The 72,089-nt window shown below is 44.3% G+C and overlaps 1 protein-coding gene across 2 annotated transcripts; it reads left to right on the top strand.

The window, feature by feature from the left end:
- The first annotated feature begins 51,482 nt into the window (after window positions 1-51,482).
- Window positions 51,483-57,895, top strand: LOC123095856 (serine/threonine-protein kinase prp4). Of its 2 annotated transcripts, XM_044517427.1 has the most exons (13): window positions 51,483-52,001; window positions 52,821-52,912; window positions 52,997-53,163; window positions 53,273-53,454; window positions 53,539-53,607; window positions 53,798-53,870; window positions 53,958-54,111; window positions 54,208-54,499; window positions 54,667-54,781; window positions 54,888-55,051; window positions 55,198-55,269; window positions 55,357-55,537; window positions 55,668-57,895. In XM_044517427.1, the coding sequence occupies exons 1-13, from the start codon at window positions 51,687-51,689 to the stop codon at window positions 55,769-55,771; spliced, it is 1,980 nt and encodes a 659-aa protein (XP_044373362.1). In that variant the 5' UTR covers window positions 51,483-51,686; the 3' UTR covers window positions 55,772-57,895. The 2 variants fall into 2 exon arrangements, with proteins under 2 accessions (XP_044373362.1, XP_044373363.1); XM_044517428.1 differs by having other exon boundaries at window positions 51,484-52,001; window positions 55,357-57,895.
- The last annotated feature ends 14,194 nt before the right edge of the window (window positions 57,896-72,089 follow it).

Raw genomic sequence — 72,089 nt, 5'->3', positions numbered from 1 at the left:
GTTTGGGTGTAGCCGTGGTAGATGTAAATCAAATCTGTCTCGGGCTGCCAACCAAAATTTCTTTGCATGAGTGCAATGTACTAATGCATGTAGCATGTCCTCGTTCATAGCCTTGCATACTTCGCACATAGCAAGTGGTTTGATATGGCGGTATTGCAAGTTAACCAAGTCTGGGAGTATCCCACGGAGTACTCGCCACCAGAAAACTCAAACCTTGGGTATGACGTTAACTTTCCATAGGGCTGTCCATAACTGTTTATTTGCTGATGAAGCTTCGGTAATCGTCCCTTCCTCTGAAGAGCTGAGCTCATTGCGAGTCACAAGAGAACGTTACGCTGATTTTACAGAATAGATGCCAGATTTCTCCAAGGCCCAAGCCAGAGTATCTTCGCCGCCGTTCGGGTTAAGTGGTATATTCAGGATAGCCTCCACGTCCGGTAGCATGAAATTTTGACGAATCAGTTGCTCATTCCAGTTACCAGTGTAATCATCAATGAGCTCTGAGACAGTTGGAAGTGGCGCCGTTCCAATGCGCCCCCTGGGCTTTAGTGTCGGGGTGTTGGGTATCCAACTGTCAATCCAGGTAGCTATGGATTGTCCGTCGCCCACTCGGCGAATAAGACCAACACTGAGGGCATCCCGCCCTGCAATGATAGCCTTCCAGGTCGCTGAAGATCGAGCCGGAGATGTGGCGTTGAGGAAATCTGTGTGAGGGAAATATTTCCCCTTTAACACCCGAGCACATAAAGAGTCCGGCTTGGTAAAAAGGCGCCAGCCATGTTTTCCAAGCATCGCAAGATTGAAGAGGTGTAGATCTCGGAAGCCCATGCCGCCCTTTACTTTTGGTTTTGCAAGTTTTTTCCATGAGAGCCAATGAAGAGAACGCTTGTAAATGGAACTTCCCCACCAATACTTCGCCATGGGTGATGTAATACTCTTGCAAACCTTCTTTGTCAGGAGAAAACAGCTCATGCTAAATGTAGGGATGGCCTGGATTATCGTTTTAAGCAAAACTTCCCTCGCTGCGCACGCCATATTTCTCTCTGACCATCCTTGCATTTTACCACGGCACATGTCCACTAAGTGTTCAAAAGTCCCGCTGGTAATTCTGCCAATCGCTGTCGGAAGACCCAAATAGCGTTCTGAAAACGCTTCCACATTGATCCCGAGTGACAGTTTAAGCAGCTGTCGTAGGGGTTGTGCTGTGTTGCCACTAAAATAGATGGAACTCTTGGCCCCAGCTAGACTGACGGTTCCTATTCTCCACACAGATTGGTATCCTTGCCGGCTCTTCAAATCGTCGTTCTGCCCGTTGCAATGGTTATCGTGTCGGCGTCCGCGAAGTGGAGGCGCATGGGTGCACTTTGTGCTCGGCTTCGAGTCGGAGGAGGACGCCAATCAGCTCGTGTGATGCCCTTGACCGAGCCAGCTTAAGAGGATCTTTTTTTTCTCAAGAACATGTAAATTTACAACGGTGTCGAGCACTGACCAGTCCACAGGTAAAATGCTATTTTTACCCTTTGGCCATTTTCCACCTTAATCGTAGATATATCACTGGAGTAGGAAGCAACACCAAAAATCCCAGCATTACTCTCTAGCCAAATGGAGCGCACAACGAGGAGCACCAGAGAATTGATATCGCGCCGTCCACCGGTAGCAATGACCGAATTCACATTGTGCCACCAATTAGCCAAGGACGCATCCCGAGAAGGCATCAACCGATGCAGCCGGTAGGGTAGCAGAACCTGGAAGCATACCTCCCTAGCGAAGGGGCACTGCATGAACATGTGACCGTGAGTTTCCATCTCCTAGCAACAAAGCATGCAAAGTGTCAGGGTGTTGCATTTGCCACTGATCCAATCTGTTATCTATCCAAAGGCGGTTTATCACGCAAGTTTTTTTTTTGAGACAATCTCGCGAAGCTTTATTTAACCGGACCCAAGGTTTATAGGTACAAAGGAGAGATCGCCGGGGTGTCCTAACCAAACATGGGGGCCCACCCCTAATCTCAAAACATGCTTCACTAAATTGTGAGCCTCGAAATTCGAGCTCCTAAACTCATGACTAAAATTACACGCAGAAAAAGAAGAGCTATGCTCTATGATTTCATGTAAAACAGCACCATATCTTGCTTTGTTTCCTTGCTTGAGATCATCCAAAACCACCATACTGTCTGACGCAACATGTACTCGTCGAAGATTGAGATCGTCAGCAAGAGCTAAAGCTTCCCGTACAGCCAGAGCTTCTAAAGTTTGAGGATCACATATTCCCTTGAAAACTATAGCCGATGCCCCCTGGAAAGTGCCATCATGATCTCGGCAGATAGCAGCAGCAACTCCTCTTCCCCGGTTGTTTGCAACTGTAGCATCAACGTTTATATTTTGAAAATTCTCAGGAGGAGGAATCCATTGCGCTCAGCTGGCCAAATGAGTTCTTGCTCTCTCTGTAACTGGTTCCTCCATAGTTTTCAAGTCTGCTAATAAGTAGGACTGAATGAGCTGGTATGTTGCTTGTGGACTCTGAAAAACTCCTTCATATATTGCCTTTCGTCTTGCTTTCCATACAGCCCATAACGTTACCACCAGCAGCACAAAATCCTTCTGGGATAGTACCTCATTCATTGCAAAGATCCAGTTTTTTGCATTAGGATCCTCGTTCTGGCTCATTGCTTCCGTCAGGGAATTTTCAACTAAGGTCCATATGCATCTTGACATAGTGCAATTCAGCAGGGCATGCCTCCATGAATCCTCACACCCACACAGGGCGCATAAATGAGTTGTGGACATATTGCGGTGTTGGAGAAGATCCGCTGTCGGCATCGAATGCCTTGCTAGCCGCCATAAAAAGACTTTTACTTTTGATGGAACCCTAGTATGCCACAGCGACGTCCACGCCTTAGAACTTTCTGACAAGTCTGACGCTCCTGCATGCTCATATAGCCAATTCTCTCGGTGCTCCTTCTTGTTTAGGATCATTCTATAAGCCGATCTGACCGAGAAAATACCATTCCGCTCACCCGACCAAGCCCAGAAATCCTCCACTGCCCTTGTACAGAGTGGGAGGCCCATGATCACTCTGCGTCGATGGGTAAGAATGTGGCCCGAATCAGCTCCTCCCGCCAAGTTGCTGATGTGTGATCTATTAGTTCAGCTACTAGCGTTGGTGGGTTCGCTGATAGTGAAACGATCGGTCGCAGAGGGCCTATTCTGGGGAGCCAGTTTGTCTCCCAGATATTCGTACCTTGGCCATTCCCGATCCTCCTGATAATGCCCTGTTTCAGTATATCCCTACCATCCAGTGTAGCTCGCCATATCTGCGAAGGTTGGGTACCCAATTCTGCCTCCAGAAAGTCAGCATTTGGAAAATAAACCGCTTTCAGTATCCTAGCACTCAGCGATTGTGGGGACTCGAGGAGCCTCCATGCTTGACGAGCGAGCAGAGCTAGGTTAAAAATCTCAATGTCTCTGAACCCCATCCCACCAAGGTACTTTGGCTTCGTCATTACATCCCAAGAGACCCAAGCTGGTTTCCTGCGTCCTTGTTTACTGCCCCACCAAAACTGCCTGATTATTGAGGTAATATTTTCACACAGCCCCCGAGGTAATCGGAAACAAGCCATTGGATATACTGGTATAGCTTGAGCAACTGACTTGATGAGAACCTCTTTTCCTGCTGCTGACAGAAGCTTCTCCATCCATCCTCTGACTTTCTCCCAAACCCTGTCTCTCTAAGTACTTAAAAGTACCCATCTTGGACTGTCCAACATATGTGGGCATACCCGAATATCTATCAGACAAGGATTCATTGTGCACATTAAGGCATTGTTTGATGCTATCTCTGACCCCTTGAGGGCACCCTCTACTGAAGAAAATAGAAGATTTAGCATTATTGATCTTCTGACCCGAAGCACTGCAATATTTGTCCAATAGGTTTGTAACCATCATAGCCCCCTCAACACTTGACTTAAAAAGCAACAGGCTATCGTCAGCAAAAAGGAGGTGGTTAACAGACGGAGCCGTTGAAGCCACCTTGATTCCTTCCAAAGCAGACGACTGAGAACTAGTTTTCAAGAGGCACGAAAGGCCCTCTACTGCAATTAAGAAAAGATAAGGAGAGATCGGATCTCCCTATCGGATACCTCTAGTCGGTGTAAATTGCTCCAGCTTCTCACCATTGAATAATACCGAGAACGATACAGATTGCACCATACCCATAACTGTTTGGACCCAAGAATGTGCAAAACCCAGTTTTTCCATTATAGCTCGAAGATAAGGCCACTCCAGCCTATCATAGGCTTTCATCATATCCAACTTCAAAGCACAAAAATTATTCCTCTTTGCTCTGTTCCTCTTCATAAAATGCAGGCACTCATATGCACATATTATGTTATCTGTGATTAGTCTACCTGGGACGAAAGCTGACAGCTCTTCAGATATAATGTCTGGTAGAATCATCTTCAGCCTGCTTGCAACAACCTTGGAAGCAATTTTATAGATAACATTACATAAGCTTATAGGGCGGAACTGAGAGAGTTGAGTTGGATTAAGGACCTTTGGAATAAGCACCAGAAATATATCATTCACACACTGAGCATCCTCCTCACCTCTGACAATCCTCAGGACCGCTTTTGTTACTTCATCTCCACAGATGTCCCAGTGTCGCTGATAGAAATGAGCAGGAAAACCATCCGGGCCCGGTGCCTTAGTCGGGCCCATTTGGAAAAACGCCTTTTTAACTTCCTCTTTGGTGTAGGGCTCCAGAAGCATAGAGTTCATTTGCTCAGTAACTTTGACAGGCACGTTTGCTAGTACCTCCTCTACACCTGCAACACCTTCTGATATGTATAAATTCTGATAAAAATCAGTGACTAGTGCATTCAACTCACCTTGATCCTCCGTTAGAATGCCCAAAGAATTAGCAAGTGCTTTAATTCATGTTCCTCTTGCGGCGCTGGCTAGCCCGAAGGTGAAAGAAACGTGTGTTTCTATCCCCAGCCGAAAGCCACTCCAGCCGGGAGCGTTGCCTCCACATCAACTCCTCCCTGTGATACATCTCCACCAGTTTCTCATTGATTTTCAGCTCAATATGAGACGGAGCCGTCCTCGCGGGATCGCTGCGAAGGCATTCTAGTTCGGCCTTTAAGTTTTTTATCTCCTTCCTCACATAACCAGAAGTGTTCTTATTCCACGAGCCTAGCTCAACCGAGGTTCGTCTTAGATTTGCTCGCAGCTCCTTCATATGCTCTGTCGGATCTCCCATTGTCCAGCGCGACGTAATCGTATCTTCCCACGTCTCATGTGTCTCCCACATTAATTAAAACTCTCTCTTCCTCCTTTGTCACTAGTAGAAAACTGGGCTTTGGTCACAGGGCAATATTCACATTAGTCCCGGTTTAGTCACGAACCGGAACTAATGTGAGCATTGGTCCCGGTTCGTGCGGCCAGGGGCCTGCCGGGCCTCGTGGGGGCATTGGTCCCGGTTCGTCCGGACCCTTTGGTCCCGGTTGGTGGGACAAATCGGGACCAATGGGCCACGCTCCTGGCCCACCATCCTTTAGTCCCGGTTCATAACACAAACCGGGACTAAAGGGCTGGTCCTAGTTGCGGCCAGTGTTTAGTCCCACCTCGCCAACCGAAGGGCGCTCACACCAGTTTATAAGCCCGTCCCTCTCTGCCTTGTTGAGCTCCTCTCAAAGTGAAAATAGATGCCCTTATACAGGGAATTCGACCTAAATTCACAGTAAATTTCTTTGAATTTCATAGAAATTTATTATGAATTTAGGTTGAATTTTCTCTATAGGCGCATCTATGTTCATTTTTTATAGTAAATAAAAATAAATAAACCTTAATAAAATAAACTATAGTAACTAAAATAAATAAACCTTAATAAATTAAATAAAAATAGCAGCAGTAAAATAAATAAAAATAGCAGCAGTAAAATAAATAAAAATAAAATAATTAAAGTAAAATACATAAGTAATTAGAAATAAAATAAATAAATTTTTTGTTGTAAGTAGAAACAAAACAAAACAAATAAAGCAAAAGAGAAAACAAAAAACAGAGAAAAAAAATTATGCCACCTACTGGGCCACCACGGCCTGAATACGACTTGAAACCCATCCGTGGGCCAGGATTCAGGCCCGCAGAAGGCCCAGTAGGCCCCACAGGCAAAGAGAACGGTTAGGCCCGAAAGCCTACAGTTGAGAGGAGCCCGAGAGGGTGGGCGCAGCAGCGCTTATAAACCACTCTCGAGCCCTCTCAACTAGCGAGGTGGGACTAAACTTTTGACGCGGGGCAGCACAAGGCCTTTGGTCCCGGTTGGTGCCACCAACCGGGACTAAAGGGGGCATTGGTCCCGGTTCGTGGCACCAACCGGGACCAAAGGCCTTTAGTCCCGGTTGGTGCCACGAACCGGGACCAAAGAGTTCCCTATATATACCCCATCGCCACAGCAGAGCACTCCACAGTGCTCTGTTTTTTCTGGCCGGCGAGGGGAGGGCATTTGGGTGCTCTAGCTCACCTCCTATGCACATGAGGTGTTCGATGAAATGTCTGAGCCACACTAGTTAATCTTTCTCCTCTCGAAACTCGACCTCCGAGCTCCATTTTCCCCGAGATTTGTCTAGGTTTAGCGGTCCGTCACGTCCCGTCCCCGTCTTCACCACCGTCGATCGCCCGCGCCGATCTCGTCGCCAGCACCACCGTGGTGAGCCTCTTGTTCTTATCTTCTTTCTGAAAGGAAAAAATTCTTACTTTAGATAGTTACTTGTCTAATTTTGTTACTTTTATTATTCCTTCTTATTACATAGTGCGATGGTTTTGGTATCCGCCCCCGTCGGCCCTCGTCCTGTCTATGATTCGGATGTGGTATATATTATCTTTTTATAACTATTTGGTTCATTTATTGTTTATGACAAATATACCGACTAACGTGACATAGATTTTATTTATCTAGGAGGTGGTTGAACCGGAAATTCTAACCGACCCTATTGTCGAGAGGTTAAATTTAATTGAAGAAGAAAACAATTACTTGAAGGAAAAAATAAAAAAAATTGAGGAGGAGAAGATGATATTGGAGTTGCATGTTGCGGATGTCGTCGATGATCACAAGATCAAGATGGATGCAATGCGCTTGAAGATTAGAAAGATTAGAAAATATGCCATTCATACCGAGGCTTGGTATCATTATGCCGTTGGATCAATTGTTACCTTGGTTGCGATTATGATCGCATTTGTTTTCGCATTGAAATGTTTTACATAGTTTCAATGTATGGTTTAATTAATTAGATGCTCTGGAGAGCTATATATATGTTGTTAGATGAGAACTATGTATGTACTTTGGTTTTAATGTGATGATGAACTTCTATTAATTTGGTCACTTAATTATCTATTCATGATGTTCTGTAATGGTTTTTGACACACTTAATTATATATAATACACGCAGATGAACCGGCAATGGATGTACGGTGACAGACACACCTCCGAGTACATTAAGGGCGTGCATGATTTTCTCGAAGTGGCTGAGGCAAACAAGCAGAATTGTTTTATGTGTTGTCCATGCCCTATATGTGGGAATACGAAGTCTTACTCTGACCGGAAAATCCTTCACACCCACCTGCTTTACAAGGGTTTCATGCCACACTATAATGTTTGGACGAGGCACGGAGAAATAGGGGTTATGATGGAAGACGATGAAGAAGAAGAGGACGATGACAACTATGTGCCCCCTGAATACGGTGATGCTGCAACGGGGGAAGCTGCTGAAGATCAAGAGGAACCAGACGATGTGCCCAATGATGCTGCAAGGGGGGAAGCTGCTGAAGATCAAGAGGAACCAGTGCCCGATGATGATGATCTCCGCCGGGTCATTGTCGATGCAAGGACGCAATGCGAAAGTCAAAAGGAGAAGCTGAAGTTCGATCGCATGTTAGAGGATTACAAAAAAGGGTTGTACCCCAATTGCGAAGATGGCAACACAAAGCTCGGTACCGTACTGGAATTGCTGCAGTGGAAGGCAGAGAATGCTGTGCCTGACAAAGGATTTGAGAAGCTATTGAAAATATTGAAGAAGAAGCTTCCAAAGGATAACTAATTGCCCGACAGTACATACGCAGCAAAGAAGGTCGTATGCCCTCTAGGATTGGAGGTGCAGAAGATACATGCATGCCCTAATGACTGCATCCTCTACCGCGGTGCGTACAAGGATCTGAACGCATGCCCGGTATGCGGTGCATTGCGGTATAAGATCAGACGAGATGACCCTGGTGATGTTGACGGCGAGCCCCCCAGGAAGAGGGTTCCTGCGAAGGTGATGTGGTATGCTCCTATAATACAACAGTTGAAACATCTGTTCAGAAATGAAGAGCATGCCAAGTTGATGTGATGGCACAGTGAGGACCGTAAGAAAGACGAGAAGTTGAGAGCACCCGCTGACGGGTCGCAGTGGAGAAAAATCGAGAGAAAGTACTGGGCTGAGTTTGCAGCTGACCCAAGGAAGGTATGGTTTGGTTTAAGCACGGATGGCATTAATCCTTTCGGGAAGCAGAGCAGCAATCACAGCACCTGGCCTGTGACTCTATGTATGTATAACCTTCCTCCTTGGATGTGCATGAAGCGGAAGTTCATTATGATGCCAGTTCTCATCCAAGGCCCTAAGCAACCCGGCAACGACATTGATGTGTACCTAAGGCCATTAGTTGAAGAACTTTTACAGCTGTGGAATGGAAACGGTGTACGTACGTGGGATGAGCACAAACAGGAGGAATTTAACCTGCACGCGTTGCTGTTTGTAACCATCAACGATTGGCCCGCTCTCAGTAACCTTTCAGGACAGACAAACAAGGGATACCACACATGCACGCACTGTTTAGATGACACTGAAAGTATATACCTGGACAAATGCAGGAAGAATGTGTACTTGGGCCATCGTCGATTTCTTCCGACCAACCATCAATGTCGAAAGAAAGGCAAGCATTTCAAAGGCGAGGCAGATCACCGGAAGAAGCCCGCCATGCGTACCGGTGATCATGTACTTGCTATGGTCAATGATTTACACGTAATCTTTGGAAAGGGTCCCGGCGGACTAGCTGTTCCGAATGACGCTAAGGGACACGCACCCATGTGGAAGAAGAAATCTATATTTTGGGACCTACCCTACTGGAAAGAGCTAGAGGTCCGCTCTTCAATCGAAGTGATGCACGTGATGAAGAACCTTTGCGTGAACCTGCTAGGCTTCTTGGGCGTGTATGGGAAGACAAAAGATACACCTGAGGCACGGGAGGACCTGCAACGTTTGCACCAAAAAGACGGCATGCCTCCAAAGCAGTATGAAGGTCCTGCCAGCTACGCTCTTACGAAAGAAGAGAAAGAAATCTTCTTTGAATGCCTGCTCAGTATGAAGGTCCCGACTGGCTTCTCGTCGAATATAAAGGGAATAATAAATATGCCAGAGAAAAAGTTTCAGAACCTAAAGTCTCATGACTGCCACGTGATTATGACGCAACTGCTTCCGGTTGCATTGAGGGGCTTCTACCGGAAAACGTCCGATTAGCCATTGTGAAGCTATGTGCATTCCTCAATGCAATCTCTCAGAAGGTGACCGATCCAGAAATCATACCAAGGCTAAGGAGTGATGTGGCGCAATGTCTTGTCAATTTCGAGCTGGTGTTCCCACCATCCTTCTTCAATATCATGACGCACGTCCTAATTCATCTAGTCGACGAGATTGTCATTCTGGGGCCCGTATTTCTACACAATATGTTCCCCTTTGAGAGGTTCATGGGAGTCCTAAAGAAATATGTCCGTAACCGCGCTAGGCCAGAAGGAAGCATCTCCATGGGCCATCAAACAGAGGATGTCATTGGGTTTTGTGTTGACTTCATTCCTGGCCTTAAGAAGATAGGTCTCCCTAAATCGCGGTATGAGGGGATACTGACTGGAAAAGGCACGCTTGGAGGGGACTCAATAATATGCAGGGACGGATATTCTTGGTCTCAAGCACACTACACAGTTCTACAGAACTCTACCTTGGTGACCCCGTATGTCGATGAACACAAGAACAGTCTGCGCTCCAAACACCCGGAGCAGTGTGACGACTGGATTACATATGAACACACCAGGACTTTCAGCAGTTGGTTGGATACACGTCTCAGAGGTGACACCACTGTTTGTGATGAGTTGTACTCGTTGTCCAGGGGACCATCTTCGACTGTATTGACTTACAAAGGATACGAGATAAATGGGAATACATTTTACACGACTGCCCAAGATCAAAAGAGCACCAACCAAAACAGCGGTGTCCGCTTTGATGCAGCAACCGAGAGGGGAAAGGACACATATTATGGTTACATAATGGACATATGAAAACTTGACTACGGACATGATTTTAAGGTCCCTTTGTTTAAGTGCAAATGGGTCAATCTGTCAGGAGGCGGGGTACAGGTAGACCCACAGTACGGAATGACAACAGTGGATCTGAACAATCTTGGGTACACTGACAAACCGTTCGTCCTAGCCAATGATGTGGCACAGGTTATCTATGTGAAGGACATGTCTACCAGACCGAGAAAAAAAAGATAAGGAAGTGAATACATCATACGATGAGCCAAAGCGCCACATAGTTCTTTCAGGAAAAAGGGACATTGTGGGAGTGGAGGGCAAGACAGACATGTCTGAAGATTATGAAAAGTTTCATGAAATTCCTCCCTTCAAAGTCAAGGCTGACCCAAGCATCCTGATAAACGATGAAGATTATCCATGGTTACAGCGCAATAAGCAAATGACACAAGCGAAGAAAAAGTGAAGACTTTCTCCCGCAACTATTATGATTATACCATGCCAACTTTGTAACAAACGAGTATGATACCATTGTCCGTTTTGTACACGAAGTGCATCTAGTTTTTGCCGTAACCCTCTCAACTTTCTTGCACATGCTATGTGGATGAAATGATGATACCATGCCAACTTTCAACCTTTTCAGAGTTCATTTGAAATGCTTTTCAATTTTAGGGTCTTATAGCTCAAAATAATTAGTAAATGCATGAAAAATAACAGGCCAAAAATTAAAAATTATGCCACCTACTGGGCCACCACGGCCTGAATATGATTAGAAACCCATCCATGGGCCAGGATTCAGGCCCGCAGAAGGCCCAGTAGGCCCACAGGCATGTACAGAGAGGTTAGGCCCGTAAGCCTACTTTAGAGAGGAGCTCGACAGCTCAGGCGCACCGCACCTTATAAACAGGTGCGGCTCTCTCTCAGCTAGCAAGGTGGGACTAAACTCACCACCACGCCGTTGTGCAAGGCCATTGGTCCCGGTTGGTGGCACGAACCGGGACCAATTCCACCCTTTGGTCCCGGTTGGTGCCAAAAAAGAAAACAAAAAAACTAAATACAGCAAAAAGAATTTTCATAAAGAACTTTTTTTGATAGAAACTTTAATAGCAAAAAGAATTATCATAAAGTAAAATAAATAAGTAATTAGAAACAAAATAAAATAAAATAAATAAGTTTTTTGTTGTAAGTAGAAACAAAACAAAATAAATAAAGCAAAAAAGAAAACAAAAAAACTAAATACAGCAAAAAAATTGGGGCGCTGTCCGCTGGGCCCTCCAACCCTCGGGTTTGCAAATACAGGCCCAGAAGGGCTAGAGGGCTCAACGGGCAGTGCGCCAAAGTTAGGCCCAGAAGCCTGCTATAGAGAGGAGTTCGAGACAGCAGCCGCAGCGGGGCTTATAAACCACTCCGAGCCCTTCTCAACTAGCGAGGTGGGACTAAACTTTTGGCCGCGACGCGGGCAGCAAGAGGCCTTTGGTCCCGGTTGGTGCCACCAACCGGGACTAAAGGGGTGCATTGGTACCGGTTCGTGGCACCAACCGGGACCAATGCCCCCCCTTTAGTCCCGGTTGGTGCCACCAACCGGGACCAAAGGCCGCCGCTTCCCGCCTTTTGCGCTGCTGAAAAGAGGGCTTTGGTCCCGGTTGGTGGCACCAACCGGGACTAATGCCTACCTTTAGTCCCGGTTGGTGCCACGAACCGGGATTAAAGGCTTTGCTATATAAGTTCACACTTAGGAAATTTTCAGAGTTACCTAGCAGTTGCCGCCCGCCGCCCCGACGCCGCCAGGCTGCCCCGACGCCGCCCGCCGCCCCCGCCGTCGCCGCCGCCGCCGCCCGTGCCCGTCGTCGCCGCCGTCGCCCGTGCCCGTCGTCGCCGTCACCGTTGCCCGCGCCCTCGCCGTCAGCCGCGCCCCGGCCCGTCCCCGTCGTCGCCGTCGCCCTGCCCCGCCCTTCGCCGCCGACGCCTCTGCCCCTGCCCCGACCACGCCGCCGTCGCCTCTGCCCCTGCCCCGACGCGCCGCCGTCGCCTTGGTCAGGGCCGGCACTGCCCCCTAATTCCTCCTTGTTTTTTCTGCACATTTATATGCTTATATGTATATGTATGAGTATATGTATGTGTGTATATCTGTTTATATGTCCTTTTTTTAGATCTTTTTTTGCATTTCCTCTGTGTATATGTATGTATATATGTTCTCTGTGTATATATATGTTCATGTATATATGCAAAAGATAGATTTTTAGAAAAGTTAGGATTTTTTTATGTTCATAGATTTTTTTGGTGATATTAATTATTGTAGAATATGCAAATGTTTGTATATTCATATGAACAATGCATTAGGCAAAACCTTTACTTTTTTTCGAAATTTTCTATTTGAACATTTTTTTATGAATGAGAGGAAAAAGGAAAATAAGAAGAGGAAGAAAGGAGAAGAAGAGGAGAGGAAGAAGAGGAGAAATAAATAAGAAGAGGAAAAAGAAGAAAAAGAAGAGGAGAAGAAGAAAGGAATAGAAGAGAAGAAGAAAAAATAGAAAAAATTCTATTTTTTCTTCTTCTCTCCTCTATTCCTTTCTTCTTCTCCTCTTTTGTTTTCTTCTTTTTTTTCTTCGATCTTCTCCTCTATTCCTTTTCTTCTTCTCCTCTTTTTGTTTCTTCTTCATTTTCTTATGTTTTATCGGGTCTGTCGTCGTCGATATACCCCTCTCCCGATAACTTCAACACGAGGGGGGGTCGATATACCCCCTCCCCGATAATATTATTTTCCCATGTACGTTCATTGTCGTTGTCGATATAACCCCCTCCCGATAACTTCAACACGTGGGGGGGGGGTCGATATACCCCCTCCCCGATAACATTATTTTCCCATGTACGTATGTCGTCGTTGTCGATATATATAAATCCCTCCCAGATAACTTCGACATGATGGACGGTCGATATTTATACCCCCTCTTGACCATGATAACTTATACCACGGGAGCACCCCCGGGCCCTCTCGCTCGACCAAAACTCTCGATCACACCCAAACCGTAGAAAAAACGATGTCGGTCTCCTACCCCCTCCCGCCGCGCCCCTACCCTTGAAGCGTTGCTGAGGCCACCCCAAACCCGGAATAAGCTAGGTCTATGTTTGCACTAACCACCTGCTGTCATGTTTGTGTAATAATTGCCATGTTGTAATATTTGCAGAAACAATGGAGCACGGACGAGACGAGCAAGCAGAAGAGATGTTGGGGGACATAATCTTAGCCAGAGGTGATATCTTGTCGTATCTTAACGACAATGATGGTCGGGAAGAACAGGGTGAAGAAGCAGGCTACGATGATCGAAGAGTGGAGGAGGAAAGACATGATTATGATGGCTCCGGTGACCCAATGCTGGTGCAAGAAGGAGCCCGTGGTGACGGCTCCGGTGACCGAACAGAGTCCGGCCAGGTAAATATATTAGTTAAGCCTGTGCTGACTAGCTAATTGATGCATTCATTGTTTTGGTATGTACACATATTAATTAACACTCGTCTTTCTTCTTTTTCTAGCCCTCCGGATCGAGCACAACTGCGGTAAAGAGACGAGGCCTGAAGAGAAAGTTGCGCTCGGATGAAAGGTTTGAGATCACAGCAATCGCGCGCGATGGCCAACCGATTGAACCCATCCGGACAAAGGATGCATTTGCTGGTCAGTGCGGGGTTCTAGTTAGGGACAAGATCCCGATCAGCATCCACCAATGGTATAAGCCTAAGAAGGAAGACCCTGAGGTGTCTTATGTCAATGATATGCAGAAAGATGATCTTTGGACTGAGCTGAAGGCAAATTTCACCCTACCGCCAGAGGAGGATCCGGAGAAGCCAGTTAAAGAGCAATTAATCAAGTCTCATGCTCTTAAGAAGATGGCAGACCTATTCAGGAGGTGGAAGAATGAGCTGAAAACGTTTGTCAACAAACAAGAGACACCAGAATTCATCGGCCGGTATGAGAAGATCAGAGATCACTGGCCCGCATTTGTGGCCCACAAGACATCGGAAAAGAGTAAGAAGATGTCAGCGACAAACAAGAAGAATGCTGCGAAGAAGAAGCTTCACCATCGCACGGGGTCAGGTGGCTACCACAAAGCCCGGCCTAAGTGGGCCAAGGCTGAGAATGATCTGCTTGAAAAAGGGATCGAACCACAGACAATGAACTGGACAGACCGTTGCCGGACTTGGTTCTTCGGGGCTGGCGGAACCTTGGACCCTGTATCAGGGAGGTGCGTTTGGACGAACGAGCTTTTGAGAATACCAGTCAAGAAGATTCAGCAATATATCGATGCAGCGCAGGAAGGGACGTTCGTTCCAGACAGAGAGAACGACGAGCTCACAATGGCCCTCGGGAATCCTGAGCACCCTGGACGGACACGAGGCACGCCAGGCTCCGTTCCGTGGAAGGCTGGTTTTCCGGACGCAGGCGGTTACAAAAGCCAGAAGAGGAGGAAAAAAATGGAGCAGACCCAAATTCAGAAGCTGCACGAAAGGGTTCAAGCGCTAGAGGAACGAGACAACAATCGACATGCCGAAACTACCCCCGAAGCTACCCCGCCATCTCAGCGGAGAAGCAGCGTGGCTTCCACCGAGCTGCTTCAGCTGGAGCATGTCTTGACGGCTCCTGCTAGCTACCCCGTGGATGCTATCACGGAGTCTCAACATTGCCACCTTATGACGCAATGGCAGAACTTCAAACTCAAGGCGGCTGTTGGCTCTGTTTTACCTCCTGAACCTGGCGCAACCTACCATTGCCGGCCGATTCCAGAAGGATATGCTAGGGTGATGGTGGATGAAATAAAGGAGGGATTTGAGGACCTCCAGCTTGACCACCCTACCGGTGAAGGGGAGACTCGGCTGGGTTTAGCTCTGAAGACTCCGTGCCTATGGCGGAAGGAGCTCATCAACCTTCCGAACTGGACGGCTCCGGCGAGTAAGGGCAGTCCGCCTCCTCCTCCGACGAGTGATCAGGGCACTCAGCCTCCTTCTCCGGCGCGTGGCGGCACTCCACCTCCTCCTCCGGCGAGTGACCAGGGCACTCAGCCTCCTTCTCCGGCGCGTGGCGGCACTCCGCCTCCTTCTCCGCCTGCGCCGGCGCGCCAGAGCAGCCAGCCTCCTCCTTCTCCGCCTCGTCAGCAAGGGCGGAAGAGACCCGCCGCCGCTGCGGCTGCTCCGGCGCGTCGTAGTCCTTCTCCTCCGCCTCGTAAGCAAGGAAAGAAGACAGCTGCAGCCGCTCCGTCTGCTCTGCTGGCGTCCAGCAGTACAGCTACCAGAGGCGGGAGGCAATAGATTCGGTCCTTCTCTGAAGACTCCAGAGAAGTTACCATATGAGAGGACCGAGGAGGAAACCAGGAAGATCGTGCGAGCCGAAGTGACAAACTTCTTTGAAGGGGTGAAAGCAAAGAAACATCCACCTCCGGAGGAGAAGGTAGATCCGGTGAAAGCAAAGCGCACTCTGGCTGCCCTGACAAAACCACCAAAGTCTCCGCCGAGAGGCAACTATGAGCGCATTCTTGCAAGACATATGCCGAAGCGGAGCGGTCGGAAAGTACTGTCAGTGATCAAAGGTTAAAAGAACGACGAGTTGGGAAAAAATTGCCCAGCTCGGCGAACAAGCGAACCAATCGTGCCCCCCGCTCAAGGTGTCAAAAGACATCGTCGCTAATGATCCGAGGATGGTGCCCGGTTATAGCAATCTTGGAGATTACCTGCCCGACGATGTACATTATGAAATCATGGAGGTGGACGAACACAAATACCATTACGGGAAGCCTCTCGTCAAAGATGAAAGATCTCTAACAACGATGATGCGAAGATTACATGATTGGTACATGAAAACCTGCAGAGAGTCTGATAGGACGAGTACTTTGACGCTGAGAGTTAAACCGGAGCATGAGCTCGTTGGAATTGAACTGCTGAATGTTCCATTTGAGGATTTCTTTCAGTTTTACAATCAAAAAGCCCTCGATAAAACAACGATCACTTGGTACTGTCTGTAAGTAGTACTACTTCTGTCATTAAGTCTCTCTATATAGGTCAGCTCTTTCATTGCATGTATTTATAATTATCCTCACTATATTATGCAGATTGAAGATCGCCGAATTGAAGAAAAGACAAATCGGTGATATTGGGTTCATTAACACAAATCTCATAGATGCATATACGGTTGAAAAACATCCCAAAGAATCCGAGGCCAACTTGCTACAATCGTTGGTATTAAATCAAAACAAAGATATAATACTCTTTCCTTACAACTTCAAGTGAGTGTTACTGTCTTGTGCATATTCGGTTTCCCTTATTAGTCCAGGTTATGGTAATGTAATTGATGACTTATGCATGCATGCGTAGATTCCACTATATTCTCCTAGAGATTAAGCTTGAGTAGGGAGTAGTAACCGTCTTAGACTCGAGACGAAAAGATCCCCAGGACTATGCGAACATGACTCAAATGCTCGAGAAGTAAGTTAAATCGATCATTATCCACCATATCAGCAACTTTGTTCATTTCCTGATATCAAGTAATTGTTTTCTTTGTCTGGCAGGGTTTGGAGAAAATTCACCACAAAAGCTCCGGGACTGCCGAAGAAGCTGCAATTTAAACACCCGAAAGTAAGTACTATAGTAGCATGTTCCGCGCATCTCCTAGTGATTCAAGCGCTAGTTTCATCAATACCATTTAGCATGCTTGCTTATCAGTTTGATTGACCTCTATTTCTTGTAAAGTGGTTGTGGCAGGAACCCGGGAATAATTACTGTGGATACTACGTTTTCGAGTCCATCCGCTACACGACCTGTGAGCGGGGCTACTCTGAAGAACAATATGAAGTGCGTAAGCAATAATATTCACAATTTTATTTTATTACCATCATTTGTGTTGAGTTTCATTTATTCATATATATATGTATTGACCCCCTTCTTCAAATTAGATGTTTCGGAAGCGGGATGAACTCCTAGCACCAGATCGTATGCGAGGAATTCAAGAGGAATTGGCGGCATTCTTCCTTGACCACGTGATCGCTGAAAACGGAGAATACTATGTGGACCCTGTGTTCTTACAATTTAATTAGAAGATTGTATTGTAAGAGATAATTATTGTATATATGTGCCGGTAGTTTCGGATAGATATACGAGAACTTGTTGTTCGACCAATCTCTCGGAGAAGGAGAGGTGGTCGATATCACTTCTCTCTGTATGCATATGTTCATGACGATCTTCTGTTTCCTTCATTTGATTACTAGCTAGCGTGTCTAGTCCTCTCCATACGTATATAGTACGTAGCGTCGACCAAGCACGGAGATAAGAGAGGACACTTCTCTCTATTAATTAGCTAGCTAACACAATATATGAAACACCTAAATTAACCCCCCAACCCCCCCCCCCCTTTCAAAAAAAACAAAAACCCCAGCCCCTGAAATGCTGACGCGTGGATGCCTATTGGTCCCGGTTGGTGACACCAACCGGGACAAAAGGCCCTGCCTATTGGTCCCGGTTGGTGGCACCAACCGGGACCAAAGGCCCCCCTGCCTGGGCTGGCAGCAGCGGCCACGTGGAGGACCTTCTGTCCCGGTTCGTGTAAGAACCGGGACTAAAGGGTTAGGGCTTTAGTAACGACCCTTTAGTCCCGGTTCGAAAACCGGGACAAAAGGCCCTTATAAACCGGGGTAAAAGCCCCTTTTCCTACTAGTGGTGGCCCCGTCGCATGCAAGTTCAGAAGAATAGGGCAGTGGTCTGAATTTGCTGCTGTAAGGTGCCGTATGTGTGCATCTGTAAACTTTTCATTCCACTCCGCCGAGGCTAAGGCGCGATCCAGCCGCACGCGGGTATAACTTCCTCCCACCACTTTCTTCTCATAAGTCCAGAAGTGCCCCTGATAGCCAACATCCATTAACATGCAAACATCCACCGCCTCACGGAAGCCTTGTATTTGGGCATTGCTTCGTTCCCCAACACCTTCATGTTCGTCCGGATGAACCACCTTGTTAAAATCGCCTATACACACCCATGGCAGATCACTCAAAGTACTGATCCCTTTTAATATGTCCCACGTTTGGAACCTTAAAGATGTTTGAGCTTCCCCATAGACCACCGTCATTCTCCATGGATCACTCCCTGGTTCTTCCACAGAGCAATCAATATGGTACACAGAATAACCAAGAATCTCAATCTTTATTGGATTATTCCAAAAAATACCAAGTCCACCACTTCTACCTTGACTACTCACAGCATAGCCATTGTCATAACCGATCGAACCAGCTAAGTTTTCTACCCTAGATCTCTCAATCTGAGTCTCAACAATGCATAACAGGGTAGGGGCAAAATCCTTCGCGAAATCGTGAAGTTCTCGAACCGTCGCAGCGTTGCCCGCGCCACGACAGTTCCAACTCAGGATACTCAATGCGCCCGGCGGTGCTCCTCGAAGGAGCCCGCTGATTGTGCTTCATTGGTGTTGGTGGCTTTGCCTGTCTCCACCGTCTTTCCTGACTCATCCATCCCTTTCTTTGGCCTTTTCCGATCCTTCCTTGGTGACACATAAACTGGTGGGAGAGGGGGAACTTGAGGCTGTTTTGGAATCAGCGCTAAAGTGTCATCCTGGGCCCCTCCCACACTGTTGCTTATTGACGAACTAGCCATATTATCCACAGTGGTGCGTTTATTTGAGTTCTGAATCTGCTCATGCCCCGTACTCATCATCCCTTAGGGCGTACTATCCGCAGTCACGCCTTTCTCCTTCTCTGTATTCTCTGACGACCCCCCTCCTTTCTAGGGTTTTGCTGCTACTGAGCGTTAAAGCGCCAGCTACGATCTGGGTTATACTGTTCACGTCCTCTCCCACGACCGCCCATCCCCGGGCCACCCCTACCACGCTGCGGAGCAGGGTTCCCCCGGCCAAAGGGCCTGAAGCGAACATTATCAGCAAAGAGAAAATCGCCCCACTCGAAAGACATCTCATCATGCTCTCCATCTCCGCATTCCTCATGCCAATGACCAAATTCCCCACAATTATAGCAGAAGATAGGCAGCTTCTCATACTTACCTTGATATTTGATCCTCTCATCCCCCTTTTTTCCGGTGACGAAATGTTTGATCTTGGCGTTGATATCTATCTTTATCTTCACCCTGACAAACTCCCCAAAGTAACCTGCAGGCAGTTTCAGTTGTACTTCTTCCACCTCGCCGATCCTGGAGGCCAGTCCCCTCACTGCTGGTTCAATCAAAAAGTTGTTCGGTAGCCGGTGGATCTGAGCCCAAACAGCCAGCTTGTTGAGTTTAAACGAATCAGGGTTTTTAAAGCCATCATATTCCTCCATGATCACCGCCTGATCTCTGAACAACCATGGCCCCTCAAGCATGGCCTTATTCCAGTCACCAAGACATCCAAATTGCGCCGTGAAGAGGTTCTCCTTGATCTTTCTCCACACCACCGGTCTAGCTGGGTTCCAGGCCGCCCGCATATCCCCGTAGAGAGCATTAGGGCTGAACGATTTCGCCGTGTGGACGCGGGCAATCGCCAACCACTTTGCAGGTTCCAAACTGTCAGTCAACTCTTCCTCCCAGACGAAATCATCCTCCTCCTCTTCCTGCAAAGTGAGCCTTGCCAGAAGATCCTCCGCCATCTCTTTTCCCTTCCTACGCTGCGATCCCGCGCTCTCCGTCATCCTCGGCGATCGACCAGCGGCTGGAGACAGCGCGGAGTCTATGGCAGCCGGGGGTGCGCGAGCACGACGGGCCAAAAGGTAGATTCCGGCGTAGATCTCCGGAAGAGATGGAAACCCTAGGGTTTTTCTCCTAGGGGAAGATAGCGGCTCCCTACACAATCGTTAGTTGGCTCAGTTGGTTTATCACGCAAGTCACACAATGATCTTCAACTCAATTGAGGCCCATTTTTTTTTTAAAGGAGGATGACCCCCGGCCTCTGCATCTGGGCGATGCATGCGGCCACTTTATTAATTATTCTCACAAAACTTTATAAAGTCATACAACAGCAAGACTGAAGCCACCGTCTAAGCAACAACAGTCGCTACATCTATCCAATTGATGAAGGGGCGCTGATAGCCTGGGCCTAATACCAAACAGACATCGCAGCCAAACCTAAACATCTAAGACCTGAGGTCCCAACCAGGACGCCTGCCTGGTATGGGGCACCTACCAGTCCGGCACACTCCTCAACCAGGACGCCTGCCGGGTATGAGGCCGCCGCGGCCACCTGCCACGAGTCCATCTTCAGATCTGTACTATTGCATCTACCGTGCCAGGTCTCACTGCCATCGACGCCACCACGACGCCAAACAGCGTCGTCCTCCTGCACGAGTCCATGCTCCCACATCAAACTCCGAATCTGCACTGCGCCACGCCGTCAAGATCCGTCGCCATCAATGTATGGATGAAGCACCGCTCCACCAAAGAAGCCGTCCGCTGGTCCCGCGAAGCCGAGTGCACCTCCAAGAATGCCTCCCCCAAGGGGGTTACGACACATGATTGCCGCCAACATCCGATCATCTGATCTAGGGTTTCCCCCGAAGGTATTGAGTGGAGTTGGAAGCTTCACCTCGATGATGCCTTTATGAAGGAAACGATGATAAGGGCATCGTCATCACCGGCTCCGGCCATCGACCGGGCCCATGAGCCCTAGACAAAGTCTATGCACAAAGTGAAATCAGTGCCAAGAAAAAATGAGACCCACATGCGTCCAGGTTGGTAGCGTCGTGCGCGCGGCCGTAAAGCTGGCCAAGTGAGTTGATGTGCATGCGTGGGTTGTTAGCTACATGACCGTACGTGTGCGTGTGTGCCCCGGGTATAAATCCCCCGCCCGTGTACTGGTTGCTTGCCGCGGTATGTGCCGAGCTAGAGTTCGTGCTCAATGAAAAATTAGGCTATTCGTGCGGCCAGGCGTTTGTGCGTCGAAAAATCCAGTGTGCTCTTTCTTCCACCTTCATCCGAACGAGCGAGAGGAGATGAGCGGCGAGTTGATCCGAGATTTGTCCCAACACAGACTTTGATGAGTAGACCCTATCCACCGTAGATTTCCAGGTCATCTTATCCATCTCTTGACTCAAGAAACTGCTGATATTGTTGATCCAAGTATCCCCAAGGAGGGCTTCCTCCACGACACGTCGGTGTCCCACTAGCCGATAAAAGGAAGAAGCGAGGGGCCATTTGAGCAAGACTGACGCCATCTATCCACCATGTTGAGAAATAAAAACATGTGATCAATTGTATGGGAGGGATGCCTTTCAAAAAGTGTCTGTTGGGAAAGAGATATATTCCCAACACATCCCTTCAGCATGTATATAAATGGGTCTCCCACATCACAATAGATCGAAGAGAATCATTTGTGTCTTTCCTTTGTCTCTTTTACTTTGATACTACAATACATTATCAACACTTCACTCTCCGTTGAGAGAAAAAGGCCATCCGAGACGGCCGAACATCGGCAGCGTTTGCCTACAGGATCCAGCGCACCGTCGTCACTATGGATGGATACAAATCGATCCATGGCTTCTCGCCGGTCTTGCTGCTCCACCCCATAACGCGGACGTACTTGCATCGGCGACGAAGAACTTGGCTGGCGCACGACGCGGCTGCTTGATGCGGCCCGCTACCGGCGCGAAGCGGCGGGTCTCGGCCTCAGCGCCGCTCCGTCCAGCGTGAACACACAACTACAAAATTGATCGCTGATGGACTCCACTAGGACGGTCCTCGGCAAAGACGGCCATGCATGCATGCCGATCAGGAGAAGGCTAACTTGATTTTCATTTTGAAATTAGTATCAATGATCCACTAATTGTGTGTCTCTCCAGAACCGACGGAACAATCCGGCCAAGCGGTTATCAATCCACGGCGAGATTCGTATTGTCTTCTTGTGATCAATCCATTGATTTCTCTTGTATGCACGGCACATGCACTCGCAGGATCGATTCCAACCAAGCGGTTGCTACAAGAAGAGAAGCGAACGCGGAGCGGGCGCTCGTGCCCACGACTTTCCGGTAGCGGCATCCGGCGTCTTCCACGGCTGCTGACTCCGAGCGGCCGCGGACCTAGGCGGCGTTCCCCTTGTGCGGACACCCGTGGCGACGACTCCGAACGACCGTGACTCTCGGTGCAGAGACGTCTCCCGGCGTGGCTGGCTGCCTCGACGTCCTATTCCCAGTGGCATCTGCCGCTAATGGTGGTGACAACCAACGGACTGCGCAGCGCTTCCCGGACCTCGGTTCAATGGCGCGGCCAAGAACGGTGGCTCGAGGCGTTAGACTGTATATAGGTAGCCTCAGTAATATAATGTAACATTGTATTGTACCCCTTAGGGTACCCTCTATATAATGAGATAGCCACATCCCGATTTAGGGTGTCGAGCAGTTCCCAACATATTACTACATGGTATCAGTTTAGGTTAACATGGCTTCCGCTGCCTCTACCGCCACCGCCGCCATCGTTGCGCCGACCTCTGTCGCCACCCCCGGCGTCGCTGCGCCGGCCCTTGGGTTGCCGTTCCTGGCCTCGCGCCCCCTTGCGATGGCCCATGGCTCTCCTCCATCGCCTGGGCCCCAGATCGGATCGGGCCTCCCTGGCGATCATGTCGCCCCGCCCAACGTCGCGGCGGGCGATCTATACTCGTGCGGCGCTCCTGCAACGGCTCATGGTGGGCCGCCGCCGCCATCGTCCTGGATGGCGCCGCCGTCCGGTGCGCCTCCTATCCCACACCACTACGGCGTCCAGTCGTCCCATCCCTACGGCGCGCCGCCACACCAACCCTACCCGGTGCCGTCGCCGTCGTCTCCTGGGGCTGCCGCTGCTATGCAGCCCTACTCGGTGCCCCCGACGCATCTCTACCCTGCGCCGCCCCAAGCCTACCCGGCTCCGTCGCCGCCGCCCCATGTGGCTACGGCTGCCTTGCAGTATGGGGCGCCAGCTGCGGCGTCCTACGGCGCCCCGACGGCTGGTTCTGTCGGGCCCTATCCGTCCTACTCGGGACCGGCTGCACATTCGTCGATGGGCTTCTACGCATCGCCGCATGCTCACGGTGACCAGGCCGCAGTGCCGCGCCGTTTTACTTCTCACACCTGCTACCGGTGAAACTCACGCCAGACAACTACTTGTCCTGGCGTGCCTAGGTGTTGCCTCTTCTGCGGAGTCGCTACCTGGAGGGCTACGTCGACGGGTCCATCCCGTGTCCGCCCCCTCAGCACCCGGCGTATCATGCATGGGTGGCCCAGGATCAGGCCATCCTCTCCGCCATCCAGTCCTCGCTCGCTCCGAGCGTCTCGTCGCTGGTCACCTTCGCCGCTACGTCACGAGAGGCGTGGGCGGCTCTTCACACCAGCTTCGCCTCTCAGTCTCAGGCGCGTGCCCATTCTATCCGCACCGAGCTAGGTGAGACCAAGCTTGGTGACCTCAGCATTACGGACTACTACAACAAGATGAGGGGCCTCGCCGACACACTGGCTTCGATTGGCCAGTCTCTGCAGGACGAGGAGTTCACCACCTTCGTGCTTAACGGGCTTGATGATGATTATGACAATCTCGTTGAGAACGTTCATGGCCGTGATGATCCACTTCCACCTCGCGAGCTTTACGCCCGACTCCTTGGCCGCGAACAGCGCATCAAGGCGCGTCATGTCTCACCAGGTTTTGCCTCCGCCAATGCCGCGACTCGCGGCAAACCTCCGCGGTCATCATCTTCCGGTGGCAAGCCGGCACCGTCTTCATAGCCGGCCCCGCGTGGCAATGCGCCATCCATCACGAGGGGCAACCGGCCGGTTGCTTGCTGCTCCTCCTGCGGTGCCCCGCAGGCCTGCCAGCTGTGTGGCCTTGAGCGCCACATCGCCTCTCGCTGCCATCGTCGCTACAAGCAAGATTTCCTGGGCCTCGGCAACAATGGTAAAGGGAACGACAAGCAGGCCACCGCCGCCGTGACGAGTCATGATCATGGTCGCACTCCGTCCTACTCCATTGATCCGACATGGTATATGGACACCGGAGCTACTAACCACCTCACCGGCGAGATGTGCAAGCTCTCTACTCAGGAGCCATATCGTGGTCATGATCAGGTGCACACCGCCAGTGGAGTAGGTATGCGCATCGCCCATGTTGGTCAGGCTTCTCTCCTTGCACACAATTTTCGCAAACTAAATCTTTCCAATGTCCTTCGTGTTCCCTCTGCTACGCGTAGTTTGTTGTCTATTCCTCAACTTACACGTGATAATAATGTCCTTGGTGAGTTTCACCCTTTTCGTTTCTTTATCAAGGATCAGGACACGAGGGTCGTTCTGCTTAGCGGTCGTCTTCACCATGGCTTGTACGCACTTGATGTGTCACGCACACCCTCCATGCAGTCTTCTCCTCAGGCGTTCAGTGGTGTCCGTGTGTCGCCCACTCACTGGCATGCGTGCCTTGGCCATCCTGCAGCTCCCATAGTTCGTCATGTATTGCATCATTATGAGCTACCAGTTGTGTCCAATAAAACTACTGAAACTGTCTGTGATGCCTGTCAGCAGGGCAAGAGTCACCAACTTCCGTTTTCAGAGTCTAGTCGTGTTGTGAAACATCCTCTTGAGCTTGTGTTTTCTGATGTCTGGGGTCATGCCCAGACATCCGTTAGTGGTCACAATTATTATGTCAGTTTTATTGATGCTTATAGTCGGTTTACTTGGTTATATCTTATTAAGCGCAAGTCTGATGTGTTCGATGTTTTTATTCAGTTTCAAGCACACGTTGAGCGTCTCCTTAAACAGAAAATCATCCATGTCCAATCCGACTGGGTGGTGAATACCACAACCTCAACTCGTTTTTTAACAAACTTGGGATTTCGCATCGCGTGTCATGTCCTCATACACATCAGCAGAATGGAACTGCCGAACGTAAGCATCGTCACCTCGTTGAAACTGGCCTAACCTTACTAGCTCATGCATCCGTTCCGTTTCGATTCTGGAGTGATGCTTTCTCCACAGCCTGTTTTCTTATTAATAGGCTTCCCTCATGACTTCTGAAAGTGCAAACCCCGCTTGAACTCTTGCTCAATGAAACCAGACTACACTTCCTCAAAGTGTTTGGGTGTGCATGTTGGCCTCACCTTCGTCCATATAACAAGCGTAAGCTAGAGTTTCGGTCTAAGAAGTGTGTTTTTCTCGGGTATAGTTCCCTCCACAAAGGGTACAAGTGCCTACATGTTCTAATAAACCGCGTCTACATTTCTCGTGACGTTGTGTTTGATGAAAATGTGTTCCCCTTTCGTGCACTTCCGACTCACTCTACCACTCCTATGTCATCAGTGCCTGTGTCTATACCTTCGCCTGATCAATTTGTGGATGTTGCATATGCCCCTGCGTTGCTTCCTAATCATGCTACATGTATTGGACGCGGCGCCCGTCTCGAGCTTCTTGATGAATAGGTCGTGGATGTGACTCGCGCTCCGGACGTGCATGCGCCATGCATGATGGGTGGCGCCCATCAACCCGCTACCGCCTCATCTGTGGAGGCTGCCTCGCGGGTGCCCGGCTCGCCCGACACACATGCGCCCGTGCCTGGCTCGCGGGTCGCCGTCTCGACTGGGCCGGCGCTGGCCTCGCCCGACGCACGTGCACCCGCCTCGCCTGGCTCGCCTGGGCCGGCTTTGGCCTCGCCCGGCTCGCGGGCCTCTGTCTCGCCTGGGTCGCTGCTGGGCTCGCCGGCCGCCGCCTCACCTGGACTGGTGCTGGGCTCGCCGGCCGCCGCCTCGACTGGCCCGGCAGTGCTGTCACCTGCCCCGACCAGCCCTGCTTCGGTCTCCAGTTCGCCGACAGGCTCTGTCTCGGCCTCCTCCGAGTCGGACTCGCCTGGTCCCACGCCGGCCTCGTCGCCGCAGCCTGCGGTTGCTCTTCGTCCTCGAACACGGAGCCAGCACGGCATTTTTCGTCCGAAGGAGCGCACGGATGGTACGGTTGCGTGGCTTGCTGCGTGCATGGCCCATACTACTGCCGATCCCACTGCAGAGCCTCGTCACTTTCAGGCTGCACTGAGCATCCCTCACTGGCGTGCCGCCATGGAACAGGAAGTTCAGGCTCTTCACAAGAATGACACCTGGCGTCTTGTTCCTCCAGTACCTGGTGTCAACGTCATTGATTCTAAGTGGGTATTTAAAGTCAAGAGACATGCTAATGGTTCCATCGAACGATACAAGGCACGGCTAGTCGCCAAGGGTTTCAAACAGAGGTATGGTCTTGATTATGAAGACACGTTCAGTCCAGTCATCAAGCCTACTACCATTCGATTATTGCTGTCTCTTGCTGTTACTCGTGGGTGGTTCCTTCGTCAGCTTGATGTGCAGAACGCTTTTCTCCATGGCATTCTAGAGGAGGAGGTTTATATGCGTTAGCCGCCTGGTTTCGTCGATCCGGCACGTCCTCACCATCTCTGTCGACTGGTTAAGGCGCTATATGGACTCAAGCAGGCCCCTCGAGCATGGCATGCTCGCCTTGGATCTGTTCTTCGGGCCCTTGGGTTTACTCCCTCCACTGCTGATACGTCATTGTTTCTCCTACAGCGTCCTGAGGTTACGATGTATCTCCTGGTTTATGTTGATGACATCATTCTCATCAGTTCCTCTGACGTTGCTGCTGATCGCCTTGTGACTGCTCCCAGTGATAACTTTGCTGTCAAGGATTTAGGTGCACTGCATTTCTTCCTTGGTCTGGAGGTTTCCCGCTCTTCTGCTGGGCTGACTCTTACTCAGAAAAAGTACTCCCTGGACTTGTTGCGGCGTGCTGGAATGCTTCAGTGCAAACATGCTGTCACTCCGATGTCTGCCACTGATCGGTTGTCTGCCCTTGATGGAGACTCTCTCTCGTCTGATGATGCTACTGAGTATCGCAGTCTTGTTGGTGGTCTGCAATACCTTACTATTACCAGGCCTGATATCTCTTATGTAGTCAACCGTGTGTGTCAATTTCTGCATGCCCCCAGGACATCTCATTGGTCAGCTGTGAAGCGTATTTTGCGCTATGTCTGTCTTACTGCCTCCTATGGTTTGCTTCTTCAGCCTGCACCGTCGTGTGAGCTCTTAGCTTTCTCTGATGCAGACTGGGCTGGTAGTCCTGATGACAGGCGATCCACGGGGGGATATGCGGTATTCCTTGGTTCTAACTTGATCACCTGGAATGCTCGTAAGCAGGCCACAGTCTCTCGCAGTAGTACTGAAGCTGAGTACAAAGTTGTTGCTGATGCAACTGCTGAGATCATATGGGTACAGTCTCTATTGAGAGAGTTGCGTGTCTCTCCGGCTCAGCCTCCAGTTTTGTGGTGTGACAACATCGGTGCTACATATCTCTCTTCTAACCCGGTGTTTCATTCTCGGATAAAACACATTGAGGTTGACTATCATTTTGTTCGGGAACGTGTTGCACAGAAGCTACTATGTATCAAGTTTATCTCATCCAAGGATCAACTTGCTGACATCTTCAGGAAGCCTCTTCCACAAGCACAGTTTGTAGGCTGTAGGCGCAAGCTTAACTTGCTTTGTACTTTAGGCCATAGTTAAGATTGAGGGAGGATGTTAGACTGTATATACGTAGCCTCTGTAATATAATGTAACATTGTATTGTATCCCTTGGGGTACCCTCTATATAATGAGATAGCCACACCTCGGTTTAGGGTGTCGAGCAGTTCCCAACATATTACGTTTTACACGAGGCGAGGCCTGGCCAGCGGTAAGTTCCACCATGGAGGCCAGTGGCGCACGCACGTCATTGCAGTGTGACCCAGTGGCTGTCTGTGCGAGTCGGCTGCCCGGCACGATGGCGGCTGCACGGCGATCAGCAGCGGCGGTTGGATCGGGACTCGATCCGGATCGAGCAAGAGGGCTCGTAACCACCACCTATGTTTTGTGACGGGTGGACCGGCCGAAGGCCTGGTTACCAGGCCATGGAGCTCTGCCTAGTGTGTTTCCATGGGGCTGTGGCGGCTGCACATGGCAAATAGGCCAAATGGGTTTCCAAGTGGGCAAAAACTCACGTCCCCATTTCATGCCAAGAAAAAAAATGAAAAGTAATATGTGGACTGTAGCATGGGTTGGCTACACAGATCTCACCCTTGAACATGTTCTTTTCTTTTCTGCTTCAGCTTATAGCTGCGCAGTTTTTGTTTTAATTATTGTTATTTGCGTTTTATGCCTTTTGGGCTTCAGAACAAATACACAGGATAGACCCTTGGGTCTTGCTGAATTGCATAATAATTGATTATGCATCATTTTACATCATGTAAAATGACCGTATGAGGCCCCAAGTCTTCATATGTGTTGCACAAGTATGTTTATACTTCTGTATTTATTTGTATTACATGAGTAATATTGTTGCAAAGCAATATGTTGATTCCATTATTCGCATAGAATATGGAATTTGCTTGCAAGTTTGAAAACATGAGGTAGTGAAATGTATGACACTGCCTGACTATGTCAAATTTACATTTGTCACGAGGAATCGACAAATAGTACCTACTGCTTAATTGTAGGTTATCCAATGTTATTGTGAGGTCTATATTATGTCATTCCGACATAATAACTACCTTCAATTTTCCACACAACTTATGGACTGCATTATGGCAACGAATTAATTTCGTTCACAACTGTGAGGTCTACATCACCATGTGATGACTACCTTCAATGTGCTTTTAATTAACACAAGGTTGTGAGAAGCTCCATAAGAGTGAGGTCTACACTACTTAGTAGTGATTATCTCCATGTGTTCAAAGCAAAAAATGAAGGAACAAAACTTATGACATAGCCATTATAAGGCCTACACCATTGGTGCCTACCTTCATGATGTTTTTCCAAATATTTGTCAATTTCATAGAATTTGTCATTGGTTGTGACTAAAGTGTCACATACTCCCTCTGGAGAGGATTCCAAGGCATTAGTGGCTACTATGCTACATATTATGCTATGAAAGAATTATGCAAAACACTTGCATATTTTGGTGATTACCTTCCATGCATACACAACTTATGAGACGCCATCATAGCTATGAATTACGTTTCATGCACAATTGAGAGGTTTACGCCATTTTATGGCGGTTACCTTCATGTGTTATAGATAACATAAGGTTGTGGAGGCTATGATCAATGGGAACTGTCCATAAGAGTGAGGCACCACTAGGTGGTCGACTACCTCTATGTGTTTATGGAAATTAAAGGTTTATCCTTTCTGAGGTGACTACATTTAATTTGAAGAACTACATCACATTGTGATGATTATCTTCTTGTGAAGGCCTACCCTATGGCCACAAAGAATCACCATGACCATGATTATGTTTAGCGATAACATTTTCATCCTACTTAATTTACTGAAGGTGAATTATTGCATGAGAATTTCATGCAACATATGGTTGACCTTTTTGGAAAGGAAATGCGATGAGATGACATTTGGTGGGAGTAACTATTTAACATGGGTCATGGACATTAAAGAGTTTGTCGACCTGGGACCTTGTTGCCAAAGAAACTCCTCCTGCAGAAAATGTCATGGCTATTTATCAATAGCTAAGAATATGCATATGTGCATTTATGTGTCATCGCAATGGCTCGGTTCCCAAACTAACTATGTAATGGATGATGAATATCCATTTTCCCTTTGAGCCTTCATTGAGGCGAGATATATTGTTATAAGCATCACATGAATGATTATTCATTCATTGTCAGGACTTCGAGTCCGTTGAGCCTTATATTTCTGTTGTCTATAAATCAACACTATGTTGAGATTATGTGATAATGCGGCTTCAGATGCATATCTGACTATAAGTCCTTACTGCACTTTAGTTCTCCTAGGATGGTAAACAGAAATATCATCTTTGTTTTGGGTTGCAATGCCTGAAATTCATGCTAGTGCTCTTAGTACTAAGCAATAGTGGCTATAAAACCACAAGGAGTTGAATGTAAAGTAAAGAAAAAATGAGAAGCAGAAATGGAGTGTATATCTCAAAAGGTAATGGATCATTTAATCTAAATGATCATAATGACAACTTTCAAGTTTGTCAAAGTGGTGGTTGTACAAAATATTGTACCAATGATTACCAGTTGGTCAAGTATTGGGTTAATCATACCACCGGCTCACTCGAGGCAAATAAGTTTAATGGGATAAGTTTGAAGTTCTACTTCAAGAGGAAATAGCCAGAAAATATTCTGGCATGGTAGAAGGAGAATGGACTCCTCTATATTGATGATATGCTTGTGGAATGATATTCCAAAGATATTTTGGAGATCTCGTGTAGTCTCCTAGTTATCCCTAAATATCATTGGCCTATAACTGTACTACTACATATAGTATAAATTGCAACATCTTGTCCCTCGGACATGATAGTTGAGATAATTGAGTGTATGAATCAGTTCATACTCAATCTTGTTGCATACATAATAATTTTTCCTCCTTTATCATCATGATATCGGGCGATTAGAGAAATTATTTGACAATTCTATTGGCCACAACTTGACAAGTTGCAATATTCCCAACAATTATCAGATTGTTTTATGCACTACATGTGACATTGGGGAATTAATTTTAAGGCACTCTCACCTTAAAATTTGAAATGAGCCAGCCAATATTCTTGATTGAATGCAATAATATGTTTGGATTATTCAACCATTATCTGGGTTAACTTGGTACTTCATGGTGTTCATAGACGCATCTAGAAGATGGTCTTAGGTGTGTATATCCACACATAACCATGTATTTGCTGAATTAAGTGCTCAAATTGACGAATTTAGAGCAAATTATCCTAACGTGGGATAATTCCATTGGAATGGAAATGTCGTTGAAGTTGATTCACGGACATTCAATGGTTATATTCAGTATATGGTACATAACCAGAATGGTTTGGCTTGATCTCTTATGAAAGAGATTCAATATTGCATAGCCAATGTTGCAGAATTGTGATTTACCAACATTTTGTTGATGGTAACATGGGGTCTCACACTCCGCATATTTGGTCTAAATGAGATCAAATGATAATGCACCCCCTTGCAGTTTGTACGTAGAAATAAGTGAAGTATTTCCCATCTGCGGTAATTCGGTTGTATACCGATATCACCACCCCAGCGTACATCATGGGCCTTCACATATGGTTGGGATCTATGTGAGGAATAACTGTGGTATGTTCGTTAATCCGCCGAATACCTTAACCCTTACAAGGGAGTTATTTGCAGCCCATACGCTGATTGCTTTTGCAATAAGAACATTTTCTGGCATTAGGGGAAGATGAGTGCCACAAAGAATGCCAGGAAATGGATAAGAAATGTCATAGATATTTTGTCCACGTACTTAAGAATCTGAAATGCAGGTTCAAGTTATGAGAAATTTGTTGCATATTGCAAATAATCTGCCAAGTATATTTACTGATGACAAAGGTGTCACTATGGTCAAGTACCAGAATGAGTGGAGGTACCTAATAAACCACTCGTCTCCCTAGATGAGAGTAAGAGGGGGAGAATTCTGGCCGCATGAGATTAAGTTCTCGTATGTTTCAGCGAAAACAGAGGAGATTGACCCCTCGATCAGTAAATATGATTCAACCTCGAGTTGAATGACACCTGAGGGATGCGCGGCATCCAAAGTCCAACACATATGTGGACACATTTTTAGGTGTTGGGACATCGAAACACCTTGACTCCGTTGTTGTGGGAAATCACAAGGAGTTAAGAGGCTTAATAAGATTTCCACAATGATATCGATTCATGAGAATCGTATATGAGAAAGTCTAGATATGTCGACATGAAATTCTTCCCGAGAATTGCTAGAATCCTTTTGGGCCCTGAACCAAATCCATTGAGAGTGTTGTTGCACTTATATTGGTTCAAATGAAAGGAAGCAATTAAGGAAGAGTGGCACTCGCTCATCAAAGAGAGGTATTTACCATTGTAAAACCTGCTCCTCATAAGTATCTTCCGGAAGGAAGAGAAGTGTTTTTTTGTTTGAAAACAAAAATAAATGAGGTGGTGAGAAAGCGAGGCTTGTAGCACAAGGGTTTTTCGCAGAGACCCGACATCGGTTACGATGTAGCATACCTTCTTGGTATGAGTGGAATTATGTTTCAATATTGAATGTTAATGGCAGTACAGATCCATACGGTTGATGTATGTAATGTCTACATACTCCCATGGGTCAAGTAGTTTGGATGTATATATTAAAGTCATTGAATGACTTAATATTCTAAATCCAAAGGTAAATCGCAACATGCATGTGTGGAACTTCTGAAGTTATTCTATGACTTGAAGTAGTCGGAGAATTGTGTGGTGCAACCGACTAAGTGAGTTATTCCTTGACAAGGATTACACTCATACTAATGATTGTTGACGTGTATTCATGAAGAAATCCTGGATTGGATTTTACATCACCTTAATTTCTGGTGTCGATGATCTTATCATCAAAGTCTATATAAGACATGAAATACACACAATCATGTTAAGACTGATATTTGGGTTAAACCAAATTATGCTAAGTTTACGACTTAAGCATACCCCCTAAGATACCAGCCTTCATATATCCGAATGAATTGGATAAGTTCAATATGGATATATTATATCAAAGGCACATATGGTCATATTATACCTAATATGGGATACAGATCCTTGAGACATAGGGGATATGGTGAAGTGATAGTGGAGCATGAATTGCCATATCTAAATACCATCGAAGCATTCATATATCTTGCAAAATATGTCAGGCCTGACACTATAGTTTTTGTGTAAGGAATATCCTCGGATATATCCAGGGCACAAAGGGTCTTGATCAATTTCATCTAGAAAATCAATATGGGATCATGGTTTGATATATTGGTAGTGGCTAATTATCTGATCCCACAATGCCATATCAAAGACTGGGTTTGTTGGAAGAGTATTTTGAAGGAAGTATTCAGAATAGACTCTAAACGAGTCCTTCCAGTGATCATTTTATTTTATTTGAAGCATCAGAAATGTGGATGACTTCATAGAATGATTGGCCACATGTGAAATCATGTGGAGATTATCATTATCTACCAAGATAATGTCACTTGTATTGCTTATGGGTTATATTTATCCTTGTGAATTACAGAAATGTAAGAGGATAATATGCAAACAGATTATTGTGATATTCACAATATCTCTATCAATGTTTATATTCCAGAACTAGGTTCATGGATTGGTATGAGATATTCTTGAGGTTTGCAAAGTTCAGGGGGAGTAAAATCCCAAGTTATAACCCATTGGTGATCCTCAAATCACTCATATTGTACTCTTTTTCCCTTTATGAGTTTTCCATGATGGTTTCTCATATAAGGTTTTTAACGAGACAATATAAATACAAGTACGGATATATGCCATATTGGTTTCTCCTTATATTTTTCCCACTGGGTTTTAAAGGAGTTTTCGATGGCATATTATTATAAGGTTTCTCCTTAATATTTCCCACAGGGTTTTCGGAGGAGTTTTCAGTTTGCAATATACATATGAAGAATTGATCAAGGGGGAGTGTTGAGAAATAAAAACATGTGATCAATTGTATGGGAGGGTGCTACCTCTTGAGCACTGCGATGGTTTTACCTTGAAGAGGAAAGGGTGATGCAGCACAGTAGTGTAAGTATTTCCCTTCGTTTTTGAGAACCAAGGTATCAATCCAGTAGGAGGCCACGCGCGAGTCCCTCGCACCTATACAAACAAATAAATCCTCGCAACCAACGCGATAAGGGGTTGTCAATCCCTACACGGTCACTTACGAGAGTGAGATCTGATAGATATGATAAGATAATATTTTTGGTATTTTTATGATAAAGATGCAAAGTAAAATAAAAGCAAAATAAAAGGCAACGGAAATAACAAGTGTTGGAAGATTAATATGATGGAAAATAGACCCGGGGGCCATAGGTTTCACTAGTGGCTTCTCTCAAGAGCATAAATATTACGGTGGGTGAACAAATTACTGTTGAGCAATTAACAGAATTGATCATAGTTATGAGAATATCTAGGTATGATCATGTATATAGGCATCACGTCCGAGACAAGTAGACCGACTCCTGCCTGCATCTACTACTATTACTCCACACATCGACCGCTATCCAGCATGCATATAGAGTATTAAGTTCATAAGAACAGAGTAATGCTTTAAGCAAGATGACATGATGTAGAGGGATAAACTTATGCAATATGATATAAACCCCATCTTGTTATCCTCGATGGCAACAATACAATACGTGCCTTGCTGCCCCTACTGTCACTGGGAAAGGACACCGCAAGATGGAACCCAAAGCTAAGCACTTCTCCCATTGCAAGAAAGATCAATCTAGTAGGCCAAACCAAACTGATAATTCGAAGAGACTTGAAAAGATAACTAATCATACATAAAAGAATTCAGAGAAGATTCAAATATTGTTCATAGATGAACTTGATCATAAACCCACAATTCATCGGTCTCAACGAACACACCGCAAAAGAAGATTACATCGAATAGATCTCCACGAGAGAGGGGGAGAACATTGTATTGAGATCCAAAAAGAGAGAAGAAGCCATCTATCTAATAACTATGGACCCGAAGGTCTGAGGTAAACTACTCACACATCATCGGAGAGGCTATGGTGTTGATGTAGAAGCCCTCCGTGATCGATGCCCCCTCCGGCGGAGCTCCGGAATAGGCCCCAAGATGGGATCTCACAGGTACAGAAGGTTGCGGCGGTGGAGTTAGGTTTTTGGCTCCGTATCTGGTAGTTTGGGGGTACGTAGGTATATATAGGAGGAAGGAGTACGTCGGTGAAGCAACAGGGGGCCCACGAGGGTGGAGGGCGCGCCCTGGGGGGGTAGGCGCGCCCCCTACCTCGTGCCCTCCTGGTTGATGTCTTGACGTAGGGTCCAAGTCCTCTGGATCACGTTCGTTCCGAAAATCACGTTCCCGAAGGTTTCATTCCGTTTGGACTCCGTTTGATATTCTTTTTCTGCGAAACTCTGAAATAGGCAAAAAAACAGCAATTCTGGGCTGGGCCTCCGGTTAATAGGTTAGTCCCAAAATAATATAAAAGTGTATAATAAAGCCCAATGATGTCCAAAAGAGAATATAATATAGCATGGAACAATCAAAAATTATAGATACGTTGGAGATGTTTCAAGCATCCCCAAGCTTAATTCCTGCTCGTCCTCGAGTAGGTAAATGATAAAAATAGAATTTTTGATGTGGAATGCTACTTGGCATAATTTCAATATAATTCTTCTTATTGTGGCATGAATGTTCAGATTTGATATGATTCAAGATAAAAGTTTAATGTTGACATAAAAACAATAATACTTCAAGCATACTAACTAAGTAATTATGTCTTATCAAAATAACATAGCCAAAGCAAGTTATCCCTACAAAATCATATAGTCTGGCTATGCTCCATCTTCCCCACACAAAATATTCATATCATGTACGACCCCGGTTTTGGCCAAGCAATTGGTTCATACTTTTAACGCGCTTCAGCCTTTTCAACTCTTACGCAATACATGAGCACAAGCCATGGATATAGCACTATGGTGGAATAAGGTATAATGGTAGGGGTTATGTGGGAGGACAAAAAAGGAGAAAGTCTCACATCAGCGAGGCTAATCAACGGGCTATGGAGATGCCCATCAATTGATGTTAATGCGAGGAGTAGGGATTGCCATGCAACGGATGCACTAGAGCTATAAGTGTATGAAAGCTCAAAAAGAAACTAAGTGGGTGTGCATCCAACTTGCTTGCTCACGAAGACCTCGGGCATTTGAGGAAGCCCATCATTGGAATATACAAGCCAAGTTCTATAATGAAATTTCCCACTAGTATATGAAAGTGACAAAATGAGAGACTCTCTATTATGAAGATCATGGTGCTACTTTGAAGCACAAGTGTGGTCAAAGGATAGTAACATTGTCCCTTCTCTCTTTTTCTCTCATCATTTTTTTATTTTTTTATTTGGGCATTTTCTCTTTTTTTATGGCCTCTTTTTTTAGTCCGGAGTCTCATCTCGACTTGTGGGGGAATCATAGTCTCCATCATCCTTTCCTCAGTTGGGACAATGCTCTAATAATGATGATCATCACACTTTTATTTACTTACAACTCATGAATTACAACTCAATACTTAGAACAAAATATGACTCTATATGAATGCCTCTGGCGGTGTACCGGGATATGCAATGAATCAAGAGCGACATGTATGAAAGAATTATGAACGGTGGCTTTGCCACAAATACAATGTCAACTACATGATCATGCAAAGCAATATGACAATAATGGAGTATGTCATGATAAATGAAACGTTGGAAAGTTGCATGGCAATGTTCGGAATGGCTATGGAAATGCCATGATAGGTAGGTATGGTGGCTGTTTTGAGGAAGATATAAGGAGGTTTATGTGTGATAGAGCATATCATATCACGGGGTTTGGATGCACCGGCGAAGTTTGCACCAACTCTCAAGGTGAGAAAGGGCAATGCGCGGTACCGAAGAGGCTAGAAAATTGCGGAAAGGTAAGTGTGCGTATAATCCATGGACTCACATTAGTCATAAAGAACTCATATACTTATTGCAAAAATTTATTAGCCCTCGAAGCAAAGTACTACTACGCATGCTCCTAGGGGAAGGGTTGGTAGGAGTTAACCATCGCGCGATCCCGACTGCCACACAAAGGAAGACAATCAACAAATACTTCATGCTCCGACTTCGTTACATAACGGTTCACCATACGTGCATGCTACGGGAATCACAAACTCCAACACATGTATTTTTCAATTCCACAATTACTCAACTAGCACAACTATGATATTACTACCTTTATATCTCAAAAAAATTATCAAGCATCAAATTTCTCATGATATTAATTAAAGCAAATTGCCATGCTATTTTAAGACTCTCAAAATAATATAAGTGAAGCATGAGAGATCAATAGTTTCTATAAAACAAGTCCACCACCATGCTCTAAAAGATATAAGTGAAGCACTAGAGCAAAAACTATATAGCTCAAAAAATATAAGTGAAGCACATAGAGTATTCTAATAAATTCCGAATCAAGTGTGACTCTCTCAAAAGGTGTGTACAGCAAGGATGATTGTGGTAAACTAACAAATAAAGACTCAAATAATACAAGACGCTCCAAGCAAAACACATATCATGTGGTTAATAAAAATATAGCTCCAAGTAAAGTTACCGATGGAAGTAGACGAAAGAGGGGATGCCTTCCGGGGCATCCCCAAGCTTTGGCTTTTAGGTGTACTTAGATTATCTTGGGGCGCCATGGGCATCCCCAAGCTTAGGATCTTGCTACTCCTTGTTCCATAATCCATCAAATCTTTTACCCAAAACTTGAAAACTTCACAACACAAAACTTAACAGAAAATCTCGTGAGCTCCGTTAGCGAAAGAAAACAAAAGACCACTTCAAGATACTGTAATGAACTCATTCTTTATTTATATTGGTGTTAAACCTACTGTATTACAACTTCTCTATGGTTTATAAACTATTTTACTAGCCATAGATTCATCAAAATAAGCAAACAACACACGAAAAACAGAATCTGTCAAAAACAGAACTGTCTGTAGTAATCTGTAACTAACGCAAACTTCTGGAACTCCAAAAATTCATCCAAAATAGGACGACCTATACAATTTGTTTGTTGATCAGCAGCAATTGGAATCAATATTTTATCACGTTCTGGTGATTTTTAACAATTATTTTCGTGGACAGAAAGTTTCTGAAATTTTCAGCAAGATCAAATAACTATCATCCAAGAAGATCCTATAGGTTTAACTTGGCACAAACACTAACTAAAACATAAAAACACATCTAACCAGAGGCTAGATCAAATATTTATTCCTAAACAGAAGCAAAAAGCAAAAAAACTAAATTGGGTTGCCTCCCAACAAGCGCTATCGTTTAACGCCCCTAGCTAGGCATAAAAGCAAGGATAGATCTAGGTATTGCCATCTTTGGTAAGCAATCCATAAGTGGCTCTCATGATAGATTCATATGGTAATTTTATTTTATTTCTAGGGAAGTGTTCCATGCCCTTCTTTAATGGAAATTGGAATCTAATATTCCCTTCCTTCATATCAATAATTGCACCAATCGTTCTAAGAAAAGGTCTACCAAGAATAATAGGACATGAAGGATTGCAATCTATGTCAAGAACAATAAAGTCTACGGGCACATAGTTCCTATTTGCAACAATAAGAACATAATTAATTCTTCCCATAGGTTTCTTAATAGTGGAATCCGCAAGGTGCAAGTTTAAAGAGCAATCATCAAATTCACGGAAACCTAATAAATCACATAAAGTTTTTGGAATCGTGGAAACACTAGCACCCAAATCACACAAAGCATAGCATTCATGATCTTTAATTTTAATTTTAATAGTAGGTTCCCATTCATCATAAAGTTTTCTAGGGATAGAAACTTCCAACTCAAGTTTTTCTTCATAAGATTGCATCAAAGCATCAACAATATGTTTGGTAAAGGCTTTATTTTGACTATAAGCATGAGGAGAATTTAGCACGGATTGCAACAAGGAAATACAATCTATCAAAGAGCAATTATCATAATTAAATTCCTTGCAATCCAAAATAGTGGGTTCATTAATATCTAGAGTTTTGACCTCTTCATTCCCACTTTTATCAATTTTAGCATCAAGATCTAAAAACTCTGAATTTCTGGAACGCCTTCTAGGTAAAGGTAGATCATATTCAGTCCCATCATTATCAAGATTCATATTGCAAAACAAAGATTTAATAGGGGACACATCAATAAATTTTAGATCTTCATCTTTATTTTCAAAGTTTTCCGGTTTAGCGGCCATCTTATTAACTAAGGTGGCCTGCTTATCCGAAATTTCAGCTATTAACTTCTCAAGATGAGCAATTTGGGATCTCAAACCATCAAATTTTTTAGACATATCATCGAGCTCTTTATTCATATAACTCATAAAGCTTTTTTGTTCCTTAAGCTCGTTTCTAAAGAAATTGTTATGTTCAAATTGTAAGACCATGAAACTCCTAACGTTGCTTTCGATCTCTTCTAGCCTTTTAAGGATAGGATCACCAAATCTTGGTAGAACCATCGAGACAAACAAGCAATCCAACACACGAGCAAACAAGAAGCAAGCGGGAAAAAGGTGAACTGAAAAGAGAGGGCGAATAAAACGGCAAGGGTGAAGTGGGGGAGAGGAAAACGAGAGGCAAATGGCAAATAATGTAATGCGGGAGATAAGGGTTTGTGATGGGTACTTGGTATGTTGACTTTTGCGTAGACTCCGCGGCAACAGCGCCAGAAATCCTTCTTGCTACCTCTTGAGCACTGCGTTGGTTTTCCCTTGAAGAGGAAAGGGTGATGCAGCAAAGTAGCGTAAGTATTTCCCTCAGTTTTTGAGAACCAAGGTATCAATCCAGTAGGAGGCCACGCACGAGTCCCTCGCACCTACACAAACAAATAAATCCTCGCAACCAACGCGATAAGGGGTTTTCAATCCCTACACGGTCACTTACGAGAGTGAGATCTGATAGATATGATAAGATAATATTTTTGATATTTTTATGATAAAGATGCAAAGTAAAGTGAAAGCAAAATAAAAGGCAACAGAAATAACTAAGTGTTGGAAGATTAATATGATGGAAAATAGACCCGGGGGCCATAGGTTTCACTAGTGGCTTCTCTCAAGAGCATAAGTATTACGGTGGGTGAACAAATTACTGTTGAGCAATTGACAGAATTGAGCATAGTTATGAGACTATCTAGGTATGATCATGTATATAGGCATCACGTCCGAGACAAGTAGACCGACTTCTGCCTGCATCTACTACTATTACTCCACACATCGACCGCTATCCAGCATGCATCTAGAGTATTAAGTTCATAAGAACAGAGTAATGCTTTAAGCAAGATGACATGATGTAGAGGGATAAAATCATGCAATATGATATAAACCCCATCTTGTTATCCTTGATGGCAACAATACAATACGTGCCTTGCTGCCCCTACTGTCACTGGGAAAGGGCACCGCAAGATGGAATCCAAAGCTAAGCACTTCTCCCATTGCAAGAAAGATCAATCTAGTAGGCCAAACCAAACTGATAATTCGAAGAGACTTGCAAAGATAACTAAGTATACATAAAAGAATTCAGAGAAGATTCAAATATTGTTCATAGATAAACTTGATCATAAACCCACAATTCATCGGTCTCAACAAACACACCGCAAAAGAAGATTACATCGAATAGATCTCCACGAGAGACGGGGAGAACATTGTATTGAGATCCAAAAAGAGAGAAGAAGCCATCTAGCTAATAACTATGGACCCGAAGATCTGAGGTAAGCTACTCACACATCATCGGAGAGGCTATGGTGTTGATGTAGAAGCCCTCCGTGATCGATGCCTCCTCCGGCGGAGCTCCGGAACAGGCCCCAAGATGGGATCTCACAGGTACAGAAGGTTGCGGCGGTGGAATTAGGTTTTTGGCTCCGTATCTGGTAGTTTTGGGGTACGTAGGTATATATAGGAGGAAGGAGTACGTTGGTGGAGCAACAGTGGGCCCACGAGGGTGGAGGGCGCGCCCCCTACCTCGTGCCCTCCTGGTTGATGTCTTGACGTAGGGTCCAAGTCCTCTGGATCACGTTCGTTCCGAAAATCATGTTCCCGAAGGTTTCATTCCGTTTGGACTCCGTTTGATATTCTTTTTCTGCGAAACTCTGAAATAGGCAAAAAACAGCAATTCTGGGCTGTGCATCCGGTTAATAGGTTAGTCCCAAAAATAATATAAAAGTGTATAATAAAGTCCAATAATGTCCAAACAGAATATAATATAGGATGGAACAATCAAAAATTATAGATACGTTGGAGACGTATCAGAGGGATGCCTCCCAAGAGGTGTATGTTGGGGAAGAGATGTCTCCCCAACACACCCCTTCAGCATGTATATAAGTGGGTCTCCCACATCACAATAGATCGAAGAGAATCATTTGTGTCTCTCCTTTGTCTCTTTTACTTTGATACTACAATACACCAGTCGGTCAAGAAAAGTGACCTAGAGCCTCCGGAGAATCATTGGAAGCCTGGAGTAAGGCTTGTCGTGGGCCGTTATGCCCATCCATCGCCAACGCATCCGTAGGACCTGGTTTATGAGTTGAAGATTATGAACACCAAGCCAATAAATCTAAGGAGTGCACACCTCTTTCCACGCCACAAGGCAACATCCACCGCCGGCCTCCGCATGCCCACACCAGAAGAAGCCACGCATTAACTTGTCCATGCAAGTGCGAAACCATGGCGGCAGGCAACATCATTGTGCTCATACTCGCTGTAAATCTATATCTACAAAGCATAAAATTATTGAGTGTCACTGGTGGATTATCTGCACATGAACTGCAAACTTGACACTCTCTAGTGACTACGCTCAATTGTGTGGTGAGTGTCTTATCATGTTCAAATTGACACGATCTTGTTTTTTGCTTAATGGATTTATCTCAATGCCTTCCATTCTCAAAGCTCCACCGACTCATCACACACGACGAGTTTAGTAAGTATAAGTCTTTTTATATTCCACAACCGTCATTGAAAACTATTTGAATTTTTTGTTTGTTTATGGAGAGTGTGAACATCTTGAAGAGGGTGAAAGTGAGTTGGGGAGGAAAGGTGACGTACATCTGTGTGTATATAGATGAGAACTATGTACATACTGACAAAAATATGCAACGGTAGATGGAGTGGTATGAATATGCATGGGTGACTAGGGCCACATGGACCATAAATTAATCAAGAAGTGAATAAAAAATACGCTTCTTCGCCCCGTTCGTCCTGAGAACAATTTTAGGGCTGGCTTTTCATGATTCAAAAGCAAGAACGACGACGAGGAATTTGTGTCTCCCACCTTTTATATTGCATGGTAATTCACGTCTCATACATGTAGTAAAGATCAAGTTACAAGCCATGTAAACACCTACATGAAAAAACTGAAAAACGAACTAGAACTCTAGCCTTTGCATAAAAGACCACCAACCAAGAAAACAGAACATAACAAAGACCAAAGAATCCTCCGAGCTTGACGCCAACGTCCGTCACCTACCTCCGGCACCACCGCAATAATCACCCAAAAAAAAGGGACGTATCACTTCTTCACCTGAGCTCGACGCGGCTCCATCATTGATATGCGCCTTTTCAAACCTCCAAAGTAGCTTATTAAAGACAAAGCCATTGTCATTGAAAGAATCTGGTTGGAGCAGTACCCCGGACATGCTATCAAACTCCAGATCTGGCATCCCTGCTTGACGATGATGTCATGGGAGGAAACCCCCGCGAGTTGCCAAACACCAACCCTGCACATGATCCACCATCTTCCTGTTACCGTCACGTAAACACTATCTACATCTGCTCCTGCACTACCTCCCAAGCTCAGCGCCTACGCTGGAGCAAACGTCATCGCAATGGCGGAGCTTGAGGACACAAGTCCACCAGAGGGATGCCGCTGCCACCACATCATCCCCACTTGAACAAACTAGCAACCAAATCCATCACCCACCAACTACTAGAACGCCATGTCAAGGAAGGACCACCTCTGTCACCCTTGCCGAAGCCATAACATCGAACAGCCAAAAACATAAGCTATTAAGGCCCTAAAACCTAAAACTGCACAATCCATATGTGTGGGATCTGGCGACCTCCTCACCACCAACCACCAATGACCGAGAGGTTGTCTGCGGAGGGGGAACCGCAGGTGGACGGCGTTGGAAAATGGGTTCCTTTGAAACCCTAGTCGTTGCAGCCGCCAGTGGTTTATGGTTTAGGGTGAAATTGTTAAGCATTGATTATTTGCATCTCCCACTCGCACGATGCACTTCCGCATGTGTATAGCTAAACATACTGCTCCCACTTCGAGTCCCAACGCATTTCGGGATCCAGTCTGAACTCTGAACCACCGCCTTCGTCATTTGCCCTCCACCTCGTGACCTTTCCACTAACCAACCTAAAACACCCTCAATCACTGGCACACACTGTTCCCGAGTCCAATCAAGCTTCTATTGAAAGCATCACCTCCTATTGTCGTCCTTCCCATCCACGCCACCAGGCCCTAACCCCATCCCACTCCCATGGTCGCCATGGACATTGAACATAGCCCCGCCTCACCGCGCTCCACCTAGGTCAGGCGCCACCTCCGCCCGCCCGACATGATATAAATGAGGCCTCCTTCGGAAGCGCCAGAAGCGTAGGCATCATCATTTTCATCACTGCCACCGGCACCAACATAGCCACGTGGACATGGGAGATCAAGAGGAGGCCTCATGGGCATCGGCCGCTACGCTAGGGGAGGGTGAGGTAGAGGATGGCGAGATAATAGACGATGCCACTGCCTCCAGGGGACTCGGTGTTGACTTCTTGCAAGGCGGAGTCGGTACTCGGTGTTTTGGCACCTATTCCGATCCTTATGAACCTCCCTATCTACAAATGACACCCTCAACCTTTATTGTGTGATCAGGTTGGTTCATAGCAACATAAAGAGTAAAATTGGTAATCGCGCGCATGCTCGTGGACTCGTGGTGATACAATATCTACAAAGCATAAAATTATTGAGTGTCACTAATGGATAGTTGTTATTGGCTAGCCGGCACATGAAACTTATTACACTCGAAGGATTGTGCTCAATTGTGTGGTGAGTGTCCTAGTCATGTTCAAATTGACTGGTCCTTCCGTTCTTGCTAAATAGACTTATCCTAGTGCTTTCCATTCTCAAAGCTCCGCTAACTCATCACATGCGATGACTTTAGTAAGTACATGCCCCATAACCGTTGCCGAGAATTGTATCAACTTTTTTGTTTCTTTCAGAAGAGTATGAACTTCTTGAGAGGGTGAAAGTGAGCTCATGAAGGAAGGTGATGTGCATGTTTGTGTATATAAACAAAGACTATGTACTAACAAGAAGATGTCAAGGTAGATGGTAGTGTAGTATTTGGTAGATGGAGTGGCATGAATATACATTGGTAATGACTGACGAGGGCCACGGAGTTAGGGACCACAAATTAAGCGGGCAATGAACTAAAAATGCGCTTCTTCACTTTTATTCTCTCTGGAAACCGCTTCAAAGCTAACGTTCATGACTCAAAAAAAATGTCGTCGAGGCATTTGTAGCTCCACTCACACGATGCAACTCCACATGTGTATATGTAAACGTACGGCTTTCTACTTTCATTGAGCAAAGAAAGCTTGAAATTATATGATGATATGCGAAAACATATCTTGTGGATGGCCTCAAGCACTCGTGGTATGGCTATGAACATGAGTCTCCGAAGCCAAAGTAGAGGGCGGTTTGGACCTGCTCCGGTCTGTTCCGAACTTCCTTATATACAAATGCGACCCCAACCTTTATTGCATGATCTGGTTGGTTAACTGCAACCTAAGAGGAAAATTGGTCATCGTGCTCATGTACGTGGTGATAATATATCTACAAAGCATACAATTATTGATTGTTACTAGTGGGTCGTTCTAATTGGCTAGCTGGTACATGACCTGCAAACTTATTACACTCGAAGGATTGTGCTCAATTGTGAGGTAAGTGTCCTAGTCATGTTCAAATCTACTTGACCTTCCTCTCCTGCTAAATAGATGTATCCCCGTGCCTTCCATTCTCAAACCTCTGTTGACTGATGGCTTGAGAATGTACTCATACCCCATAACCGTGGTTGAGAACTATATCAGTTTTTTTGTTTCTTTCCAAAGAGTATGAACTTCTAAAGAGGGTGAAAATGAGCTGAGGAAGGAAGGTGATGCACATGTGTGTGTATATAGACGATACTTATGTACTGACAAGAAGATGTCACGGTAGATGGCAGTGTAGTACTTTAGTGGATGAAGTGGCATGAATATGCATTGGTGACGAGGGCCACGAAGATAGGGACCATAGCAGGCAGTGAATGGATAATGCGCTTCTTCGTTTTTGTTCTCTCCGGAAACCCCTTCAAGGCTAACTTTTATTCAAAAGCAAAAATGTCCTTGAGGCATTTCTAGCTCCACGCACATGATGCAATTCCACGTGTGTATACCTAAACATTCTGCTTTCTACTTTCGTTGAGAAAAGAAAGATTGTAATTATATGGTGAGATCCGAAAACATATCTTGTGGATGGCCTAAAACACTCCTGGTATGGCTATGAATGTGAGTTCCCGAAGCCAAAGTAGAGTGCGGTTCGGAATCGGGGTTGAACTCCGAACGCCGTCGTCCTTCATATTCGAACGCCGTTCAGAATTGCCCTCGTACTCCCCCCTCGACGCCCAACCGACCTAAAAGCACCCGCGATCACTGACGCGCACCATTCCCGAGTCCGATCGAGATTCGTCCGAAGGCATCGCATCCTATAGCCGCCCCATCCACCCCACCAAACCCTAACCCTAGTAGTCGCCATGGGCAGCGGAGAGGACCTCGTATCACCGTGCCCGATCTCCAGGCGCCACCGCCGGCCGCTTGCCGACGACGCGGACGAGGCCTCCTCCCCGAAGCACCAGAAGCGTAGCCATCATCGTCATCACGACCGCCACGGCCACAACCAAAGCCACGGGGACAGGGAAGATCAGGAGGCGGGCTCGCGACCACGGATGCGGATGTCGGCGACGAAGCCGAGGAAGGGCGAGGTAGAGGAGGGTTTTTTTTTTGGAAATGGAGGTATACCCCCGGCCTCTGCATCATAATGATGCATGCAGCCCTTTTATTAAAAATTCAGAAAGTATCACTGCAAAGGTCTTACAGCTCGCAAACGGAGCAAAGCACAAGGCATAAAAACTGAAAAGTACAAGCGGACAAAGACAACCGGTACGGTAATAATGAGGACAGTCTCTCTAGACTCCTATCCTGTTATGTGACCGCCATCCAAACCGGTTGAATATAGCCCGAGCCACCATCTCCCATTGGTTGCACCCAGTAACCAAAGGCTCCCTGGAGTCCATAGGAGTGAGTAAGGACCACGTACGGATCCAAGCTGTAGCTCTGAAGATAACCTGCAAAAAAGTTAAGTTGTGTTGTCTGGTGAATATCATATCGTTTCTGCAGTTCCATATAGCCCATAATAACGCACATATTCCAATCCGAATACGAGCTGCCGTGAACTGTTCAACCCCAGCTAACCACGTCCCAAACAATGACGCAATATCTAGGGGGGGGGGTGATATTAAAAGCTATATGAATCATTCTCCAAAGTAACTTGGCAAGTGGGCATTCAATAAATAAATGTTGTATTGTCTCGTCTTGAGCACAAAAACAACACCGCGAGTTACCTACCCATCGCCTCTTAAGAAGGTTGTCCTTTGTGAGTATTACTTGCTTGTGAACAAACCACATGAAAATTTTAATCCGCAAAGGAACCTTAATCTTCCAAATATGAAGTGATCTTGAGATGGGGCCAGAATTAATCAAATCCGTATAAAATGATTTCACCGTAAATATCCCATTTTTAGTTAACGTCCAGTGTGTGGAGTCTGGCACGTTGGAGAGCCGAACTTCAATCAATCTCCGAACCAGGTGCATCCAGGCTGTCCATCTCTCACCCACTAACGTACGTTGGAACTGGATGTTCAAGGGAATATTTTGAAAGACAATACCTACGTAATCTTCCTTACGTTGCACAATATTGTAAAGGGTAGGATATTGTAAGGCCAGAGGTGTCTCTCCTAGCCACGTGTCCTCCCAGAATCTTGTTGACATCCCGTTGCCAATCACGAATTTGATCCTACGAAAGAACAAATCCTTCGTTCTCATAAGTCCCTTCCAGAACGGTGAATCATTCGGTCTGATAGTAACCTGGGCTAGCGTTTTCGAGTGCAAGTACTTGTTGCGCAGGATTTGAGACCACATGCCCTCCGGCTCTGTCTCTAACCTATACAACCGCCTAGTGGCTGAGTTCGAAGATTTGGCTTCTGGAGGTAGAGGAGGGTGAAATACTAGTTGCTGCCGCTTCCAGGGGACCGGATGCCGACTTCAGCAAGGCGGGGTCAGTGTTCGGCGGTCTGGCACCTGCTTCGGTCTGTTCCGAACCCCCGTCCTTTGTGTTCCCGTTCGGTATAGGTTATTTTCATTACCCTTTTCCACTGGTCCATGATAAGTTGTTGATTCATTGTGTGAATTTTGTTGGAGCTTTGTGCGATGGTTTTTCGTTTTTGTATGGTGTTGGCATACACAACATTATCTAGTACGATGGCAAAGGATTTGCAAATTAACAAATAAAATCTGGTTTTAGTAACTTCTATAGGAAGGTGCGTTGTTAGCCAATAAGTGAAACTGAGTATTACATGGCGATTCCATTAATTTATTCAAAGTTCTAGTGTTTATTTGGTTACTCGAAAGCACATTTATTATCCACTGGCACAAAAAGCAACAACTATTGTTTAGTTTCCTCTAAGGTAATGTACTCCACTGCCAGTAGAGCAAAGTTTATTTTTGAATAGTGTAGTTCGACATCACAATCTTCCTGGGAAATGTCTCTTTAAATATGCCTTTTGTCCCTTATTTTTGTCTTTTCAGTATAGACCATAAATAATAGTTGCTCTTAAATTATGACCCTTCACCAAATTTCTTAACTACATTGCAACGCATAAATCTGAGATTTTTTGTAGAAACTTTTGAAGCTTCAAAGCATGTTTTTGAAAATCAGATAAATGAAGTACATTTGACATGGTGTAAAAAAATTCCTTTGAGTTTCTTGCAACAAGTACATAAAAGTATTGTTCATGTGTCTTTTAATAGCTTATGTCTAGTGTTCATGAGTAATTTTCTATTGCATTTATGGGTTTGACTAGGTTTCTTTATTCATGACACATGTGTGACGCTCACCAGCAATTTTCATGAAAATCCAAAGGTATAGAACTCACCTCTTCTTGCTTGTGAGAATTCACACCAACCTTACCTAAGCACACTACAAGCCCTAGATATGGTAAAGTATAACTCCGTTAATCTGTGCCGACTCTATCTTATATATGTAACATCTCATACATAGCTGGGAGCCCATAATATTTATTTATACGCCACTCCTTCCAATCCACATTGCGTTGATTCCACAAATCTATGTTTTTTGCATGCAATAACTCGTGTAATGAATACATGAATACCCAACTCTACAAAGTAATATCAAGAAGTTTAGGACAGGAGAAAACTCCACTTTTATCATAAATTCTTGTCTAGCACTAGTAGTCAAATGTTCAGTGGAAGAAGGAGAAGGAGGAGGAAAAATACAAGTTTAACAAAGTACGAGTTTCATCAACGAGAGAAATCATCAGGGATGACTCAGCATGAAGATGCGCAAGTCTAGGGGATTGTCATGGATGGAACGTAATGCACATAACACTACAGATACCCTCTATACTGTTGGGGAACGTAGTAATTTCAAAAAAAAAATCCTACGCACACGCAAGATCATGGCGATGCATAGCAACGAGAGGGGAGAATGTGTCCACGTACCCTCGTAGACCGAAAGCGGAAGCGTTAGAACAACGCAGTTGATGTAGTCGTACGTCTTCACGATCCGACCGATCCAAGTACCGAACGCACGGCACCTCCGAGTTCAGCACACGTTCAGCTCGATGACGTCCCACGAACTCCGATCCAGCAGAGCTTTGATGGAGAGTTCCGTCAGCACAACGGCGTGATGACGGTGATGATGATGCTACCGCCGCAGGGCTTCGCCTAAGCACCGCTACGATATGACCGAGGTGGATTATGGTGGAGGGGGGCACCGCACACGGCTAAGAGATCAATGATCAACTTGTTGTGTCTTTGGGGTACTCCCCTGTCCCCGTATATAAAGGAGCTAGGGGGGAGGCAGCCGGCCAGGAGGAGGGCGTGCCAAGGGGGGGAGTCCTACTCCCACCAGGAGTAGGACTCCTCCTTTCCTAGTAGGAGTAGGAGAAGGGAAGGAAGGGAGAGAGGAAGAGAAGGAAAGGGGGGCGCCCCCCCTCCTTGTCCAATTCGGACTAGAGGGGGAGGGGGCGCGCGGCTGCCCTGGCCGCCCCTCCTCTTCTCCCACTAGGGCCCATTAGGCCCAATATACTCCCCGGGGGGTTCCGGTAACCCCTGGTACTCCGGTAAATGTCCGAAACCTCCCGAAACACTTCCGGTGTCCGAACATAGTCGTCCAATATATCGATCTTTACGTCTCGACCATTTCGAGACTCCTCGTCATGTCCGTGATCATATCCGGGACTCCGAACTACCTTCGGTACATCAAAACACAATAACTCATAATACCGGTCGTCATAGAACTTTAAGCGTGCGGACCCTACGGGTTCGAGAACTATGTAGACATGACCGAGACACGTCTCCGGTCAATAACCAATAGCGGAACCTGGATGCTCATATTGGTTCCTACATATTCTACGAAGATCTTTATCGGTCAAACCGCATAACAACATACGTTGTTCCCTTTGTCATCGGTATGTTACTTGCCCGAGATTCGATCGTCGGTATCTCAATACCTAGCTCAATCTCGTTACCGGTAAGTCTCTTTACTCGTTCCGTAGTGCATCATCCCGTAACTAACTCATTAGTCACATTGCTTGCAAGGCTTATAGTGATGTGCATTACCGAGAGGGCCCAGAGATACCTCTCCGACAATCGGAGTGATAAATCCTAATCTCGATCTATGCCAACTCAACAAGTACCATCGGAGACACCTGTAGAGCACCTTTATAATCACCCAGTTACGTTGTGACGTTTGGTAAGCAATAGCAATAGCATAGGAACATGTATAAGTCATGAAGAAAGCAATAGCAATATACTAAACGATCAAATGCTAAGCTAACGGAATGGGTCAAGTCAATCACATCATTCCCTAATGATGTGATCCCGTTAATCAAATGACAACTCATGTCTATGGCTAGGAAACTTAACCATCTTTGATTCAACGAGCTAGTCAAGTAGAGACATACTAGTGACACTCTGTTTGTCTATGTATTCACACATGTACTAAGTTTCCGGTTAATACAATTCTAGCATGAATAATAAACATTTATCATGAAATAAGAAAATAAATAATAACTTTATTATTGCCTTCATATACATCGTGAGAACATGCAAGTTTGTAAGCATGAGGTTTCATAGTGTTTCATATATTAAACATAAATTTAATTATTGCATATGTTAAGTTGATAAATTTCTGATCGAGAGACAAATGTAACTGAAATAAACCCGGAACACTATATACGAACGAACACCCCCGGCCTTTACTCTATGATTTTGTTGCTTAACTGCAACCTAAGAGGAGATTGATCATCGCGCTCATGCTCATGAGGATCCTATATTTACAAAACACAAAATGATTCAGTGTCATAGTGGATCGGAGTAAACTGGCTAGCTGGCAGATGAAATGCAAACTTGTTGCAGTACAAGGAGCGGTGCGCTCAGTTGTGTGGTGAGTGTCCCAGTCATGTTCAAACTTACTTCGACTTCTTTCGGTGCTCAATAGATTTATCCCGGTGCCTTCTATTCTCAAAGCTTCGCTAACCATCACATCTGACAACTTTACAAAGTATAAGTCTCTTCTCATATCCCATAACCGTTGTGAGACCTATATCAAGATTCTTGTTTCTTTCCGAAGAGTATGAACTTCTCAAGTGGGTGAAAGTGAGCTAAGGAAGGAAGGTGATGCATGTGTGTGTATATAGACGATAACTGTGACAAGAAGATGGCATGGTAGACAACATTGTAGTACTTTGGTGGATGGAATGACATGAATACACATTGATGACTAGGTCGCAGTGACAGGGACCCTAAATTAAGCACACGGAACAAGAAATGCGCTCTTCTTCATTCATGTTCTCGCCGAAAATAACTTCAAGCTTTTCATGATTCGAAAGCAAAATAGTGGTGAGGCGTTTGCAACTCCGCTCACACAATACAGTTCCACGTGTGTATACTAAACGTACTGCTTTTAAAATGAGACCAACCCAAGGGCTACTCGAATGGTCGCGCGTCCGAGCCGGGACTCGAACTCGGATAGCCAACGGGTCGACGCCCCGTCTACTTTCATTGATTGAGCGAAGAAAGGTTGTGCTCTTGTGGATGGCCTAAAAGCACTCATATGGTATGGCTATGAACGTGAGTCCCCGAAGTCAAAGTAGAGCGCGACTCGGAATCTGGGTTGAACTCTGAACGGCGTCGTCTCCGCTCACGCTGCAGCCCTGATGTTCGAACGTTCGTTCAGTATCACCTTCGTAGCCCCCCCTCGACTTCGCCCCAACGGACCCAGAACACCCGCGATCACCGGCGCGCACCGTTCCCGAGTCCGATTGAGCTTCGTTCCAAGGCATCGCGCGCCTCCTATAGCCGTCCCTCCTCCGCCCCTCCGGTCCACCCCACGAAACCCTAACCCCATCCCGCTCCCGCGCGCGGTCGCCATGGGCATCGAAGAGGGCCCCATCTCCCGGCGCTCCAGCTCCAGGCGCCACCGCCGGCCGCCCGGCGACGACGCCTCCTCCCCGAAGCGCCAGAAGCGCAGCCATCACCGCCATCACCACCGCCACCACGGCCACGGCCGCGGGGACAGGGGAGACCAGGAGTCGGGCTCGCGGCCGCGGGTGTCGGGGGCGAGGCCGGGGGAGCGCGAGGTAGAGGATGGTGAGATAGTAGACGACGCCGCCGCTGCCTCAAGGGGGCCGGGTGCCGACTTCGGCAAGGCGGGGTCGGTGTTCGGCGGTCTGGCACCTGCTCCGGTCTGTTCCGAACCCCCGCCCTTTGCGTTCCCGTTCGGTATAGGTTATTTTCGTTACCCTTTTCCATTGATCCATAATTAGTTGCTTTATCATGTGAATTTTGTTGGAGCTTGGCGTGATTTTTTTATGCTGCTGGCACACACAACATTATCTGGTACGATGGCAGAGGATTTGCAGATCAACAAAATAAAATCTGGTTTTGACTTGAGAAGGCAAGCGTCTTAGTTTTGTTAGCTGTTAAGTGAAACTAAGTATTATACATGGCAATTCCATTAATTTATTCAAAGTTCTAGTGTTTACTCGGTTATTTGAAGCACATTTATTAACCACTGGCACAAAAAGCAGCAGCTATTGTTTAGTTTCCTCTGTGATGATAAATCAACGACAGCTTACTCTGTTCTACGCTTTGCTGCACAAAGAAAAAGGGATTAAAGAGTTTCCTATCGCTGCCTTGAAGTAATTTTGTTCAAACAATCAAACACCCTGGGAAAAGCTAAAACTAACATGAGCCGTTTGACCATTTCATATTATTCTTAGTTTTCTGATGAAGAAACTATTCTTTGTTAACTACTATATTCTAATAACTGACAAGATAATTGCCATATTCTTGAGATGTAAGCTGTTTAACCGTAGATTTCACTTGATAAGTACAATAAACTGGGCCAAGCTTACTCACATAGAGCTGCAGGCTTTCCCACATAGCCTCGTGTTTCCTATTTTTCTGGTCATGCTTTTATTGTAGGAAAATGCTTTTAGTCATGCTTGCTTTTCTACTTTTGGTGAATTGGTGAACTCACTTTGAAACTTATTTATCTGTAGGGATGTGATGATAAATTTGATGCAAACAAGAAGTGTAGAGAGGCCAACCACAGAAGAAAGAGATCTGAGGAAATCAAGGAACAATCTTGCAAGTAAGGTTTCTCATATATGGTTAACTCATTCTCATGTTTATATTCTTATTTCATTTTTTAATCATTGTTGTGTGATGGTGTCAGGGAGGAAGATCAAGGTGACTTCGAAAACTTTGCAAAGCAAGAAGAAGATGATCTTAAAAAAACTAAGGAGGAAGCAAGAAAGAGGATGGATGCTATTCTGGAGAAGCACCGGCAACGCCAGTTTCAGAAGGAACACCAGGGACCTGTGCCTTGCCATGATAGTACAGGTAACTTGGTTTTATTAAAAACTGAACCATATTTCTGCGTGACATATTTTTTTGTTATGTAAAAGTTAAGTTTATTCATATTTTAATAACTGAGCTTCGTCATTGGCAGAAGTAAGAGATGCTGCTCCCACTGAAGTAAAAGATGCCAATTCAGTCACTGTAATTGTTAATGAAAAATCCTACACTATGGGGAAGACTCCTCCTATCCAGCCTAACATTTCAATCAACTCGGGGATATCTGGTGATCAAAGGACGGCATGTGTTTCAGGAGTTCAAGAGGGCATTCCCATGGTAATAATCCTTTTGATGCAGTTGATTGTTCACTTACCATTTTCTCAGCTAGGGTTCTCACTTGATATCTTTGAAATTTTACAGGGTGCAAGATCTTCAGATATACTCTGCGATGATATTTTTGGAGTATCTCCTATTAGAGTTCAGAAATCGGTATGTTTTATAGTATTCTTCAACCGAACTATTATTTCTACTGAAATTTCTTACTTCAATGTTTTGCTATCTTCTTTTTGCTCGGAACAATCTCGGTAATCCATTGGCAGTTTTATCTTTTACTCTATTGGTAGGAAGCCCTCGGCAGTAAATTATTTTGTGATCACCTATTGATTGTTGTGTTGTGTAGGGTAATCTAGAAGGTATGCATGTGAGAAAAAATTCGCTTCGCGACAACTGGGATGATGAGCATGGATATTACAGTAAGCTCTATCAATCTTTCCTTTTCATTTCATTGTCTACTTTTCAGTTACTCCTTTATAATTCAAGCTTTTTTGCATTTTATACAGAGTACCACTTAGGGGAAGTGCTAGATGGCCATTACAGAATTACAGCAGGCTCTGGGAAGGGAGTTTTCTCAACAGTTGTCCAGGCAAAGGATCTAAAAGCCGGGGAAAATGATCCTGAAGTAGCTATCAAAATTATCTGCAATGAAAAAGAAAGGTAAGCTGAGTTCATTACAACTTCTTCCCTTTTGCGGTCATATATGCAATAGGGAAAATAACATTTGACCCTGTAAATTGCATTTTGATTGTACAGGTACAAATCTGGTAAGAGGGAGGTTTCTGTACTGGAAAAATTGTCAAGTGCAGATCGTGAAGACAAACGACACTGTGTCCGGTTTATTTCTAGTTTCATGTATCGGGATCATCTCTGTTTAGTTCTTGAATCCCTTCATATGAATCTTCGTGAGGTTATAAAGAAATTTGGTCGTGATATAGGGCTGAAGCTTACTGCTGTAAGGACGTACTCGAAACAGCTTTTCATCGCATTGAAGCACCTAAAGGATTGCAGTATCCTCCATTGTGATATTAAACCAGATAATATACTGGTATGCCCGCTTTCCAAGTATCTTAATTATCTTTGGTAGAGCTTGTACTTGCGGAGCTTATTTTAAGCTTTGAGAAAAGCATAAAAATGACTTACATGCCAATGGTTAACCTTTGTGTTAATTGTATGCTGGAATCTACAAGTTTCTCTAACTGCCTCATTTTGTAGGTAAATGGGTCTAGAAACATGTTGAAACTCTGTGATTTTGGTAGTGCTTTGCCTGCCGGAATAAATGATATCACACCAATTCTTGTGAGCCGCTTCTACCGGGCACCTGAGATAAGTGAGTTATTTACTTGACATGTACAGTCATTTCATTAGATTTTCTTATATAAGTTCAAAAAATAATTACCTGCATGCCAACACAGTAATTTGTTATCCTCATGCAGTTCTTGGATTGCCGTACGACCATTCATTGGATATGTGGTCAGTAGGCTGTTGCCTATATGAACTTTACACTGGAAAAATCTTATTTCCTGGTGGGACGAACAATGGCATGCTTTGGCTTCACATGGAATTGAAGGGTCCGTTCCCTAAGAAGATGCTTCGAAAGGTGAGATATGATGCTGATATATTAGTTCATATGATGTACTTATCTTTTATGTGTATTCTAGAGAACAAACAAAAAATGTATGGTAGTGTTTATGTTCGTATTTCCTAGTCTTCTCTCTAACAGAATTAATGTTTCTAATTATACAGGGAGCTTTTACAACTCAACACTTTGACCAGGGCCTTAATTTCCATGCCACTGATGAGAATCTGGTGAAGAAGGTATGCTGATTATACCTTGATGAACTGATGATATACTCTGCTTTAGTGCTTTGCTGAAAATTGAATCGATGTCCTTTTTTCTGGCAGGCGGTGAATAAAGTGTGTATGAACGTTAAACCAAGTGGTGTTGGTCCCAAAATATCAAGCTTCCCAGGCGAGGATCCGAAAATGCTATCCAGGTTTAAAGATCTCCTGGAGAAAATATTTGTGCTCGATCCACAAAAGAGGCTCACTGTGTCACAAGCGCTTAGCCATCCATTTATCACTGGCAAGTGAAATAAAGATGATCATACTTCTCACTTGTAACATATTGAGCATTTGAGCTTAGCTTCTTTTTTCTGAACTAAATTACATGTCTAACCGACGTGCGGTTCTGTCATTTCCTTGTGAGGTTTTAGCTTTGAGATGTTTGATACCAGGACGAAGCATGGGAGGGCGAAAATGCGCTTTGTTGGCCGAGCTACCTGGAGGCCGTTATCACATCCGTCAGTACTTGTCGTGATCAGCGCTGAGCGGGTATGCAGCTGCCGTATTTTCAGTCCAGTCTGTTGCACAGTACCCGTATTTTGACAGGACCTGAGAGGCCTGTCCATGAATTCAGAGGAAAAACTGAAGAACACTAGGAATTTGTGGGCGAATTTTGGGGGATTTTCATTCACGCAGAGTAGCTCGAACTAGGGTTTGGCCAGCCGGAACACGGCGGCGGATAAGGGCCAAGCCCGATTACAATCTGGATGCCCCAAGGAGGAGGCCTCCGGGGTCTAAATATACAGCTGGAAGGGAAAAGCAAGACAGCGACAGGAAACTGATTACAGTACAACGCAGTAACTTTTGAAAAAGTAAAAGACTATCTTGGGCCGTCCACTTGAAGATCAACGGAGGACGTCGCAGGAGGCTTGATGAAGTGGTAAGTTGCTCTGTTGCCGTCGGATCGTAGATCGACAGCCATCGCTCGAATTGACACGCTGAAGCGGTACTGAAGCTTATCAGGTATTGTCGATGACTGCTACAGTCCTGACAATTCCCCCCTGCAAAGAACAGACTTGCCCTCAAGGCTGGAGCTCCGGGAAAACCTTCTGGATGAACGAGGCGTCTTCCCACGTGGCTTTTTCCGCTGGTAAGTTCACCCATTTGATGAGCCACTGCACGACTGGGATGCTGATGTCTCCTTGCACTCTGGGAACGAGTTTTCTCTGCAGTATGGCTTCAGGTTGTATTAGAATGTGTCCCTCATCATCGATCAGTGGTAGTTGTGGGTTGGGCACTGCCTCAGGCCCCAGATGTTTCTTCAACTGACTGATGTGAAATGTTGGATGTAATTTGCAACCCTCAGGAAGGAGTAATCTGTAGGCTACTCTCCCAATTTTCTCCAAGACTTTAAAAGGGCCATAGTACTTGGAGTGCAATTTAAGATGTTTGTGGATGCTTAAGCTGGTGTGCCTGTAAGGTTGTAGCTTGACATAGACCATATCTCCCACCTCCAGTGTTCGGTCAGATCTTTTCTTGTCAGCAAAATATTTCATTCTGTCTTGGGCCTTAAGGAGATTTTGCTTGATTTGGGCTGCAATGGTATCTCTGTCCAGCTCTGCTGTCCCATCTTCCTCTTCAGGTGGTGGTAACATAAGTTCAGCAATAAGAGGAGGAGGTCTTGCATATAATGCTTGAAAAGGTGTCATTTTCAAGGATGTATGAAAGCTGGTGTTGTACCACCATTCTGCCATGGACAGCCACTTGTACCATTTCTTGGGATGAGCAAATGCCATGCATCTGAGATAGTTTTCCAAGCATTGATTTACCCTTTCTGTATGTCCATCAGTTTGAGGGTGGTAAGATGTGCTGAGATGCAGTTTCACTCCCATTTTCTGGAACAGTTTCTGCCACAGATGACTGGTGAATATTCTGTCTCTGTCAGTTACCATTACTGTAGGAAGGCCATGCAGTTTGAACACATTATCAGTGAAAGCTTGTGCTACTGTTGTGACATTGATGGGGTGTTTAAGGCCAATGAAATGAGCATATTTAGTGAACCTATCAACTACCACCAGTATCAGGTCTTTGTTGTCAGAAACAGGTAGTCCTTCCACAAAATCCATACTGATGTGTGTCCATGCAAAGTCTGGGACAGGCAGGGGTTGCAGGAGACCAGGATAAGGGAAATGGTGTGCTTTGTTGAGTTGACATACTGGGCACTGTTGGACAAAGTTTTTAACTGCTTGTCTCATGCCTGGCCAGGTGAACAGAATTTTGAGTCTGTGATATGTAGCTCTCTCTCCAGAATGGCCACCTAATTCAGATGTATGGAAAGAAGTGATGAGAGATGCTCTCAGTTCCGTGACGTTGCCAATGAGGATTTTTCCTTTATATCTCAGGACACCACTGGTGAGGGAATAAGGAGGTTTTCCATTAGGAGCAATAGCTAGCTGTTCCAGGAGTTCTGAGCATTTGAGATCTTGTTTGTAGCTGTTTACTACTTCTGTTATCCATGTTGGAATGGCAGCTGTAGAGGTGAGAGCTTGCAGAGCATACTTGACTCTGGAGAGGGCATCTGCTACTTTGTTTTCTTTTCCTTTCTTGTACTCCACCTTGAATTTGTACCCCAAAAGCTTAATTAACAGTTTGTGTTGAATACCTTCTGTTAATTTCTGCTCTTGAATGTGTTTGAGACTTTGCTGGTCAGTTCTAATTATGATAGAGGATGATGCAAAATAGTGTTTCCATTTTTTATGGCCTCAATGATTGCCAGGGCCTCCTTGTCATATGTGGACCATCCAGCAGCTTTGGGGCCAATTGCCTTGCTGAGGAAAGCAATGGGTTGCCCCTTCTGCATGAGTACTGCTCCCACTCCATAGCCGTTGAAATCTGGGAGTGCTAAACACAGGTGCTGCTGTCATGCTTGTCTTTAACTGTTGGAAAGCAGTTTCTTGTTTTTCAGACCAGAGAAAAATGTCCTTCTTCAGAGCATCAAAGAGAGGTCTGCAGATAATTCCAAAATTTCTGATGAACCTCCTGTAGTAGCCAGCCAACCCAAGAAAACTTCTCAACTGGGTGACATTTTCTGGTTGGGGCCAATTGTTAATAGCTTTCACTTTAGCAGGGTCTGTTGAAACTCCCTTGGCAGTGATCACATAACCAAGATATTCCACTTTTTCTTGTGCAAAAGTACATTTAGAGAGTTTTGCATACAAGCTATGCTCTCTAAGTGCCTTGAAAACCATTGCCAAATGCTCCAGGTGATCTTTGTATGTTTTACTGAAAACCAAGATGTCATCAAAGAATACTAATACACATTCTCTGAGAAGTGGGCCCAACACAGAATGCATAAGTTGGTGAAAGGAGGGAGGGCCATTTGTCACTCCAAAAGGCATGACCAAAAACTCAAACAGTCCCATGTGTGTGCTGAATGCAGTTTTCTCAATGTCTTCTGCCTTCATCCTGATCTGGTGATAACCACTCCTTAAATCAATCTTGGTGAAAATAGTAGCTCCATGCAGTTCATCTAATAGATCTTCAATCATGGGTATTGGATATTTGTTTTTGATTGTATATGTGTTGAGTTTCCTGTAGTCCACACATAATCTCCAGGACAAGTCCTTTTTTCTTACTAAGATAGCAGGGGAAGAGTAGGGACTTGTACTGATTCTGATAATTCCTTTAGCAATTAGCTCCTTGATTATACTCTCCCGTGCATTTTTCTGCTGATGTGGCATTCTATAGCATCTTTGGTTGATGACAGGAGCTCCTGGTTCTAAATTGATGGCATGATCACATTCCCTCTTTGGAGGTAAGCCCATTGGTTCTTGGAATATATCTTTAAAGTCCCCCAGTAACTTGGACAGATCTGGTTGATACTCTTGCAAGTCTTCCATTGTTTGTTGGATTGGTTGCATCCACATTAGTGCTCCAGTTAGCACATCATCCAGAATGTACTCCATATCCTGGAGTATAGGAACAGAAGGGCTAGTGGGCAAGCTTTCATCAATAAAAGTGATCAAGTGCTCATGATTTTGTTTGACAGTCAGCAGCATATTGGGCAGATCAAAAGTGACTGGGCTGTGAGTATACATCCAATCTGCTCCCAGAATGATGTCATAACCAGTGAGTTTGAGCAACCTGAAGTCTGAAGTAAAACTGGTTCCCTATATTTTATACTCTGCTTTGAGACAGGAGAAATCACTCAGGAGTTGTCCTCCATTTGCCACTGTCACTTTTACTTGTTTTACTGGTGTAATATCACAACCAGCCTTCAAAGCAATTTTATGAGATATAAAGGTAGTAGTGCTGCCACTATCCACAAGAGCTAATGCACTGGTGTTCCCAATCTGAACATGCAGTGTAAATGTATGTTTAGGTTTCTCTTCAGGCTCTCCAGTTGCTGCATGCATAGATATCTTAAGTTCTGTACTGTCAAGTGGTTCTTCCTCAGTTTCAGATATTTCATCTTCAGCATCCATAATGTAAATGACATCAGGATTGTTAGTACTTTGTTCTTGCAAGGCTTGCACTTGGGCTCTCTGAGACATTTTGCAAACTTGTTTGTGACCTGGAAACCAGGGTTCTCTGCATTTGTAACATATTCCCTTCTCTCTTACTTGCTGAATAACAGTGGCTGCTGTTGAGTTGCTGTGCACCACAGTCTTGGCTGGTTCCATGGCAGGCAATTTTTGTAGGGAGCAGAGTAGTTCCTGGTTGGTTGTGTGGGAGGACATGATTTTTCCATTCTTCTGGCCAACCACATGGCTTTTTGTATGCTTGCTGGCTCTAAACATTCAATGTGGCTCTGAATGTAAGGGCTGAGTCCAGCTATGAAACTGTGTCTGTAATAATCATCAGGAACAACTGGGTTGTCTCTTCTCATGAGATTCATTTGCTGCTCAAACTGAGATATATATTGAGCTACAGACCCAGTTTGACTTAAGTTATGGAAAGCTTTTACATTGTCACAAATGGATGTAGTTGCAAATCTGTCAGTTATGTGGCCACAGAATCTGTGCCATGGCATGTTGTGGACCAGAAACCTAGTGCCTCTCCACCATTGTATGGCTTCCCCTTTGAGATAAGAGACATCAAACTCAGTTCTCTGCTCTAAAGGAGTTCTGGCAGCTTCAAAATACTGTTCAATATTCTGAATCCAGGAGTCAGCATCATGTCCATCAAACTCTGCAATGTTTAATTTAGCTGGCTTGACTGATAACAGGTTTCTGCGAACATCTGGTGTGTTAGGTCTTGTTCTCTGTCCCTCTCTACGATTCTGCTCATCTGGAATTTCCTCCACAGCAATTACTGGTCTGACCAGTTGTCCTTGTTGTTGTGGTGTATGAAACTCTTGTCTATTTGCTGTGTGGTTTGGATGACTGTATGGTCCTTTCGGAGTGCCATCCAAATTCAGCTCCTTGCCTGAGTTTTTGTCCACCAGAATAGCAGAACCAGATGCTTGTTCTTGTTTCTCAGCTGGAAACTGGTTGTTTGGGAGTTGCTTTGGGCGACCAGGAGGAGGAACAGTACTGCCCTGACCGGACTGTGGTTCCTGTTCTTCGTCATCCTCTGCGTCAGTCGTGGATGGATTTGCTGATAATTTCTGCAGACTAAGCTGGATCTTCTTGAAATTCCTCTGAATACTTGCAAAGTTCTTGTTGACTGTCTCTGTGAACTGGAAAAATTCCTTCATGTCTTCGTCCCGGTCATGTCGCAGAGCCTTGATGTCGAGCTGGAGTGATTCAAGCTCCAATACCTCGGTGTCGATGGTTTCTGGTGGCGTTTCTTCCACCGGAGACTTGGTCGTCACCATGGTGTTATCGTGGTGGGAGGGAGGGAGTACACCGCCCAGATCTCGTCGTCATAGGAGGAAGAAGCAGCACTGGAAGGGTGGGATGTGTGGGATTTTGCACTCAAGAAATTTTCTTCAGAAACCACTGCACCAACCTCTCCTGCTACCGATCTGCTCGCCGTCGCCGAACGCCGCCCTGCTTTTCCACCGCCGCCTTGGACCGGAACCCAGATCCGATCTGGATCTCCGACCCTCGCCTCCAAGGATTCAACCGCGCTCTGTATACCAATTGAGAGGACCTGAGAGGCCTGTCCACGAATTCAGAGGAAAAACTGAAGAACACTACACTAGTGCAGAACCGGGCTTTAGCGCTGGTTCGTAAGGGCCTTTAGTGTCGGTTCCACAACCGGCAGTAAAGAGTGGGGACTAAAGCCCCCCTTTAGTACCGGTTCATCACGAACCGGCGCTAAAGTGCCACCACGCGGCACGAGCCAGGCCCGGGTGCGTGTAGGACATTAGTACCGGTTGGTAACACCAACCGGTACTAAATGTTTGGGGGTGTTTTGGTTTTATTATTTATTTTTCCTTTAATTTTGTGTTTTCAATTTAGTTTAGTGATTATTTTGTGGATCCTAGCTAGCTAAGTAATCAAGTATATGCCATATATCCATATTATACTTGATCACCTATAATTAAGTGATCAAGTATAATATGGATATGGCATATACTTGATCACTTAGCTAGGATCCATCCAGCTGAAACTAATCTATGGTTTCTTTCATAAATGATATAATAACTACTCATCATCATCATCATCATATTAATATAAAAACTCTTGCACCATATCATCAACAACAGTATACTAGCTAGCTAAAAATCATCATAGTCATCATTACCACTGTTTATTCATCATAGTCATTACCGCTATCTAATCACCACCAACACTAGGCTTAAAGAAGAAACATTCACTTGTACCAGAAGCAAAGATATCATCGAGTTCAACATGGTCATGATATTATAAGCGTTCATAACACCACAAAAGCAAATCACTCTTTGAGATTAAGTTCAGGACGAAGAACACGGACATGAGAGGACAAGTACTAAGAGCATGAACTAGCTAAATCACTCCTGCTGCTCTCTCTCTCAGGTAAAATAGCATAGAACATGTATAGCTCTCCTGATTCATCATACTGGAGCATGCAGATGAACCTGTCTCCTAATCGTGGGATGCGCTTCTCATTGCTGCCCCCTAGTACTTCTCTGGGATCGTTAACAATTTTGCTCCAATCTTTCACTATTAAGCATTCATCGCTTTTAGAAATCCTGAATGCACTCATGTGCAATGTAGGATATCTTGGCCGTAAGCTAACCATTGACATGTGACCTTTAGTCTCGATCCACTGGGGCACAACTGTCATCGGGAGTCCCTGTTGAAGAACATCGTATAGTAATTAATATACTTAGCAATGAAAGTTTAGCAAAAAAATAATGTATGCAAAAGATGCACTGAGGACAAATAGTAAAAATCTTACCATCTTTCGTAAATAGATGTGACCGTAGTTCAATACGATCACTATTGGTCGCACATTTTGAGTACTAACATTTCTAAGTGCAGGAAGAAAATTTGTCTTGACAGTATGAAGATCCTCAAGCCATGAAACATAATGACTTATCTTCTCGCAGTTTAGTTCAGCTCCGGGACAGTAGTAGGTCCTGTCTACCAAGCGTCGGACATGTTTGCTTGAATGAAAATAAGTTGTCAATAGAAATTAGTTGTCAACTATTTTTGAATAAACAATATCAAAGATATAAATATGGTTGAGAAACTCACATAATGGTAGAACTGGAGGCGTCTGCACATCGACCCAGATATCTCTATTACCTTCAATATCATCTTCCGGACGAATATCAAAGGTGATAACCATATCAGGCTCAAATGCATAAGCCTTGCATAGTGCTTGCCAAGTTTTGCATTCAAAATAGGTGTACGTGTCTGCATTGTATAATTTGACGTTGAAAGTATAACCATGCTCGGTCTTCAGGTAAACTCTCTTTACCTCCATAGTTTCCATGGCAGGGGATGCGCTAGTAGAATAGTGAAAATTTAAAATTATAAGTTGAAGCAAATGAAGCATATATAAGTCATGCTTAATTATGAAAAAAAACTTGTCGTTGTGACTTACTGTATCCACTTCGAAGGTCTCATCCAGCTTGATGCTGAAGCGCCTATCATCAACAAGGAAATTTCTGTCGCACAGGCCGCGCTGGTCTTCACAGTATTCGCACTTAATGAAATCTTTTTCGTCGTCAGACGACATTTCCTATGTTCATATAGGTGAAACATTAAACACTTACTAGTTCTATTAATTCAACTAATTCAACTACTTCTATTAATTCAACTAGTTCTATTAATTCAACTAATTCAATTACTTCTATTAATTCAACTAGTTCTATTAATTCAACTAATTCAACTACTTCTATTAATTCAACTAGTTCTATTAATTCAACTAATTCAACTACTTCTATTAATTCAACTAGTTCTATTAATTCAACTAATTCAACTACTTCTATTAATTCAACTAGTTCTATTAATTCAACTAATTCAACTACTTCTATTAATTCAACTAGTTCTATTAATTCAACTAATTCAACTAAGCATTTACTAAAAATAAACTTGTTCTATTAATTTTCTTACTAAAATAAAGTAGCTGGTTCTATATAGTAATATTTTAATTAGATCATCAAATCTCAGATATCTAAATTTTCTTACTAAAAATAAACTAGTTCTATTAATTCAACTAAGAATTTACTAAAAATAAACTAGTTCTATTAATTTTCTTACTAAAATATATAAAGTAGCTATATATAGTAATATTTTAATTAGATCATCAAATCTCATATACCTAAATTTTCTTACTAAAAATAAACTAGTTCCACTAATTCAACTAGTTCAACTAAGCATTTACTAAAAATAAACTAGTTATATTAATTCAACTAGTTCAAATAATAATCTCATATACCTAAATTTTCTTACTAAAAATAAACTTGTTTTATTAATTTTCATACTAAAAATAAACTAATTATATTAATTCAACTAGTTCAAATCTCATATATATACCTAATTAATATCTAGCTAATTCATCTAACGATTGACATTAATATTTAACAACTTTTCCATATAATTCATCTAACATTAACATTCTAACATTCTTATCTACGTAATTCATCTAACATTAATCTAAACAACAGAAAACAGAAAATAAATAAAAAAAATATGTGTGTATGTGTGTGTGTGTCTCTCTCTCTGTGTGTGTATGTGTGTGTGTGTACGAGCGGGGGGCGGCGGCATACGGGCGGCGGCGCGAGACGGCGACGCGATAGGGACAGCACGATGACGGGCGGCGGGCCGGGGGCGACGGCGCGATCGAGACGGCGACGTAGTACGGGGCGGCGGCGACGGGCGGCGGGGGCGAGGGCGACGACGGCCGCGGGGGCGACGGCGTGCGGTGGGGGCGGCGAGGGCGGCGCGCGATGGCCGACGGCGCGGCGGCGGCGGCGATGTCGCGCGAAGTTGGAGAAGAAGTGGTGTCGATGAAACTGAATTTTTCGTAAGTGTCATATATATATAGGAGGGGCCTTTAGTACCGGGTGGCTCCAACCGGTACTAAAGGCCAATTTTCGCCAGGCCAAGCGGCGGGAAACGGCCCCCTTTAGTACCGGTTCGTGGCATGAACCGGTACTAAAGGCCCACGTAATAGTACCGGTTGGAGCCACCAACCGGTACTAATAGTTGTGCGCTGCCACCCGCGGTGCACAATGTTTAGTCCCACCTCGCCGAGCGAAGGGCAGCCGCACTGGTTTATAAACCCAGCCGCGGCTGCTCCTTCGAACTTCTCTATATAGCAGGCTTCTGGGCTTAACTATGGCGCGCTGCCTTGTGAGCCTGCTGGCCCTTGGGCCTGAATTTGCACATCCTAGGTCTGACAGGCCCACTGGGCAGCGCCCCAACAATTTTTTATATAGTTTTTTTCTTTTCTGCATTATTTATTTTCTTCTATTTATTTTTGAGTAACTTTTTTATATAGTTCTTTTCTTTTCTGTTTTATTTATTTTCTTCTATTTATTTTTGAGTAACTTTTTTATATAGTTTATTTTGTAGTGATTTTTAATTTCACGGTCATTTAGCTCTCTAAACAAGTCGGTAAATGACTGAAAAACAGCAAATGATGTCAGAACGTGTTGGAAATTGATGACGTCGCTTTGAATGCTGCATACTGAACGCAAAAATAGGCTGGAGTTCAAATAAGTTTAAAAAACATTGAAGTGCCCGTGTAACAGATGAGTTCTCGTCCAAAACCCTGATATTCCGAAAGAGATTGTCCAGTTTGTACACGAAGTGCGTCCAGTTTTCGCCGTGACCCTCTATACTCTTTTGCACATGCTATGCGGGTGAAATGATGATATCATGCCAAGTTCCAACATTTTCAGAGTACATTTTGTAATGATTTTCAATTTCACGGTCATTTAGCTCTCTAAACAAGTCGGTAAATGACTGAAAAACAGCAAATGATGTCAGAACGTGTTGGAAATTGATGACGTCTCTTTGAATGCTGCATACTGAACGCAAAAATGGGCTGGAGTTCAAATAAGTTTAAAAAACATTGATTATCATAAAAAAATACATTGATTATCAATGATCTTTTTGTGTACAATCTGAATTGTCAATATGAGTCATCAACGGTTTAGAAACCGGTGAAGACTCATATTGCGACCACAAATTCTACACATAGAGTTCAATGAAGACCAAATGCTTGTGATAGTTTGAGAAGTAACATATTTAAGATGATAAAAATCTTGCTAGGGGAGCGAGGTGGGACTAAAAATAGCCTGCCACAACCTCTTTACTACCGGTTCATGCCACGAACCGGTACTAAAGGGGCTGGCCGGGCACCAGCCTCTTTAGTACCGGTTCAGTGGCATGAACCGGTAGTAAAGGTTCGCACTGAACCGGTACTAAAGATCTCCTCCCGTCTAGCCGTTTGAACCGGCACTAATGGACACATTAGTGCCGGCTCAAATGCAAACCGGGACTAATGTATCTCACATTTGACCCTTTTTCTACTAGTGCTAGGAATTTGTGGGTGAATTTTGGGGGATTTTCATTCACGCAGAGTGGCTCAAACTAGGGTTTGGCCAGCCGAAACACGGCCGCGGATAAGGGCCAAGCCCGATTACAATCTGGATGCCCCAAGGAGGAGGCCTCCGGGGTCTAAATATACAGCTGGAAGGGAAAAGCAAGACAGCAACAGGAAACTGATTACAGTACAACGCGGTAACTTTTGAAAAAGTAAAAGACTATCTTGGGCCGTCCACTTGAAGATCAACGGAGGACGCCGCAGGAGGCTTGATGAAGCGGTAAGTTGCTCTGTTGCCGTCGGATCGTAGATCGACAGCCATCGCTCGAATTGACACGCTGAAGCGGTACTGAAGCTTATCAGGTATTGTCGATGACTGCTACAGTCCTGACAGCAGCTCACGTACACAGTCGGCGCAGCAGTGCGGGCACACATGTACTTTCATGATATAGACCCACGCGTACGACTGCGGCCGGCGTGCGTCAAAGCAGATGCTTGAGTTTTTTTTTTTTTTGAAACCAAGCAGATGCTTGAGTTGCTGAGCGCGATAACAAGGAAAGGGTTCGCGCCGGTGATGCCATGCATGCTGGTGCTAGTAGCGACGTGATGCTCTTGGACAGCTAGTGTGATGATACGAAGCACACAAACCGGTTTTGGTGGAAATCTCTGAACAACATAACACGGTGCTTCATAAAAACAAAATAAAATAAAATCAATGAGTTAGCTGATGCATGTAATCGATTTATAAAAAGTACTCCCTCCGTTTCTAAATATAAATCTTTTTAAAGATTCCACTATGAACTACATACGGATGTATATAGATGCATTATAAGTTTAGATTCATTCATTTTGCTCCGTATATAGTCCATCTAGGGGAATCTCTACAAAGACTTATATTTAGTAACGGAGGGAGTATATAATTGGATAGCATCCGGTAGGGCAGTATTCCTTTCAACATGTTTTTTTTTCAAAATGTCATCATAATATACTAGAGTGCATCTTATTTGCGCTGATTAAGAAACACTCGGTATTAAGTGTGGCTGGCTTTTTTTCTGATAAAGGGTGGTTTTTTACTGATTCATAATGTAGCATTAAGGGGATACATGCACTAGGAACACACACACACATACAATCCTGCTGGCAGATAGCAAAGTCATACAAGACCCAAGCTATGCTTGGGATGAAGAAAAAAAAATGAAGCGATCAAAACACAAGGAAGTGTGGCTGGCTTAAGAACTGAAGCGTACTGATAGTCATACGGACTGCAACCTTTCGTAAAAAAAGAGAGGTAAAAAACATCATTCCGTAAGCATGATTTATCTTGTGTCTCGCTAGTATCTGGTAATGAGTTCTTTTGCTATGAGAGTTCATTGGTGTTTTAATCTTTGGAAAACACCAATTAGTACACTCAAAATGGCATGGTGTTGACATGGGAGGCAGTGATGCTATGACATCGAAGAACATAACGAGGATGCATCGTTCAATTGCTAAGGGAATTCTTACTAGGGGACGACTATTTTTCAAATAAATCGCTAATATAAAAGTCAAACAATTTGAAGGCATTTTTTAACCCATCAAACAAAAAAAATGTGATCCAAAAATAACGGGGGAAAGTGTGTACTTGATGCATGCGAAAAAAATAAGGGCAAAGGTTATTCATGACGAGAACAATTTGAATTATCCATAATTCGGCTAGTCTTTTAACCCATCAAACCAAAAAAAATGATGATCTGGAGAGCTTTGTGAATCTAGTATCTCTTGATCCAGAATGAGGTAAATACACCCGAAGTCATACAACTTGCACGCGATGGTCAGTTTGGTGCACAAACTTGTAAAATACGTGTTTCTGGTCATCAAACTTGCACGGGTGTTCATATACGGTCACATTTCATGTACACGGACGTATCCATGGCTTATGTGGCATTCCAGCGTGGCCAGGGCCCACTGTCAGCCGCTGTAGCATGTAGATCTGCAGAGAAGCCTTTGGCTTTTTTATTTTTCTATTAAGCCGCTAAAAATAAAATGAAAAAACAAGCGATGTGGGGTTTTGAAACTTCAACGTGCCCTAGTAGTCTCACGTGGACAACCACCAGACTACTGATCATTCGTGTCTATATAGTACGACTAATTTCTGTATTATAAACATTGACTGAAAATAAATTTTACAAGAAATGTAACATAGTAAAAAGAGCTAAATATACCAGTGGTGCTTGAACTTGCCATGGATGTTCACTTTGGTGCCTAAACTTGAAAAATACACCGAACTAGTTCTAAAACTTGGCACGAACGTGCAAATACGGTGCCAATGTTGTCCGTAGATGGTATATGGCTGACGAAAATTAACATAAAAATTTGGACTTCATAAATCGAACCTGCTACCAGACCTTCGGGGATCCCTGTGCTAGCCACCAGAACCAACATGTTTTGTTGACAAAGAGAGTCCCTCAAGTATTATGTATTGAACAAAAAAACTCTTATGTGCATAAATTGACTGCAGCCAGCGGCCCATGTTGGAAACATTTTTTTTAAATGTAAAAAGTATGTAAATAATAATCATAATAATAAAAGTTAGATTCAAATATTCATGTGTTATCAATATTTACCTCATGTTACGCAAATATCGGTGTGCACACAGAGTAAATATATAGAGGCATGCGATAAAAAATTTTACTTTTACAAATATTAACTAATTATTTGGAAAATACTATTTTAAATATAACATATGAGTGTTTCAAACTGTTCGTAAACAAACATTGAAAATACACAGTCATGGATTATATTTAACAATGATATACAAATATATAAAATGTACAGACATGAATAATATATATGAATTATAACAATGTTTGAATAATATAAATAATTCATTTCTTTTAGATTACCATTTGTAAATATTCTTTCAATTATTCAAACATTTGAATAATTATTCACATATTTTAAATTTTTTATATTACAAATATTTTTAAACAATCATGTATTATATTTAAAAATGAATTTTCTAAATAATAAGTCAATATTTCTAAAACTTACAGGAACATTTTTTAGTAAGTTGTTTTATTAAACTCCTCTATATATTTATTTTTTGTGCACACGGATATTTGTGTAGCATGGGGTAATTATTACTCACACATATTTGAATCTGCATTTTATTATTATGATTAGTACTAATATGCTTTTCACTTTTTTTTAAAAAAAATAACGTGTGCAAAATGGACCACTGGCTACAGCTAATTTATGGGCACAAGACTTTTATATAAAATACATATAAATGGAGTTGCCATTTTTATAACCAGTACATGTTTGGTAATAGTGGGTATCGCAACTAGCGGGCACACATCAGGTTGCTTGTTCGATTCCTGTCGCATTTTTTCATTCTTCATATTAATTTTTCTAATGTACTGACAGGCGGGTCCACTAGTTATAGAGTCAAGTAATAATTCTGTTTCCTAGCTACAATTGGGGCCTACGCCATGTCAGTGCCACATCATCCATATACGGGCCACGTGGACGCACTTTACATCTACAGATGAGATTAGCACCGTATTTGCATGTTCGTGTCAAGTTTTAGAACCAGTTCGGTGTATTTTTCAAGTTCAGATATTAAAGTGAACATCCATGACAAGTTAAAGCACCACTAGCGTATTTACCTCTAGAAAAAATGAGCACCGTGGCTCGACCATGTGACCTTGTGGTCAAGGTTAACTAAGATTACCACCGACAACCCAACACGTCCAGATGTAAGAAAACAATTTATATTCTTGTGTTTGTGACATTCAAAAAATATTTATCTGTTACAGAAAAAGGTACGTGACATTTTGAAAAGTTTCAAAAACTTGTATTCGAAAAAATGTTAATCAACACAACACGTCCAGATTAACATTTTTTCAAATACAAGTTTCGAAATGTATGTGTGTTGAAACATATACTCCATATGATACACATATGTTTTGATGTTTGAAATACTCCAGTATACATCTATGTTTTGATACAAATATATCTAAATACTTCAGTATACATCTATGTTTGGAGTATTTAAAAAAATATGCTTAATACTTTTTAAACATATGATTAACATTTTTTCAAATACAAGTTTTGAAACATTTTTCAAATATGTTTTTAACATTTTCTGATGGTACAAAACATTTTTAAGCTACACGAACAATTTTATACATTGTATAGGCATTTAAAAAATGTCATGACCTGTTTTTTTAAATGCATGGACATTTTTAAAATGCAACATATCATTTTTAATTACACAAATGTGGTTTACAATGTTTAAACATTTTTTTCAATGTCACACACATTTTTTTTGTAACACATAAACATTTATTAAATATCACAAACACAAGAATATAAATTTTTTTTCTTACATAGAACAAGAAGGAATAAGAACATGAAAAATATTTATCCCATTTGGACATGCTGGGTTGTCGAAGCCTGGTGGTAATCTTAGTTAACGTTGACCACGAGGTCACATAGTCGAGCCACGGTGCTCCCTTTTTTGGGGTAACATTTCTTGTAAAATTGATTTTTCAGCCGTGTTTATATGATATAGAAATTATTTATGCTACCTAGACATGAATGATCATCGGTTTGGTGGTTGTTAACCCGAGGGGCACGTTCCTAGTTCGTAAACGAACCATCCCTTGTTTTTCCATTTTATTTTAGGGGCTTTATACGTAAATAAAAAATCTTTTTATTTTAGGGGCTTAATAAGTTCAAAAAAATAGGGGCACAATATGTAAATAAAGAAAAAAGTCTGCATATCTACCATGCGTCGCGGGCTTACAACGGGCCCTGGCCACGCTGGCATGCCACATAGGCCACGGATACGTCTACGTACATGGAATGTGACCGAACTGGGAGCACGGGTTTTTTCCCTTCCCGAGAGGCAAGACCGTGACTCTCACGAAAGCACAATCGTGCCTCTCGCAGAAGCAAAACCGTACCTCTCACGGAACGGGAAAAAATGTGTTTTTTTTTTCGTTTTCGAAAGGCACGGCCGTGACTCTTGTGAAAGCACAACCGTGCCTCTCGCGGAAGAAGAAAAACGTAAAACACGTTTTTTTCCGTTTCCGAAAGGCACGGCCGTGACTCGGGAAAGGAAAAAAAATACAGAAAACGTGTTTTTTTTTCGTTTCCAAAAGACACGGCCGTGACTCTCGCGAAAGCACAATCGTGCCTTTCGCAGAAGCAAAACTGTGACTCTCGTGAAAGAAAAAAAATACGCTTTTTTCGCGCAATTTTTTTTTCAAAATTGTTTTAAAAATCTAAGGAAGACCGGTGAAAAACTGGAACGTCGAAAAAACTCAGAAAAAACCCGTTTAAAAACAGAAAACATGTGCAAAAAACCTAGAGGCAGCGCCCAAAGCGCGACATGTGGCGGGCGGCTGAGAGTGCGACACGTGGCGGGTGGCTAAGAACGCGTCAAGTGGCGCTGTCGTTACGAGGCTCCCTAAGGAGGGCTCGTTAACTAGTTACTCTCCTTACATACATAGGCATGCCAAGGTATAGCCCTGGCCTTCAAATAATTGCTCATGGCCCACGGATGACTAGCGATTCCGTTATTGGTAAACAAGCAGGTTTGTGTCGTGCGCTGATCTCCTTTTTTAATTTTTCCTTTTCTTACGTTTCTGTTATTTATTCTTTATTCTTTTTATTTATTTTTATTTTTATTATATTTCCTTCGTCATTTTCAATTTTTTTTGCTCATCAAGCTTTTAAAAATTATTCATGGTGTATTAACTATAGGTCCATTGTAATATTCATCATGTATTTGGAGGATGTTTATCACATAAAAAATATATTCATCGTATTGTTATCAAACGTTCATCATATATTTCAAAAATTGTTTGGCATGTTTTAAAGTATTTAACATAATTTCAGGAAATGTTCGTGTTTTAGACAATGCTAATCGTATA

This window comes from Triticum aestivum, chromosome 4D (genome assembly GCF_018294505.1).
Source record: "Triticum aestivum cultivar Chinese Spring chromosome 4D, IWGSC CS RefSeq v2.1, whole genome shotgun sequence".
Classification (NCBI taxonomy): domain Eukaryota; kingdom Viridiplantae; phylum Streptophyta; class Magnoliopsida; order Poales; family Poaceae; genus Triticum; species Triticum aestivum.
This window is presented reverse-complemented; position numbering and strand designations above follow the sequence as displayed.

Bases quoted from the DNA above. Each gene is read 5' to 3' on its own strand.
- LOC123095856 (XM_044517427.1), top strand. From the start codon at position 51,687: ATGGGCATCGAAGAGGGCCCCATCTCCCGGCGCTCCAGCTCCAGGCGC. The intron at 52,002-52,820 runs GTCTGTTCCGAA...ATTTATCTGTAG, and splicing joins GCGGTCTGGCACCTGCTCCG to GGATGTGATGATAAATTTGA. The intron at 55,538-55,667 runs GCAAGTGAAATA...GTGAGGTTTTAG, and splicing joins TAGCCATCCATTTATCACTG to CTTTGAGATGTTTGATACCA.